This window comes from Triticum urartu, chromosome 4A (genome assembly GCF_056163025.1).
Source record: "Triticum urartu cultivar PI428250 chromosome 4A, HENAU_Tu73, whole genome shotgun sequence".
Taxonomy (NCBI): Eukaryota; Viridiplantae; Streptophyta; class Magnoliopsida; order Poales; family Poaceae; genus Triticum; species Triticum urartu.
In genome coordinates, this window is record NC_141876.1 from 3,062,009 (window position 1) to 3,134,097 (window position 72,089).

The 72,089-nt window shown below is 43.4% G+C and overlaps 4 protein-coding genes across 4 annotated transcripts; 3 read left to right on the plus strand and 1 right to left on the minus strand.

Annotated features, from left to right (window-relative positions):
- Positions 1–33,115: 33,115 nt before the first annotated feature.
- LOC147974243 (uncharacterized) lies at positions 33,116–34,419 on the minus strand. The gene is made up of 3 exons (XM_087519428.1): positions 34,286–34,419; positions 33,757–34,201; positions 33,116–33,376 (listed from the first exon to the last, which is right to left on the minus strand). The coding sequence occupies exons 1-3, from the start codon at positions 34,396–34,398 to the stop codon at positions 33,116–33,118; spliced, it is 819 nt and encodes a 272-aa protein (XP_087375554.1). The 5' UTR covers positions 34,399–34,419.
- Positions 34,420–37,866: 3,447 nt separating this feature from the next.
- On the plus strand, positions 37,867–40,212 carry LOC125553320 (putative pectinesterase 66). Its single transcript, XM_087519429.1, has 6 exons — positions 37,867–37,993; positions 38,500–38,635; positions 38,771–38,954; positions 39,131–39,328; positions 39,461–39,705; positions 39,804–40,212. Exons 1-6 carry the CDS (start codon positions 37,876–37,878, stop codon positions 39,961–39,963), a joined length of 1,041 nt encoding a protein of 346 aa, XP_087375555.1. The 5' UTR covers positions 37,867–37,875; the 3' UTR covers positions 39,964–40,212.
- Positions 40,213–41,876: 1,664 nt separating this feature from the next.
- On the plus strand, positions 41,877–42,578 carry LOC147974244 (uncharacterized). Its single transcript, XM_087519407.1, has 2 exons — positions 41,877–42,197; positions 42,255–42,578. The coding sequence occupies exons 1-2, from the start codon at positions 41,877–41,879 to the stop codon at positions 42,576–42,578; spliced, it is 645 nt and encodes a 214-aa protein (XP_087375533.1).
- Positions 42,579–61,346: 18,768 nt separating this feature from the next.
- On the plus strand, positions 61,347–62,026 carry LOC147974245 (uncharacterized). Its single transcript, XM_087519430.1, has one exon. It carries the CDS (start codon positions 61,365–61,367, stop codon positions 61,890–61,892), a length of 528 nt encoding a protein of 175 aa, XP_087375556.1. The 5' UTR covers positions 61,347–61,364; the 3' UTR covers positions 61,893–62,026.
- The last annotated feature ends 10,063 nt before the right edge of the window (positions 62,027–72,089 follow it).

Here is a 72,089-nt window from a genome sequence, read left to right on the forward strand (position 1 = left end):
GTTACTTAACCATGACTTTTTTTTCTTTGGTTCTGGTTGAGATACTAAAGGTTGTTTATATATGAAAAGAACATACACTTATAGTTTTGTATGCCTCAAATGTAGCTTAGGATCCGGTGTTGTAGTGCTTTGCCTAATTAAGAATAACTCTAATCGATAATAGTGGTTCTTTCCTTCTGATTTGAACTGAGAGAGGGCCATTGTTTCTTGATCTTAAGGTGACCTCATTTTTTCCACGCCTCATGCTCATGCTGCTCTATGTTCCCTTTTAAAAATCCTGTTCGGCATGCCTCGCCTCCACCTCCCGTGGCCCTTACCCAGGGTTTGATTGGTGAGCTCGCAACCGTCGGCCTTGGACGAGGAGATCCACCACACACACAAGAAGGAGCTCCGCCTCTGCTGCCTCTACACGCCCCATGTATAGCAGATCCCCATCCCTGCCTTTTCTAATTTCCTTGTTAGTAATTTGTAGTGGTTGTAGTATCGGGGAGACGGTGGGTTAGTATCGGGGAGACTGTCAGGAAGGTGCATGGCAGATATGATCTCTAGAAAATTGTAGTTGTCACCCGGCTTCCATGGATGTGCTGTCAGGAAAGTACATTCCTATGTAAAATGTGGCTTCTATGTATGCCGTACGAATTGTTTGATTATTATTGCTGTTGTGCTTTGCCTGATTAATTTGATCTATTATTTGCTTTGTTTATTTACTGTCTTACAAGGCTAATTTAGTGCTTGGGGCTGCTATGTGTTTTCAGGTTACTAGAGCCGCCAAGGGCAGTACGAAGATGGTGTCAAGGCTCGGGCGTGTGGCCGTCGACGTGGAGCAGGCAGAGGAGGAGCGACTACTACCCCAACGGCAGCCTCTTCTCCCTTGTCCACGGTCAGTGCCTCTTCTCCATTGCTGGTTGCTTTGCTCCTTTTCTGTTGCTGTACAGTGAAAGTAGTAGCATGCGTTGTATTGTCTTTAACAGTAATAATTAGTAGAAATCCCTTTTAAGTTTATCGACATGGCCCTATGATAATTAGTAGTACCCTGCGTTGTATTGTCTTTCACAGTATATCCTCGGATACATGTTTTTCTTTTCTCTTTGGCTACTGAATTTTATTGCTATTCTTCTGCACATATATGTGATGTTGTACATTCTTTGTCTCCATGTTTTAAGAAATTACTTTAGGATACCTCAGGTTTTATTGTTATTCTCTATGATAATTAGATTTCCATTGTGCATTGTTATCCTCTGTCATTAGATAGTGTCCTGTAGCCTGTTTTCCTGATGTTTATTTGAATATGTTTTCTTTTATCCACAGAGGAAGCCCATCCGTTTGTCTGTTCTTCATCAGGGTCACAAAGTCTTTGTGACAAGATTCTTCCCCTTGTAAATATGAAAGCGGCTTGTACAGTCTATTCACAGACTTGCTCAGCTGCTTTGTAGCCCAACTGATTATGTACTCTTGATCGTCCTCATGGCATCTGTTAACTCCATTGTGAATCGTCTTTTTATCTTAAGGTTGTACTCGCTATGCTAGAATGATAGATGATATAGTAAATACATCTTTTATTTTTATCATAAGGAATGTCATGTCCTATGAATCAAGTTCAGTGCGTAGTTTATTAAATATATTCCTGTTTCTCCTGTCACTAGTAGAAAAAGGGTCAAACGTGAAGCACATTAGTGCCGGTTTGAATATGAGCCGCACTAATGTATACATTAGTGCCGGTTCCAACGGCTAGCCGGGCCGCTTTCATTAGTACCGGTTCGTGGCGAACCTTTAGCACCGGTTCGTGCCACGAACCGGTACTAATGAGAGTGGTGGCAGGATGTTGTCAGACTGGGGCCCCTCCAGCCCCTTTAGTACCGGTTCTTGGCACGAACCGGTACTAAAGGTCGTTCTACATAAACCCTTCATCCACCCGAGCTCGCTCTATTCTTCCCTTTTCCCCTCTCCTCTCTGTTCTTCCCCTCTTCCTCTCGAGCTCATCACACATTTTGCCCAAAATTTGTCAAGATTTGAAGGCCCCCATCCATTCAAATGATCACAAAGGTTAGCAACTTTGTCCTTTCATCTCTCATTGCTAGATTAGCTCTTGCAATGCTTTATATAGTGATTAATTTGTGAGTTAAGTAATTTGGGAGGAAATATATATATGTGCTAGTATTTGATTTATATGCAATTTGAGGTCAAAAATAACACTTAGTTTGCATATGTAGGTGTGCTTTACTTAGTGCCTTCTAAATCTCCGTCGTAACCACCGTCGATCACCCGCACCGTCCCGTCGCCGGCACCACCTTGTGGTGAGCCTCTTGTTCATGAAATTTTATATAAAAATTGATGTTTGTGTGATTTGGATATATAGTTACTCGTATAATTATCTTACCCATACGCTGTTTGTTATACATATAGTGCCATGGTTTTGATATCCGTCCCCGTCGGCCCTCGTCCTTATTATGATTCGGATGTGGTATATATATTCTCTTTTAAAACTAGTTGCATTTCGTTTTTATGACAAATTATGCCCATCAAGTTGACATAGAAATTTTTTCTAGGAGGTATGTGAACCGGAAATTCCAACCGACCCTATTGTCGAGAGGTTAAATTTAGTTGAAAGAGAAAACGAGTACTTGAAAGAAAAATTAAAAAGAATTGAGGGGGAGAAGATGGAATTGGAGTTGCATGTTGCCGATGTCGTCGATGATCACAAGATCAAGATGCAGAAAATGCGCTTGAAGATTAGAAAGATTAGAAAATATGCCATCGATAGTGAGGCTTGGTATCATTATGCTGTTGGATCAATTGTTACCTTAGTTGCGATCTTGATCGCATTTGTTGTTGCATTTAAATGCTTTAGCTAGGTTATTTGTTTGTTGCATTTAAGTGTTGTATGAACTTTATGTATGAACTTGTATTAATTTGGTCTATTCGGTGTTGTGTAATGAAGATGAGCCGGCAATGGATGTACGATGACCGATGCTCTCCCTAGTTCGTTGAGGGCGTGCATACTTTTCTGCTTGCGGCTGAGGCAAACAAGCGGGCGGATGGTTTTATGCCTTGTCCATGTGCTAGCTGTAAGAATGGTCACAATTACTCTATGTCAAGAACCATTCACGTCCACCTGTTTGAGTCCGGTTTCATGCCCCACTATAATGTTTGGATCAAGCACGGAGAAAGAGGGTTCTGATGGAAGACAATGAAGAAGAAGAGGACGATGACAGCTATCCTGGCCATGGGTTCCCTGAATACGATGATACAACAATGGGGGAAGAAGCTGAGCCGGCAATGCGGGAAGAAGCTGAAGAAGAGGCATCAGATGAGCCCGTTGATGATCTAGGTCGGGCCATTGCCGATGCAAAGAGAAACTGCGCAAGTGATTTGGAGAAGAAGAAGTTGCAGCGCATGTTAGAGGATCACAAAAAATTGTTGTACCCGAATTGCGTAGGTGACAAGAAAAAGCTGGGCACCACACTGGAATTGCTGCAATGGAAGGCAGAGAATGGTGTATCTGATAAGGGATTTGGAAAGTTGCTGGTAATGATAAAGGATATGCTTCCAAAGGACAACGAATTGCCCAAGAGTACGTACGAAGCAAAGAAGGCTGTCTGCCCTCTAGGGTTAGAGGTGCAGAAGATACATGCATGCCCTAATGATTGCATCCTCTACCGCGGTGAGTACGAGGATTTGAATGCTTGCCGGGTATGTGGTGCATTGCGCTATAAGATCATCCGCGATGACCCTGGTGATGTCGAGGGCGAGCGCCCCAGGAAGAAGATTCCTGCCAAGGTGATGTGGTATGCTCCTATAATACCACAGTTGAAACGTTTGTTCCAAAACAAAGAGCATGCCAAGGCGATGCGATGGCACAGAGAAGACCGTAAGAAAGACGGAAAGTTGAGATTACCCGCTGACGGGTCGCAGTGGAGAAAAATCGAAAGAAAGTACTGGAAGGAGTTTGCAGATGACGCAAGGAGCGTATGGTTTGGTCTAAGCGCAGATGGCATTAATCCTTTTGGGGAGCAGAGTAGCAACCATAGCACCCGGCCTATGACTCTATGTTTGTATAACCTTCCTCCTTGGTTGTGCATGAAGCGGAAGTTCAGTATGATGCCAGTCCTCATCCAAGGCCCTAAGCAACCCGGCAACGACATTGATGTGTACCTAAGGCCATTAGTTGAAGAACTCTTACAACTGTGGAATGGAACAGGTGTATGTGCGTGGGATGAGCACATGGGGGAAGAATTTGACCTAAAGGCGTTGCTGTTCGTGACCATCAATGATTGGCCTGCTCTCAGTAACCTTTCAGGACAGACAAATAAGGGATACCGCGCATGCACGCACTGTTTGGATGATACCGACAGTATATATTTGGCTAATTGTAAGAAGAATGTGTACCTGGGACATCGTCGATTTCTTCCGAGCAGGCATCCCGTAAGAAAGAAAGGAAAGCATTTCAAAGGTGAGGCGGATCATCGGATGAAGCCTCGCCACCGTACTGGTGCTGATGTACATGATATGGTCAAGGATTTGAAGGTGGTCTTTGGAAAGGGTCCTGGTGGACAACCTGTTCCGAATGACGCTGACGGACGCGCACCCATGTGGAAGAAGAAATCTATATTTTTGGACCTGCCCTATTGGAAAGACCTAGAGGTCCGCTCCGCAATCGACGTGATGCACGTGACGAAGAATCTTTGTGTGACCCTGCTTGGCTTCTTGGGCGTGTATGGGAAGACAAAAGATACACCTGAGGCAAGGGAGGACCAGCAACGTATGCACGGAAAAGACGGCATACATCAGGGTCATGCAAGCTACGCTCTTACCAAAGAAGAGAAGGAAATCTTCTTTGAATGCCTGCTTAGTATTAAGGTACCATCTGGCTTCTCGTTGAATATAAAGGGAATAATAAACATGGCAGATAAAAAGTTCCAGAACCTAAAGTCTCATGACTGCCACATGATTATGACGCAACTTCTTCCGGTTGCATTGAGGGGGCTTCTACCGAAAAACGTTCGATTAGCCATTGTGAAGCTATGTGCATTTCTCAATGCAATCTCTCAGAAGGTAATCGATCCAGAAATCATACCAAGGTTAGAGAATGATTTGGTGCAATGTCTTGTCAGTTTCGAGTTGGTGTTCCCACCATCCTTCTTCAACATCATGACGCACGTCCTAGTTCACCTTTGGGTCCTGTATTTCTACACAATATGTTCCCCTTTGAGAGGTTCATGGGAGTCTTAAAGAAATATGTTCATAACCGTGCTAGGCCAGAAGGAAGCATCTCCAAGGGACATCAAAATGAGGAGGTCATTGAGTTTTGTATTGACTTTATTCCTGACCTTAAGCCGATTGGTGTTCCTGAATCGCGGCATAAGGGCAGACTGGATGGAAAAGGCACGCTAGGAGAGAAACAAATAATATGTATGGACGGACATTCTCTCACTGAAGCACACTACACAGTTCTACAGAATTCCGCCTTGGTGGCTCCGTATATGGATGAACACAAGAATTTTCTACGCTCCAAACACCCGGAGCGGTCTTATGACTGGATTACACGTGAACAAACCAGGAGTTTCGCCAGCTGGTTGCAGACACGTACCATGCACGACACCTCTATTGAAGATGACCTGTACTTGCTGTCCCAGTTACCATCTTCGAATATAATGACTTTCAAAGGGTACGAGATAAATGGAAATACATTTTACACGATCGCCCAAGATAAGAAGAGCACCAACCAATACAGTGGTGTCCGCTTTGATGCAGAAACCAAGACGGGAAAGGAAACATATTATGGTTATATATAGGACATATGGGAACTTGACTATCGACGTGGTTTGAAGGTCCCTTTGTTTCGGTGCAAATGGGTTAATATGACACGAGGCGGGGTAACGGAAGACCCGCAGTACGGAATGACAACAGTGGATCTCAACAATCTTGCGTATGCAGACGAACCATTCATCCTAGCCAATGATATGGGACAGGTTTTCTATGTGAAGGACATGTCTACCAAGCCAAGAAAAAGAAAAGATAAGGAAGCGAATGCATCGTACGATGAGCCAAAGCGGCACATAGTTCTTTCTGGGAAGAGAAACATCGTGGGAGTGGATGACAAGACAGACAAGTCAGAAGATTATGAAAAGTTTGATGAAATTGCTCCATTCATAGTGAATATTGACCCGAGCATCCCGTTAAATGATGAAGATTTTCCATGATTACGGCGCAAAGGGACACACACGAAGAAAAAGTTTCACACCCAAAGATCTGGGATGTGACCGGCTTCACTATCATCACTTTCTTCTGTGTTTCACACCCAGAAGGGAATCTCTGTAATAGTTAGGGTAGTTATGTGTTTTGGCATTTGAAACGTGAAGAAATTTTATGTGCAAACAAATTCTTTCATGCCTTTACTGATTTTTAAAGTTAAGTTATTCACAAACTAGTGATTCACACTAATTTCAAATAATTCAAAATTTAAACTATTCAAATTTGAAAACTACGGGCACTAACAGAAAGTTTGTAAATTTTTGTACCTAAAGCAAAAAAAATCACAAAGAAACTCTAAATACACAAAAAAAACACAAAAATAAATAAAGCAAAAAAAAATAAAAAAGCCCGCCTACTAGGCCAGAGCGGCAAATTTTTGTACCTAAAACAAAAATATTCACAAAGAAACTCTAAATACACAAAAAAAACAACACAAAAATAAATAAAGCAAAGAAAATAAAAAAAAAGCCCGCCTACTAGGCCAGAGCGGCCTGCATATGACTAGAAACCCAACCTGTTGTTCTGCCAGGATGCAGGCCCGCAAAGGCCCAGTAGGCCCACAGGGCAGCACAGAACATGTAGGCCCAGTAGGCCTACTTTGGAGAGGAGCTCGAGAGAGCTACCGCACGGGGGTTTATAAACCAGTGCGGTCGCCCCTCGGCTAGCGAGGTGGGACTAAACTTGCCGCACCGCACCTGCGCCAGCGCACCCCCTTTAGTACCGGGTCGTGGCACCAACCGGTACTAAAGGGGGGCCTTTAGTACCGGTTGGTGCCACCACCCGGTACTAAAGAGGGTCGCTTACTGCCGCTTGGCCTGGCCAAAACAGGCCTTTAGTACCGGGTGGTGGCTCCAACCGGTACTAAAGGCCCCTCCTATATAAGCAACACTTACGAAAATTTCAGTTTCTCATCTGTTTCTTCTCCTCTGCACCGTTGCACGCCGCCCCCATACGTCTCCATCCCTCGTCGCCGCCCCCGTCGCCGCCCCGTCCCCGTCGTCCCCGTCGTCACCGCCGCCCCGTCCCGGCCCGTCCCGCGTCGTCCCCGTCCCCGTCATCGCCGCCCCGTACATCCCCGTCGTCGTCGCCGCCCCGGCCCGTACGTCCCCGTCCCCGTCGTCGCCGCCCCGTCCCTGTCCCCGTCGTCGTCATCCCCGTCGTCGCCGCGCCCGTCGCCGTCCCCGTCGCCGCGCGCCCCCCGTCGCCTCTTGCCTCGCCGGTGAGCGCACACACACACATACATTTTTTGTTTTTTAGAGTTATACAAATAGTTAGAAATTTTTCTGTTTTTAGAAATTGTTAGAATTTTTTCTGTTTTTCAGAAATAGTTAGAAATGTTAGAATTGTTAGAATTGTTAGAAATGTTAGAATTGTTAGAATAGTTAGAAATGTTAGAATTGTTAGAAATTTTTCGGTTTTTTAGTTATAGAAATAGTTATAAAAAAGTTAGAATTGTTAGAAATTTTTCTATTTTTTAGTTATAGAAATAGTTATAAAAAAGTTAGAAATTTTTCTTTTTTTTTAGTTCTAGAAATATTAGAAATGTTATACAAATGTTAGTTATATATATATATATAGAAATGTTATATTTTTTTTCTTTTTTTAGTTATAGAAATGTTAGTTATATATAGCATTGTTAGAAATGTTATAGAAATGTTAGTTATATAGAAATGTTAGAAATTTTAGTTATCAAAATCAAATCATGAAAAAAATGTTACTTTTTGCGGGCATATAGCTAGTATTTGTTTCGACGATGCCCGGCCCACATCCTCGCCGTCGACACGTCCGCGACGACGTCCGGCTGACCCATGTCCGGGACTAGGCTCCGCCGGGCTGGCACTGGGAGGTGCTGCCTGGAGGGGCGCGCCGCTTGATGAGGAACCCGGCCTCGGGTCCCGTCGTCGACCCTCATCTCGTTTGGTGGCGTTCGCGTGGGCCAGTTTCGGTGCGGAGGGAGCCGGCCCCGCCGGAGGTGGTACGTCGCCGTGTCAGGGAGGAGGACGAGCACGTCCATCTCTACATGGTTGCGTTAGAGGGCGGCAGGTTCTCCAATACCTGACAGTTTCTTCAGGGATCTCACTTCAACTATGATCCTGTGAGGGTTCCTTCTCTTTGGGTGTCCACCGCCCGCGTCGCAGGAACCACGAGTGTCCTAGATTCTTCTGTAGTATTCGATCTAGTTACCTAGCCACTGATGTATTCGATATTATATCGATTATTCAAGACGATTTATTCGAGATTATATCTATTATTCGAGACGATGTGTTCGAGATTATATCTATTATTCGAGACGATGTAATTTGAATACTAAATTATTTTATATTTCTTTTGGATTAGTTAAATAAAAGCTATGGCGGACAATACCGGCAGAGAGGGAGAACAGACCCTGTTCGATATGATACGCCATCCTCGCGGGCCAGATGATGATCAGAATGAAGAAGATTATGACGGCTCCGAATTTCTAAACAACACCGGAGAGGGTGATATGATATTCGATCGCGACGACCGAATTGATGAAGTCATGAACTACGATTATGATGATGACGAAGAAAATGTTGATCTTGAAACAACAAAGACCGGCGAGGTATATATATTTATATAAGCAGGCATCTGGTGATCATCACATGTTTTAAATGAGTTGAAGATATATATTAACGAATCGATCTTTCTTCTTTCAGCCATCCGGATCGAGCAAATCTTCAGGCAACAGGACGAAACGAGGCCCGAACAAAAAGTTGAAGGAGGGCATAAAGTACAATATCGAGGCAATCAGACCTAATGGCGAACCATTAGCGCCTAAGAAGATTGCGGACAAGTGCGTTCGTCAGTGCGGAGTTCTAGTGAAGGACCAACTCCCGATCTCCCTTCAAGAATGGAGAGAGCCAGCAAAGCCACGTCCAAATGTTACTTTTGTCGACGACAGACAAAAAAGTCTGCTTTGGGATACTCTCATGGAACATTTCACCCTACCAGATCATTTCACAGATGCAGATGTGGAGAAAGTCAAGGACACCGCTCTTAGGAAGATGGCGGTTGCATTCAACAACCACAAGAATCGTGTATGGGACAAGTACATCAAGGATGGAAGGAAGACTCCAGTATTCGAGGGAACACTAGAGAATAAAAGTGCTCATTGGGACGATTTCGTGAAATTCAAGGATTCAAAATTAGCTAAGGAACGGTCGAGAATAAACAAGAAGAATGCAGAAAAAAGGATAAGTTCCATAAGCCGGGGCCAGGTGGCTACGCGGTGGCAATGCCTAAGTGGGATAAGTCTGAGAAAGAGATGGAGGATGCAGGTGTCACTCCGGTTACTAAGAGCTGGCCCCCCAGGTGCAGGACTTGGTTCTATGCGCATGGCGGGGAGTTGGACCCGAAGACAGGCAAAGTTTCGACGAAGGCATGTCTGAACGGAGCCGACGATAAGATAATTGTTGTAATAGAAGAGGCTCGAACGGGGGTGTTCCAGCCCAACAGAGAGAACGACGAGCTTACGCGTGCCCTGGGAAATCCTGAACACTCGGGAAGAACACGAGGCAAGGGCGCTATTCCGTGGTATGAGGGGTTTTCGGACTGGAACGCCGACTACAGAACCTGTGCGAGAAGGAAGATTGCGGAGGAGAAGCAGAGGAAGATGGAGGAGGAGAAGAGGAAGCTGGACTATGAACGCCTTCTAGGCCTAGAATCAGCGCACGCGGACTTGGCAGTCAAATTCCAGCGGCAGGAGGAGCAGATCGACTCACTTAGCTAGCAAAGGGGGTCTCAGCAGCTGCAGCAGCTAGCGGATGATCCAGCATTGGATACCACCGCCCCATCCATGCCGAGAAGCAGCGTGGGTTCCGCCCCGTTTGACGCAATGCTGGATAGATACCCCATGGATGAAATCATGGAGAACACTAACTGCGAGCTACACTTCAAAATTAAGAACATATCCTTGAAGGTGGCGGACGCCGTTGCTTATACAAATTCCCCCGATGCAACCTTCCATTGCAACCCGATTCTAGCAGGCTATGCTCGTGTCGTGGTTGATGAGGTGGTGGACCAATATTCGAGGCTAGAGATTGACATTCCTGGAGGTGACGAGGAGCACACACTCGGAGAGGCCAAACATCGTATCATCGTATGGAGAAAGGATTGCATCGTCTTTCGAAGGCCACCGACACCGCGTCACCCGACTCCTCGTCGAAGTCCGCCACCGAGTCAGCAGACTCCCGCTCCTCCAAGTCCACCAATGCGTGAGGCCACTCCTCCTCCTCCAAGTCCGGCAAAGTGTCAGGCCACTCCTCCTCCAAGTCCGACACAGCGTCAGACGTCCACTCCTCCTCCAAGTCCGGCACAACCTCAGGCCACTCCTCCTCCAAGTCCGGCACAGCTTCAGGCCACTCCTCCTCATCCAACTCAGCCCCGTCAGCTGTCTCCGCCGCCTCAGCAATCGTAGAAGAGACACCCCGCAGCTATGGTGCGTAGCGGTACGAGTCGAGGTTATAGTACAGGAAGTACAGGCGGAGGCAAGCGATATAAATATGGTCCAAGCCTCAATACTCCTCTTCCTCAGAGGGCATACGACAGGACCGAGGAGAAAACCAATGCCATAGTGCGGGCAGAAGTCGACGCCGATTTTGGACCCAAATCGCCACCGCCGCCAAGGGAGAAAGTGCCTGTGGAAAAGATTGACCACTTCATTCGTATGGCTCAACCACCAGCTTCTAAGCCTGTTGACACAGACTATGAGCGCCACATCAGGAAGTTAAATCGAGCACGTCTACAGAAGGAGGCGAGCTCGAGCTTGAGCAAACAACAAGCAGCTGTCAAAAAATGCGGGAAAACCGTTGCCCAGCTGGGAGAACAGGCGGCGCAATCGATCCCCCCGCTTGTTGTGCCAACAACACGTGACAGTACGCACGCCCAATATTATTGTGGGCAAACAGTTTACGTTCCCGAGGTGGGCGATGTGGTAATAACCCAGGAGCATATAATGCAGGCTGAAATTCTCAACATCAGTGTTGGACAACTCCTCGAGATCGAGGACATGCCTGTGCTTAGAGAGGAGGAAATAAAACGGAAATATGTCCGGGGCGAACCTTTGGTCAGGCCAGAAGAGGTTAAGAAGCTCCCAACGAGAATGTATGAATTGCATCAATGGTACATGGACATTACCAAGAGATCCAATCGAGAGTCCCTCATGGTGAATGTCGAGAAGGATCATTACTACCATGAGAAAGCTGTGGCCGTTGAGTATTCTGAACTGTTTCAGTTATACAATCAAGACGCACTCGACAAATCTATCGTCAGTTGCTATTGTCTGTAAGTGATTTCTTTCTGTAATTTAAGTCTCAAGCTAGCTGTAGTGATCCTTTTGATCAATCATTACCTGTAATTATCCTCACTATATTCTTTTCTGTGGTATTATGCAGGATGAAGATGTATGAAATGAAAAAAGGTGGACGCTATGGCATTGGGCTCATTGACCCAAACACCGTTAATGAATACACATGGAAAATAGATCCATATCATGAAAAGCATGTAGAGGAAAGCATGCTAGAGCTCTTGAAGCGCCTCAAATACAATGAAGATATACTACTTCCTTACAACTTCCAGTGAGTCACACTGTCTTGTACTACAAATTCTTTGTTTTTGCCTACTAGCTAGCCACATGTTTTTGCTTACATATGCCCGCTTAATTAAGACATGCAAACGTGTGTGCATGCAAATTTCACTGGATCTTGTGTATCATTAAAGTTGACGCCGGAACAGTTGAAATACTGGACTCGCTACTTAAAAAACAAAGTGACTATAACATCTTGTTTGGGATAGTCAACAGGTAATTTCAATCATTATTAACTATATATATCTGCCTATTTAGTTCGTCATTTCATGATATGAACTATTTAATTAATAACCCCTTTATTTATTTTCTTTGTCGGCGAGCAGGGCTTGGGCAAGGTTCATCAGCGTCATGGAAGGCGAATGGAAACAAAAGCTAAAATGGTTTCGACCCAAGGTAAGTAATTAAGTAGTACTAGCTAGCTAGCTAGCTGCCATCTCTTTAATTATCATGCTTGATTAATTATTATCTGATCAAATTCCATTCTCGTAAAGGCCCTGAAGCAGGCACAGGGGACTGATCTGTGTGCATTCTGCGTTTGCGAGAACATTCGCATGATGGCGTCCGAAAGGAGCAGATCTCAAAGACAGGAATGGGTACGCTTGTCAGAACACTATTCATAATTTTTACACCATTATGGATATCTAGTCACACAACTAATACACATGCATATTGATCTCCTTCTTAACACTTCAGAGAGGTGCGGGACAAGCTCCTAGAAACGGAGCGCGTAGAAGCACTTCAAGAGGAAATAGCGGGATTTTTGCTCGACCAGGTCATAAATCCGAAGGGAGAATACTATTACCCGCTACCGCCCCCATGAACCACTTCCATTTGTCATCGTGCTCCGAAGGCACCAATTAGGCTAATGCCACTGGCTCCGAAGGCAACATGCATATGTAGGAGAAATTGTATATAGTTATACATGTGTGTATGTGTGAATTAATATGATGGTTTGTGAGACATTGATGCATGATATATATATGATTGGTTCTACAAGAAATTCTATTTATATATATATATATGCATAACGTGTACAATTGTGTAGTATCGTAAAATACCAGCAAACGAAAAAGAATTAAAATGGAAAACACAAAATTAAATGAAAAAGAAATCATAAAACCAAAAAAACCCCAAACCTTTTAGTACCGGTTGGTGTTACCAACCGGTACTAAAGGGCTCCCGGCCCCCGGAGCTGGCTCGTGCCACATGGTTGCCCTTTAGCACCGGTTCGTGCTGAACCGGTACTAAAGGGGGGGGGCTTTAGTTCCCACACTTTAGTGCCGGAACCGGCACTAAAGGGCCTTACGAACCGGTGCTATTGCCCGGTTCTGCACTAGTGTGTTCAGATAATCAGTAGTGCATATTTAGGCTGATATTTCTACTACAGAGCACTTGGTGGATTTGTTGACTATTATAGTCTTTTTCCGTGTAACTTAAGAAGTGTTAACATATTTTTAAAATATTACTGTAATTTTGAAATCTGTTCACATGTTTAAAAATGTTCATTCAATTTAAGAAGTGTCTGCACATCTATATCTCGCTCCTATCATATTCTTCACTGCATGTTATCCTCTATGATTGCATATACTAAACCTGGGTTAATACTAACTTAGCATTACCTGTTCGACGAAAATGTTGGGGACCGGCACCCTCGCCCCAAGGCCAACGATGAGCTCCAGGTTCTTGGATCTATTCAGGTTGCGATGGCCGACGATGAGCTCCAGGTTCATCGCTCGCCAGGCTCCTCTTTGGTCGTTGCTACGCATCTCAGCTCTAGTAACCAGGTCAGACCTCACCTACGCACATCATATGGTTATTGCTCCACCATATGATATGAACATTGAGATCCCCAAGACTCGCGATTCGTGAGCCAAACTTTGAACCACCGCGGGAAGTTCTAGTACGACCTTGTGAATGACCGTCGGATTATTTCATGACTCGTGCAGGATTCAAGGAAGAATTTGATACATACGTGCGTAACACCGGCCTAGCGGACTTCTCGTCAGATAAGTGCTTACAGCATTACAACCTCACTGATTCTTTTGTACGGAGATTTGAGTACTCAAACCGTCGAGGTACGCAACCTATTTTGTTTGATCTTTATGATAAGTCGTATCACATGGACCTTGAGGAATTTAATGAGGCATGCAAAATTCCACATTGGGGCACTTGCACTGAACCACGTAAAGATGATTTTGTCGAGTTCCTTGCTAGCTTTACCGTAGGAGAAACTAGAAGCATCATACAATCTACTATGGGGAGCATTCACTTTCCTGCTTTACATTATTTTGCTCTCTTCATAGGCAGATGTATTAATAGTAAACATGATCGTAGCCACCTTTGCGCTTCTGATTTGAGTATTCTTTAAAGCGTAGTAATGAATGATAGACAATATAACTTAGGGGCTATTATTGCACGTCGGCTACACAATAATGCTTTAGATGGAGATTTCTTTTGTTGAATTTATGCCACTTGTTTAGACGACTATATTGAGGTACCTATAAGAAATGATGATACTCAGCTACCACCTGCTTTCCTTGATTATGACGCTATGAAATGTTTCCAATTTCTTGAGAGGGGTGATTTGCCCTTCCAATACAGACTAATCTTTGACAGGAGCCGTGTTGTTTATATTACGCTCCCTGCGCCTACCTTCTTGACTTTCAGGTAAAATGAATATATTTCATACTCAGAGAGCAGGCAGATGAGTACAAGAGAGCAAGGGAGATTGCTCGTCTCAATGAGGTAGCCCGCCAAGCGGTGGCAGCTGCAATCGAGTTCAACCCCAACTATGACTTTGGATATCATCCCCGACAGCCGTGGCCATAGACCAACTTAGGTCTAAAGCCTAAGCTTGGGGGAGTACGTATTTCTCAACGACATTACATTCATGTTCACACACTCATTCCAGTTGTCGGTGTTCATACTTTTTCATTGTATCATCCAATGTTAGTTTATTTTTCTCGTGTTCTTCTTGTACGGTTGAAAAACTTTGAAAATGCAAAAATATTTCTCTTTTGTTTTTGTCTTTTCTTTCTTGTTTATTTTCTGAGTAGTCATAGTATTTAAAAAAACAAAAATATTTCCTGTTCTTCTTTTTCTTGTTGGGAGCTTTTCCGTGTAAATAGTTTGTCTCGTCCTTGTTTTATTCTTTCTTCAAAAAACAAAAATTCCAAAAATATTTTAGTGTGTTTCTTTGAAATTCTTTTCTTTTCTTTGGGTCGTGAGGGGAAGATCACGATGAAAATATTGAGTGGCTCTCATATGCCTTATTGTTGATCTAACAAAGAACTCATATTACCTTGTCTTCTCCTTCGAATAAATGTTTGCAGATTCCAGCTTAGTCCAATGCACGAACACTCTTATTATTATTCACATCGTTTGGTCGTGCAAGTGAAAGGCAATAATGACGAGATTTGCTGAAGTGATTGAGATGGAGAAAAGCTGGTACGAACTCGACCTATTTTGTTTTTTGTAAGTGAAAGGCAATAATGACGAGATTAGCCCATCGTTCTTGATTCAGCCTATTATGCATAAGACATGTTTGCAATGACAATTAGAGCGTATAGTTACTCATGTCATGATATATTAGCTAGGAGTGAATAATGGTTTGTCTTGTGTGCCAACATGCATTTAAGATAGTTATGATGTGGTATGATAGTATGGTATATATCCTCCTTTGAATGATTCAAGTGGCTTAAATTGGCACGTGTTCACGCATGTAGTTGAATCAAAATCAATATAGCCTCTACGATATTTATGTTCATGGTGTTTTATATCCTACTCATGCTTGCATTCAATGTTGATTAACCTCAATTCATGTTTAGCACCATTGTCGCTCTGTGGTTGGTCGCTCCTCAATCTATTTGCTAGCCTTCACCTGTACTAAGCGGGAATACTGCTTGTGCATCCACTTCCATAAACTCAAAGTTGTTCCATATGAGTCCATCATATCTACCTATATGTGGTATTTACCTGCCGTTTCAAGTAAATTTGCATGTGCCAAACTATAAACCTTCAAATAATAATCTGTTTTGTATGTCCGAATCGCTCATGTAGCGACTAGGGGCTGTCAGTATCTTAAATGCTAGGTGGGTTATTCACACGATGAGTGTTTATTCACTTGTCATTCACGAGAAAGTGGCTGGTAATCGGGATGCCCAGTCCTGCAATTGAAAATTAAAATATAACAATTAAACAAAACTCCCCCAGGACTGTTGTTGGTATGGACGGCACCCGTGAATTCGGCTAGTCGTGGAGTGTGTTTGTTGGTGGAGGGGGAGTAAAAACTTTACCATTCTATTTGGGAACCACCTACAATGTATTTAGCATGGAAGGTATTGAGAACTCTTGGTCGTTATGTTGACAATGAACGCATATCTCTCAAAATTATATCCATCTCTATTTTAAAAGCTTCGAGCACTGGCACGTCTACAAATCCCTGCTTCCCTCTGTGAAGGGTTTATTGATAACCCACAAGTATAGGGGATCGCAACAGTTTTCGAGGGTAGAGTATTCAACCCAAATTTGTTGATTCGACACAAGGGGAGCCAAAGAATATTCTCAAGTATTAGCAGCTGAGTTGTCAATTCAACCACACCTGGAAACTTAATATCTGCAACAAAGTGTTTAGTAGCAAAGTAATATGATAGTGGTGGTAACGGTAACAAAAGTAAAGACAGCAAAAGTAATGTTTTGCTATTTTTGTAGTGATTGTAACAGTAGCAACGGAAAAGTAAATAAGCGTAAACCAGTATATGGAAAACTCGTAGGCACCGGATCAATGATGGATAATTATGCCGGATGTGGTTCATCATGTAATAGTCATAACATAGGGTGACACAGAACTAGCTCCAGTTCATCAATATAATGTAGGCATGTATTCCGTAAATAGTCATATGTGCTTATGGAAAAGAACTTGCATGACATCTTTTGTCCTACCCTCCCGTGGCAGCGGGGTCCTATTGGAAACTAAGGGATATTAAGGCCTCCTTTTAATAGAGAACCGGTACAAAGCATTAACACAAAGTGAATACATGAACTCCTCAAACTATGGTCATCACCGGGAGTGGTCCTGATTATTGTCACTTCGGGGTTGCCGGATCATAACACATAGTAGGTGACTATAGACTTGCAAGATAGGATCTAGAACTCACATATATTCATGAAAACATAATAGGTTCAGTTCTCAAATCATGGCACTCGGGCCCTAGTGACAAGCATTAAGCATAGCAAAGTCATAGCAACATCAATCTTAGAACATAGTCGATACTAGGGATCAAACCCTAACAAAACTAACTCGATTACATGATAAATCTCATCCAACCCATCACCGTCCAGCAAGCCTACGATGCAATTACTCACGCACGGCGGTGAGCATCATGAAATTGGTGATGGAGGATGGTTGATGATGACGACGGCGACGAATCCCCCCTCCGGAGCACCGAACGGACTCGAGATCAGCCCTCCCGAGAGAGATTAGGGCTTGGCGGCGGCTCCGTATCGTAAAACACGATGAAACTTTTTTTCTGATTTTTTTCTCCCCGAAAGACAATATATGGAGTTGGAGTTGGCGTCGGAGGGCATCCGGGGGGCCCACGAGATAGGGGGGCGCGCCCAGGGGGGAGGGGCGCGCCCCCCCACCCTCGTGGACAGGGTGTGGGCCCCCTGGTCTTCATCTTTGGCGAGGATTTTTTATTATTTATTCTAAGATATTCCGTGGAGTTTCAGGTCATTCCGAGGACTTTTCTTTTCTGCACATAAAACAACACCATGGCAATTCTGCTGAAAACAGCGTCAGTCCGGGTTAGTTCCATTCAAATCATACAAGTTAGAGTCCAAAACAAGGGCAAAAGTGTTTGGAAAAGTAGATACAACGGAGACGTATCAACTCCCCAAGCTTAAACCCTTGCTTGTCCTCAAGCAATTCAGTTGACAAACTGAAAGAGAAAGAGAAAAACTTTTACAAACTCTGTTTGCTCTTGTTGTTGTAAACATGAAAATCCAGCATTCAAGTTTCAGCAATTATTATGAACTAACCATACTCACAATAACACGTAGGTCTCACAATTACTCATATCAATAGCATAATCAGCTAGCGAGCCAAAATAATAAAACTCAGATGACAACACTTTCTCAAAATAGTCATAACATGATATAACAAAATGGTATCTCGCTATCCCTTTCTGAGACCGCAAAACATAAATGCGGAGCACCTTTAAAGATCAAGGACTGACTAAACATTGTAATTCATGGTAAAAGAGATCCAGTCAAGTCATAGCCAATATAAACCAATCATAATGAATGCAAACGACAATGTGCTCTCCAGCGGGTGCTTTTTAATAAGAAGGGTGATGACTCAACATAAAAGTAAATAGATAGGCCCTTCGCAGAGGGAAGCAGGGATTTGTAGAGGTGCCAGAGCTCGATTTTTGAAATAGAGATAAATAATATTTTGAGCGGCATACTTTCACTGTCAACGCAACAACTATGAGATGGCTGTATCTTCCATACTACATGCATTATTGGCAGTTCCCAAACAGAATGGTAAAGGTTTATACTCCCCCTCCTCCACAAGCATCAATCCATGGCTTGCTCGAAACAACGAGTGCCTCCAACATTCAACGGGTCCCAGGGGGAGTTTTGTTTAATTATTTTGATTTGCTTTGATCTTTTTGGATCATGGGACTGGGCATCCCGGTTACCGGCCCTTTCTCATGAATGAGGAGCGGAGTCCACTCCTCTTGAGAATAACCCACCTAGCATGGAAGATATAGGCAGCCATAGTTGCACATGAGCTTCTCGAGCATACAAAACAGAATTTCATTTGAAGGTTTGGAGTTTGGCACATACAAATTTACTTGGAACGGCAGGTAGATACCGCATATAGGAAGGTATAGTGGACTCATATGGAACAACTTTGGGGTTTAAGGAGTTTGGATGCACAAGCAGTATTCCCGCTTAGTACAGGTGAAGGCTAGCAAAAGACTGGGAAGCGACCAACTGAGAGAGCGACAACAGTCGTAAACAAGCATTAAAATTAATTCACACCGAATATAAGCATGAGTAGGATATAATCCACCATGAACATAAATATCATAAAGGCTATGTTGATTTGATTCAACTACATGCGTGAATATGTGCCAAGTCGAGTCACTCAATTCATTTAAAGGAGGATACCATCCTATCATACCACATCATAATCATCTCAGTAGCATGTTGGCACGCAAGGTTAACCATTATAACTCATAGCTAATCAAGCATGGCACAAGCAACTATAATCTCTAAATGTTATTGCAAATATGTTTACTTCATAATAGCTGAATCAGGAACGATGAATCATCATATTTACAAAAACAAGAGAGGTCGAGTTCATACCAGCTTTTCTCATCCCAATGAGTCCATCATATATCATCATTATTGCCTTTCACTTGCACGACTGAACGGTGTATATAATAATAAGAGTGCACGTGCATTGGACTAAGCTGGAATCTGCAAGCATTCAACTCAAGAGAGAAGACAAGTAATATGGGCTCTAAGTTAAATAAACAATCATGCATATAAGAGCCACTAAAAAATTTTCAATATAGTCTTCTCGACCCCCAAAGTAAGGAAAAGAAAAATAAAAACTATTTACAAGGGAAAGCTCCCAACAAGCAAAAGAAGGACGGGAAATATTTTTGGGTTTTCTTTTTAATTCTACTACAAGCATGGAAAGTAGACTAACTAATTTTTTTTGTTTTTTTTCTTAAGGTTTATCAAACACACAAGAAGAAAGCTAGAAAAATAAATTTAAACTAACATGGATATTACAATGAAAGAGTATGAGCACCGACATCTAGCAATGAGTGTGTGTGATCATGAATGTAATGTCGGTGGGAAATACGTACTCCCCCAAGCTTAGGCTTTTGGCCTAAGTTGGTCTATTGCCAGGGATAACCTGGCTGATATCCGTAGGTGAAGCTGGGGTCGTACTGCGATGCAGCGGCTACCGCCTGCTGAGCAGCAGCTCGGCGTCGGGCTGCTTCCACTCCCCTCTCGTTCTCATCTGCCTCCTCTCTGGTACTAATATATCTTCCTCTCGCCTGAAAATCAAAGAAGGTAGGAGCAGGAAGAGCAACACGGACCACACGCCGTCTGTCAAAGATTAGTCGATACTGGTAAGGTGGTCTAGTCCTCTCAATGAACTGGTGGGAAAACATAGGATCAAGATCTAAATAAGAAGTGGGCAACTCCACATCACCCTCACGAATGTCTACATCAAGAAAATTAGCTAAGCGGGTTGCATAAATTCCTCCAAAGAAATCTCCGTTACGTCTATTAAGATGCAACCTACGAGCTGCAATGGCTCCCATATGATAAGCTTGGTCCCCTAACACATCACTTCTGAGAATGCTGAGATTAGGGGCACACATGTGACATGCTTCATCCTTAGTAGTTATACATCTACCAATGAAAAGTGCAAAATAATGTATAGCAGGAAAGTGAATGCTCCCTATAGTGGCCTGTGCTATATCTCTAGATTCCCCCACAGTTATTCTAGCAAGAAAATCTCTATATTCAGATTTAGGGGGATCCCTGATACTACCCCAAGATGGAAGTTTGCATGCCCGAGTGAAATCCTCTAAGTCCATGGTATAAGACTTGTCATAAAGGTCAAACATGACTGAAGGAGAATTACGCGAAGATGAATAAACAAACCTCCCCACAAATGAACTTGTGAGATAACGATACTGGGGGCATTTATCAGCTTCAAAGTCCTCAAGACCGGCATTACGCACATATGCGTAAAATTCTTCTTTAATTCCCACTTGATTCAAAAAAAATTCCGAAGGCCATTCACAGGGCCTCACGAGCGCGTCTCTTGGTGGTTCCTCGTCACCATCACGCATTGCAAGTCTGGGACCTTGCTTCCTTGAAGAACCACCTTGGAACATCCTCCTAAGCATATTGTTTTCTCTGAAAATAATTCTGAAATTTTTGGTAACTTCAAACAAAAGTGAACCAACTTCAATAAGATTGATAGCAACTACTCATACAAGTGCCTAGAGCATATATCAAGCATTAGAACTACTTGGAACCATATAAATTTGACATGCAAACTCAAGAACATGGTCACCTATGCAGCACAAATTTGCAATGAATAAAGAACTAGAACAAAAACTAATTGGACCAATGGAGGAGTCACATACCAAGGAACAATCTCCCCAAGCAGTTTTGCGAGAGGTGCTTTGAGCAAGGAGATCGAAAATCGCGGCAAAAGTTGCTGGAACACGAGCTTGAGTTGGTTTTTCGGGTTTGTGCGAGGCAGAGGAAGAAGATGGGTGCAGGGATAAGTGGAGGAGGGCCACCGTGGGCCCACGAGGCAGGGGGCGCGCCCAGGGGGGTAGGGCGCGCCCTCCACCTTCGTGACTAGGTGGCAGCTCCCCCCGCGGTAATTTTTGCACTAAAAATCCTTAAATACCCCGAAAAAATCATATTAAATTGGCATGGCATTCTGAGGACTTTTATTTTTGGGATATTTTTATATTGCACGGATAAGTCAGGAAACAGACAGAAAAATACTATTTTACTTTATTTCTACTAAAGAATAGAAAATATAAAGAGGGTACAGAAGGTTGTGCTTCTAGTTTCATCCATCTCATGCTCATCAAAAAGAATCCACTAACAAGGTTGATCAAGTCTTGTTAACAAACTCATTCCGATAATCATGGAACCGGAGAAATTTCGAATAACACTATGTTACCTCAACGGGGATATGGACATCCCCAACAATAAGTATATCATATTTCTTTTTGACAGTAGGAAGAGGAAATTCAAAACCTCCAAATATAATCGATGGAATTTTTCCAATAGAGTTGATACTATAAACTTGAGGTTGTTTCCTCGGAAAGTGCACCGTATGCCCATTACCATTAACATGAAAAGTGACATTGCCTTTGTTGCAATCAATAACAGCCCCTACAGTATTAAGGAAAGGTCTTCCAAGAATAATAGACATAATATCATCCTCGGGAATATCAAGAATAACAAAGTCCGTTAAAATAGTAACGTTTGCAACCACAACAGGCACATCCTCACAAATAGCGACAGGTATAGCAGTTGATTTATCAGCCATTTGCAAAGATATTTCAGTAGGTGTCAACTTATTCAAGTCAAGTCTACGATATAAAGAGAAAGGCATAACACTAACACCGGCTCCAAGATCACATAAAGCAGTTTTAACATAATTTCTTTTAATGGAGCATGGTATAGTAGGTACTCCTGGATCTCCAAGTTTCTTTGGTATTCCACCCTTAAAAGTGTAATTAGCAAGCATGGTGGAAATTTCAGCCTCCGGTATCTTTCTTTTATTAGTAATAATATCCTTCATATACTTACCATAAGGATTTGTTTTGAGCACATCAGTCAATCGCATACGCAAATAGATAGGTCTAATCATTTCAGCAAAGCGCTCAAAATCATCATCATCCTTTTTCTTGGATGGTTTCGAAGGAAAAGGCATGGGTTTCTGAACCCATGGTTCTCTTTCTTTACCATGTTTCCTAGCAACGAAGTCTCTTTTATCATAACATTGATTCTTTGATTGTGGGTTATCAAGATCAACAGCAGGTTCAACTTCTACATCATTATCATTACTAGGTCGAGCATCATCATGAACATCATCATTAACATCTTCACCAGGTTCATGTTCATTACCAGATTGTGTTTCAGCATCAGACATAGAGATATCATTTGGATTATCAGGTGGTTCAGCAATAGGTTCACTAGAAGTTTGCACAGTTCTATCATTTTTCTTTTTCTTCCTTTTAGAAGAACTAGGTGCATCAATATTATTTCTTTGAGAATCTTGCTCGATTCTCTTAGGGTGGCCTTCAGGATAAAAAGGTTCCTGAGTCATTCTACCAGTTCTAGTAGCCACTCTAACAGCATAATCATTTTTCTTACTATTCATTTCATCAAGCATTTGCTTCTGAGCTTTAAGTACTTGTTCTACTTGAGTGGTAACCATAGAAGCATGTTTGCTAACAAGTTTAAGTTCACCTCTAATATTATCCATATAATCACTCAAGCGTTTAATCATAAAGGTATTCTGCTTTAATTGTCTACCAAAATAAGCATTAAAGTCATCTTGCTTAAACATAAAGTCATCAAGCTCATCCAAGCACTGACTAGCAATTTTAGTAGGAGGGACTTCAACTTTATCATATCTATAGAGAGAATTTACCTTTACTACCTGTGTCGGGATATCGGGAGGTTCTTTAGTAAATAAGTAATTGAGATCATATACTTCTTCAACAGGCGGTAAATTAAGACCATGTGTTTCTTCAATAGGAGGTAAATTCTTAACTTCTTCAGCTTTAATACCTTTTTCTTTCATAGATTTCTTTGCCTCTTGCATATCTTCGGGACTGAGAAATAGAACACCTCTCTTCTTCGGAGTTGGTTTAGGAATAGGCTCAGTAATTGGCTCAGGAGCTGGCTCGGGAGGTGGCTCAGGAGGTGCCCAATTATTTTCATTTGCCAACATATTATTCAATAAAATTTCAGCATCATCCGGTGTTCTTTCCCTGAAAAGAGAACCAGCACAACTATCCAGGTAATATCTGGAAGCATCAGTTAGTCCATTATAAAAGATATCAAATATTTCAGGTTTCTTAAGAGGATGATCAGGCAAAGCATTAAGTAACTTGAGAAGCCTCCCCCAAGCTTGTGGGAGACTCTCTTCTTCAATTTGCACAAAATTGTATATTTCCCTCAAAGCAGCTTGTTTCTTATGAGCAGGGAAATATTTAGCAAAGAAGTAATAAACCATATCCTGGGGACTTTGCACACAGGCAGGATCAAGAGAATTAAACCATTTCTTAGCATCACCCTTTAATGAGAACGGAAATATTTTGAGTATATAAAAGTGGCGCGATCTCAGATTATTAGTAAACAGGGCAGCTATTTCATCTAACTTACGAAGATGTGCCACAACAGTTTCAGATTCATAGCCATAAAAAGGATCAGATTCAACCAAAGTAATTATTTCTGGATCAACAGTAATATCATAATAATCCTGATCAGGAACATAGATAGGTGAAGTAGCAAAAGCAGGGTCGGGTCTCATCCTACCTCTAAAAGATTCCTTACTCCACTTAATTAGTAACCTCTTACGTTCAGGTTTATCCCGACAAGCAAGAATAGCTTCATAAGATTCATTATTAAAAAGATAACCCTCAGGAATAACAGGCATAGGTTCATCATCACTAACATCATCATGTTCAGGTTCACTAATTTCTCTTTCTCTAGACTTAGAAATTTGCTCATCTAGAAATTCACCAAGTGGCACGGTAGTATCAAGCATAGAAGTAGTTTCATCATAAGTATCATGCATAGCAGAAGTGGCATCATCAATAACATGCGACATATCAGAATTCATAGCAGTAGTAGGTTTAGGTGTCGCTAGCTTACTCATAACAGAAGGTGAATCAAGCGCAGAGCTAGATGGCAGTTCCTTACCTCCCCTCGTAGTTAAGGGATAAATTTTTGTCTTAGCGTCTTTCAAGTTCTTCATAGTGTCCAGCAGATATAAATCCCAAGTGACTCAAAGAATAGAGCTATGCTCCCTGGCAACGGCGCCAGAAAAAGGTCTTGATAACCCACAAGTATAATGGATCGCAACAGTTTTCGAGGGTAGAGTATTCAACCCAAATTTGTTGATTCGACACAAGGGGAGCCAAAGAATATTCTCAAGTATTAGCAGCTGAGTTGTCAATTCAACCACACCTGGAAACTTAATATCTGTAGCAAAGTGTTTAGTAGCAAAGTAATATGATAGTGGTGGTAACGGTAACAAAAGTAAAGACAGCAAAAGTAATGTTTTTGGTATTTTTGTAGTGATTGTAACAGTAGCAACGGAAGAGTAAATAAGCGTAAACCAGTATATGGAAAACTCGTAGGCACCGGATCAATGATGGATAATTACGCCGGATGTGGTTCATCATGTAACAGTCATAACATAGGGTGACACAAAACTAGCTCCAGTTCATCAATATAATGTAGGCATGTATTCCGTAAATAGTCATACGTGCTTATGGAAAAGAACTTGCATGACATCTTTTGTCCTACCCTCCCGTGGCAGCGGGGTCCTATTGGAAACTAAGGGATATTAAGGCCTCCTTTTAATAGAGAACCGGAACAAAGCATTAACACATAGTGAATACATGAACTCCTCAAACTATGGTCATCACCAGGAGTGGTCCTGATTATTGTCACTTCGGGGTTGCCGGATCATAACACATAGTAGGTGACTATAGACTTGCAAGATAGGATCTAGAACTCACATATATTCATGAAAACATAATAGGTTCAGATCTGAAATCATGACACTCGGGCCCTAGTGACAAGCATTAAGCATAGCAAAGTCATAGCAACATCAATCTCAGAACATAGTGGATACTAGGGATCAAACCCTAACAAAACTAACTTGATTACATGATAAATCTCATCCAACCCATCACCGTCTAGCAAGCCTACGATGCAATTACTCACGCACGGCGGTGAGCATCATGAAATTGGTGATGGAGGATGGTTGATGATGACGACGGCGACGAATCCCCCTCTCTGGAGCCCCGAACTGACTCCAGATCAGCCCTCCCGAGAGAGATTAGGGCTTGGCGGCGGCTCCGTATCGTAAAATGCGATGAAACTTTTTTTCTGATTTTCTCCTCGAAAGCCAATATATGGAGTTGGAGTTGGTGTCGGAGGGCATCCAGGGGGCCCACGAGGTAGGGGGCGCGCCCAGGGGGGAGGGGCGCGCCCCCCACTCTCGTGGACAGGGTGTGGGCTCCCTAGTCTTCATCTTTGGCGAGGATTTTTTATTATTTATTCTAAGATATTCCATGGAGTTTCAGGTCATTCCGAGAACTTTTGTTTTCTGCACATAAAACAACACCATGGCAATTCTGCTGAAAACAGCGTCAGTCTGGGTTAGTTCCATTCAAATCATACAAGTTAGAGTCCAAAACAAGGGCAAAAGTGTTTGGAAAAGTAGATACGACGCAGACGTATCACTTATCTATTTACTTTTATTGTTGAGTCATCATCTTCTCATGAACGCACCAGCTGGAGAGCACTATTGTCATTTATATGCTTTGTTTTTATTGATGTTGAGTATGAGTGTGACTGGATCTCCTTTACCATGAATTACAATGTCTAGTCAGCCCTTGATCTTCAGGGATTCTCTGCATTTATGTTTTGCAGTCTCAGAAAGGGCTAACGAGATACCATTATATCATATTGTATCATGATTTTTTTGAAAAAGTGTTGTCATCCGAGATATCTTATTATTGCTCGCTAATTGTTTATGCTATTGATATGAGTAAACATGAGACCTAAATGTTATTGTGAGTGTGGTTAGTTCATAATCTTTGCTAAAAACATGGAGATTGGCTAGACATATTTGCAACAACAAGATCAAATAGAGTTTGTAAAAGTTTTTCTTTGTCACTTTCAGTTTGTCAACTGAATTGCTTGAGGACAAACAATGGGTTAAGCTTGGGGAAGTTGATACGTCTCCATCGTATCTACTTTTCCAAACTCTTTTGCCCTTGTTTTGGACTCTAATTTGCATGATTTGAATGGAACTAACCCGGAGAGATGTTGTTTTCAGCATAATTGCCATGGTGTTATTTTTGTGCGGAAATCAGAGTTCTCAGATTGACCTGAAAATTTTGGACAATATTTATGGAAAATATAAAAAATACCGGCGCAAGAAGTAACCGGAGGGGGGCCACCCAGGGGCGCGCCCACCCTCCCAGGGCGCGCCTCACTGGCTTGTGGAGCCCCCGGACCTCTTATGACCCTAATTCCAAATCTATACAATAGTAGAAAAGGGGGCGACGGTTCAGGCCGGGTCAGCCCATTAGTCCCGGTTCAATCTAGAACCGGGACCAATGGGGGCATTGGACCCGGTTCGTGAGACCAGGGGGCCGGCCGGGCCACGTGAGCCGTTGGTCCCGGTTCGTCTGGACCTTTTGGTCCCGGTTGGTGGGACGAACCGGGACCAATGGGCCTGGCTCCTGGCCCACCAACATTGGTCCCGGTTCGTGGCATGAACCAGGACCACAGGATCCCCTTTAGTCCCGGTTCATGCCACGAACCGGGACTAAAGGCTTGGCCCAGAGTTTAGTCCCACCTCGCCAACCGAAGGGCGCCCACACCTGTTTATAAGCCCGTCCCTCTCTGCGTTGTTGAGCTCCTCTCAAAGTGAAAATAGATGCACCTATAGAGGAAATTGGACCTAAATTCATAAATAGAAATTAATTATGAATTTATGTTTAATTTTCTCTATAAGTGCATCTATGTTCACTAACAGAGAAGTTTTTATTTTTTGTGACCTAAAAGAAAAAAGAAATCACTAAAAAACTATAAGTATTTAGTTCTAAGTAGAAATGAAAAAATAAATAGCAAAAAAAGAAAAAAAAATGCCTATAATATTTGTTATGCCTAACTAAAATTACCAAATTGAGTAAAGTTATTCATAAACTAGTGATTCACACAAATTTTAAAAAATTCAAATTTAAACTATTCAAATTATAAAACTAATGGCACTAACAGAAAGTTTATAATTTTTGTGACCAAAAATAAAAAAGAAATCACTACAAAAAAAAGTGCCACCAACTATTAAATAGCAGGAAAAAGATTGACTCAAAAATTAATTTTAACTATTCTACAAAGTGTTTTCACACAAATTTAGTAAACTAGTGATTCATAAACTAGTGATTCACACAAATTTTAAAAAATTCAAATTTAATCTATTCAAATTTTAAAGCTAATGGCACTAACAGAAAGTTTATAATTTTTGTGACCTAAAAGAAATAAGAAATCACTAAAAAACTATAAGTATTTAGTTCTAAGTAGAAATGAAAAAATAATGGCACTAGTAAAGTTAATCACAAACTTGAGATTCACACAAATTTCAAAGAATTCAAATTTGAACTATTCTAATTTGACAGTAATGGCACTAGTAAAGTTAATCACAAACTTGAGATTCACACAAATTTCAAAGAATTCAAATTTTAACTATTCTAATTTGAAAACTAATGGCACTAACAGAAAGTTTATAATTTTTGTGACCTAAAATAAAAAAGAAATCACTAAATAACTATAAGTATTTAGTTCTAAGTAGAAACGAAAAAATAAATAGAAAAAAAGAAAAAAATGCCACCTACTGGGCCAGCACGGCTTGAATACGACTAGAAACCCAACCATGGGCCAGGATTCATGCCCGCAGCAGGCCCAGTAGGCCCACAGGCATTGCAGTGTCCAATTAGGCCCATAAGCCTGCATTTCAGAGGAGTTCGAGAGGGAAGAGGCGGCGGAGCTTATAAATAGGTGCTGGTCACTCTCAGCTAGCGAGGTGGGACTAAACTCCCACCACCGATCCAGCGCAAGGCCATTGGTCCCGGTTGGTGGCACCAACCGGGACTAAAGGTGGGAATTGGTTCCGGTTCGTGACAGAAACCGGGACGAATGCCCCCTTTAGTCCCGGTTGGTGCCACCAACCGGGACCAAAGGCCGGCGCTTCCCGCCCTTTGGGCTGCCGAAAAGTGGCCTTTGGTCCCGGTTGGTGGCACCAACTGAGACTAAAGGGGACATTCGTCCCCGTTTCTGTCACGAACCGGGACTAATGCTTCGTTTATATAAGTAGCACTTGTGAAATTTTTCATTCAGTTCGTTCTTCCCCGCCCGACGACGCCGCCAGGCTGCGCCTCGCCGTCGCCCCTGCCTCCGACGCTGTCCCGCGCGGCCGCAGACGCCGTCGCCGCCCCGTGCCCCCTGCCTCCTCGCCGCCGACGCCGTGCCCCTCACCGTCGCTGTCGCCGCCCCCTGCCTCCTCATCGCCCGTCGCGCCGCGCCCCCTCACCGTCGCCGTCTCCGCGCCCATCACCGTCGCCGTCGCCGTGCCCCTCACCGTCGCCCCCGTGTCCTGCCGGCCTCCTCTTCGATCGCTGCCCCGGCCCGTTGCGTAATTTCCTAATTTAGATGTGTAGTTAATTTAGATGCGTAATTTAGGATGTAGAGTTAATTGAGTTGTTGTAGTTAATTTAGATGTGTAGTTTAGATGTATAGTTAATTGAATTGTTGTAGTTAATTTAGATGTATAGTTTAGATGCAAAAGTTAGAATTTTTTACTGTCCATACATTTTTTTGGTGATATTATTGTTGCATATGCAAAAGTTTGTGTGTTCATATATGTGCAAAGAATATGAAAAAAATTTCATAGAATTTTTATGAATTTTTTTGTTGTAATTTTGTTCATAGAATTTTTATTTTGTTCGTAGATTTTTTATGATTTGTTTCTGTTGTAATTTTGTTCATAGATTTTTTATGATTTTTTCTGTTGTAATTTTGTTCATAGAATTTTTATGATTTTTTTGTTCATAGAATTATCTTTGTCAATTTACGTATATGTTCATATTTAGAAGAAAAAGAAGGAGAGAAAAAAGGAAAATAAGAAGAGGAAGAAGGAGAAGAAGAAGAAGAAGAAGAAGAAGAAGAAGAAGAAGAAAAGGAGGAGAGGAAAAACAGGAGAAATAAATAAGAAGATGAAAAAGAAGAAAAAAAAAGAGGAGAAGAAGAAGGAATAGAGGAGAAGAAGAAGAATTCTTCTTCTTCTCCTCTATTATTCCTTCTTCTTCTCCTCTTTTTTTCTTCTTCTTCCTCTTCTATTCCTTTCTTCTTCTCCTCTTTTTTTCTTCTTCTTCCTCTTCTTATTTCTGTTATCGGGTATGTCGTTGTCGATATACCCCCCTCCCCGATAACTTTTAGTAATTAGTACTACTTAGAAAGTGTTTAATGGAATTAGTTAGAACTAGGTAAACTTGTTTATTTTTAGTAAGTACTACATTATTCTATTTATAGTAAGTGCTTAGTAGTTGAACTAGTTGATTTAATAAAACTGGTTTATTTTACTATAGAAGTAGTTTATTTTTAGCAAGAAAATTAATAGAACTAGTTTATTTTTTTAGTTAAAGCAATTATTCCCGCATCGACGTGGACGATGCCTATCCCGTATCCTCGTCGTCGAGTCGGCGGAGGACGACACCTGCTTGACCAGATGGGCCATGTCCGGGACTGGGCTCCGCCGGGGTGGTACTGGGAGGCGCTACCTTCCGGGAGGCGTAGCTTGGTGAGGAGCCAGCCCGTCGTCGACCCGATCCTTGTTTGGTGGCGGTCGCGTGGGCCAGTGACGGTGCCGAGGCTTCCAGACACCGCGGAGGTGGTACGTCACCGTGTCAGCGAGGAGGACCAGCACGTCCGTCGCTACATGGTTGCGTTGGAGGGCAGGTTCGAGAATACCTGGCAGGTTCTTCAGGGATCTCACTGGAGCTATGATCATGTGATGGTTCCTTCCCTTTGGGTGTCCACCGCCCGCGCCGATACCCATCGGGCGCTACGGTTCTAGCTGTACTGGCGATATGTATGATAGTATTCGACGTGTATTAGTGATAATATTCAATGTACGGACACATGGAGATGATGTAGTTTTTCTTATAATTGAATGCATCCGAATTTGAATACTACTTTATTTTGCGATTTGATTTTTCTTATTGAATGCTCAAATTGGAGAGCACTATGCAAGGCATATGCATATGATTAGTTGAATAATAATGATCTAATTTAGTCTTTGAATTATGAACATATAGGAAATGTCATCATCGGACGACGGAAGTCTCCCGAGGGAGTGCGACTGGTGCCACGACGATCGAGGTCAGTGCGACAGGCCTCACCTGGACGATGGTCGGCGCTTCAGCATTAAGCTCGAGGAGACCTTCGAAGTACAAACGGTACGCAATGACGACAAGTGTTTTTTTTCATAATTAAGCATGACTTCAACTATTTCAACGTGTAATTTTCATCTTTTACAATTCGAGTATAGTTTATCCCATGCCATGCAAGACGCTATGTCTTGGAGAGGATGGATTTTGAAGACCATGAAAATTTTGAAACGAAGAAAATTCACCTAAGGACCCATCATGATGTGGATTTTGAAGTAAAATTGTATAATGCTGAGAGCGTAACCCATTTTGGTGGCAATAATTGGGAAGCATTTTGCAAATTGTATGGTTTTGATGAGGGTATGCTTGTCACCATGGATCTTGGTGATCCTGATATCGAGCAAGGCAATATGAACATTTGGGTCCTTGTTGATACGCCTCCAGTTCTACCGCTATGTGAGTTTCTCAAACATAGTTAATTATTAACTAATTTATATTGTTCATTTCAAAATAGTTGACAGCTTATTTCCATTGACAACTTATTTTGAAGTATCAAAGAATGTGCAGAAGATGGTAGATAGAACTTACTACACCGATGGCTCTGAGTTAACTTACAAGGAGAAAACTCATCTGGTTGGATTTTGTAATGATCTTGAGAATTACAATATCTACAATCGAACTCCTCAACATTATGGTCAATACGTGCCACTGGTGCACGTGTTGAACTACGGTAACTACCATGGAGATACCCTGGTAAGATTTTTTACTATTACGACATCCGTGTATCTTTTTGCATACTTCTAAAACCAGTACATCATTGCTAACTACAAAGTTATTACTATGTTTTTCAATAGAGAATCCCAGAGGATTGTGTGCCTCATTTGATCTATCAGAATGGCGGCAGCCTTCGTGTTTTGAACATATACCCAGGTCATCCTATGAATCTCAACTGTCCATACCGGATTTCTAAAAGAAGTGGAGACATGACTATCAAAGAATGGAAAAAATGTATGGACAGTCGTAAGGAGCTTCTTGGAAGCAAAAGGAAGCGAGGCGCAAGAATTGGAGACAGGATGATCTCCATTCTTCATAATGGATAGTCAGGGTCTATATTGTTTTATGCTATTTTACCTTAAGTGTGTTTAGGTCCTACCTAATACTGATGATCATGTGCTAAGAACAATTATGTAGGGTTGGGTTCGATGACTATGAGGATGATGATCGTATGACTTATTATTAATAGCGAGTAGAACTTGTATGATGATGCTTGATTAGTAGGACTTGTTATTATATATGATGATGTATGATGCGAGCATGCATGAGTTATTATATATCTGCGGGTGAAATGAACATAGCAGTAGCGTTGGTAAAACAAGGATGAACATGTAAGAGAGGACACTTCTCTCTATTAGCTAGCTAATAACAACCTAAAAATAACCCCCTAAATCCCTAAAATAGCCACTTTTTTTTAAAAAAGAAAAACCTCAGCTCCAGCCAGCTGCTGACGCGTGGAAGCCTTTTGGTCCCGATTTATGTCATCAACCGGGACCAAAGGCCCCCCTGCCTGGGCTGCCGGCAGCGGCCACGTGGAGGCCCATCTGTCCCGGTTCTGGTTTGAACCGGGACTAAAGGGTGGAGGTATTAGTAACGACCCTTTAGTCCCGGTTCATGAACCGGGACTAAAGGCCCTTACGAACTGGGACAAATGCCCTGTTTTCTACTAGTGATATATTCCTATTCGGGGAGAAAAAAATAAGAGAGAAGGATTCATCTCGTTTTACGATACGGAGCCACCCTCACCTCCTGTTCTTCATCAGGAGGGATGATCTGGAGTCTGTTCGTGGCTCCGAAGAGTGGAATCTGTCGCCGTCGTCATCATCAACCTTCCTCCATCACCAGTTTCATGATCACTACTAGGGAAAAGGCTAGCAGCAGCGCGGGTTTTAGGCCTATCAGCAGCGCGGGTGCCTGCGCTACCAATAAGGCGCTACAGCTAACTCTTAGTAGTAGCGCTGCCTGTACCCGCGCTACCACTATTGACTATAGCAGCAGCGCTTTTCAGGAACACGTTGCTATTATTTAGCTATAGCGATTTCCAGGTCTAGCGCTACTGTTATATCTTTCACCATTTCCCCATTTCAGCTTCGATAAACTGCAATTTCCAGATACTAGGTACTACTAGATATCAATTTCATAAAACATTATAGGTACTAGGTAGTACTCCCTCGGTTCGAAATTACTCGTCGTGGTTTTAGTTCAAATTTGAACTCAAACCACGACCAGTAATTTGGAACCGAGGGAGTACTAGATAACAATTTCATATATACTCAACATGCAACCTCAAGCAGTACAAGGTGACATCGACGACAATCATCATATTTAGTTCTAGATGATATCGACGACGATCATCATATGTAGTTCTACATGATATCGACGACGATCATCATATGTAGTTCTAGATGATATAGCCACACACACATATGTAGTTCTAGATGATATCGACGACAATCATCATCCTCAAGCCTGGGCAGTGGGTGTTCCTGATAGTAATTAGGATGGCCCGTCCAACACGAAGATTCTTGCCAACGAGGAATCTCTTCCACCCAACCGAGTTCAAGTGTGTGCGACCATCTGTGCCCATGCGGTACGTACATGTGGTGACGGAGCCCCTTGCGGTAAGGCGTAGTCCAACTGAGCCTTCTTCATCAGGCTCGATACCACAACTCACAGATAGGTTCTTTGGCAATCTCTGAATAAGAAAAACATATCAATTAATAAATAGCCTCACACATACTCTTGCAAATATATTTCTATTAAGTCTGGATTACTACACTATCAAAAGACACAGTACTACGCACTTGTACTAATTAATCATGAATTCTACTAATAAGTATATATATGGATTATCTACACTATTAATAGTTCCTTGAATTCTACACCAATAAGCATGTGATCAGACTTTACACTAAAGTATATCATCGACTAGATTCCAGAAAGCATATCATTGGACTCTACACTAAGCATATCATCGGATTCACTAAGCATATAATCGGATAATTTGCATTTGTAAGTATAACAATAAAGCACATATATATCATCAAATTACTACATGCAGTACGTATAACATACCATTTCATGCCGATCGACCATAGTACTTGTCAGGCGGGTCACGAATGGCACCCCGACAAAGTCATCACATGGCGGAATTATGTCCCATAGGTTGCACACCTCCTCCTCGCTCAGCCTCATTCTTTCAGCTATGATGGCTTCATAAAGTGGGTTCTCATCATCTTCATTGAGTGGGTCCTCATTATCTTCATCATCTTCGTCATCTTCCACCAGGTTGATATAAATGACAACCAGCTTGGGTCTTTCTGCTCTGAAGGAGAATCTGATCAACTCACCACCAGTAAGACGCATGCGAGCGAGGAAACGGGCCCATCCATCTCCTCCAATCTGCGACATATTGCATCCTTTCTCGACCTCCATAGTGTACGGCCCCCCAAGAGCCTCAAATGTCACAGTGTCTCCAGTCAGCTTGTTGAATTTGAACCTCACATTGCATAGGACGATTTGTGTAAGAAAAGCAAAATGACACAATGTAGTAATGCCAACACTAAAAATAAAATAATTGTTACATTTCATCTAATTTCTTACCGCCGCATGACAAAAACTCGGATGGAAGTAGATGCCGAATAGCTTGCCAGTTGCAAGGCTGCTGGCGCACCTTGACTTGCACAGTCGATATAGTGGTGCTGGTGGTGGCGCCATTTTCCTAAAGCAATATGAGCAAAGGATTAACGATTCACTTCACAGGAAACAAGTGGCAAATTTAACTAAATTGGCACCTACATTTTGCCAAAAAATAACTTATTACAAAAAAACTAAATCGAGCATACTAAATCAACTAAATCAACTAGCATACTAAATTCACTAGCATACTAAATCAAAATGTTCTAAATCAACTAGCCTACTAAATCAACTAAATCAACTAGCCTACTAAATAAACTAAATCAAAATGTTCTAAATCAACTAAATCAACTAGCCTACTAAATCAACTGAATCATATCAACTAAATCAAAATGTTACATATGAAAGCCTACTAAATCAAAATGTATCTGGGAGGACGGACAAGGAGGGGCGACTCAAGGAGGGAGAAGATAGTAGGACGGAGGAGGAAGGCGGAGCGAGGAGGGGCCGACCGGCGGCGAGTGGAGGGAGGACGGATCGAGGAGGAAGGCGGAGCGAGGAGGGGGCGGCCAGCGGCGAGTGGAGGGAGGACGGAGGAGGAGGCCGGTACCGAGTCCAGCGAGGAGGATGAGGCGACAGCGGCGCAGATCGGGGGAGGGGCGACGGGGGAGGACCGGCGGCGCGGGGGTGAGGAGGAGACCGTGAGTGCGTGTGAGTGTGATATGTGGATGAGGCTAGTGAGTGGGGGGAGATGGAATGGCATAGCAGTAGCGAGCTATAGGTAAACGCGCTACTGCTAAACTACCTATCAGTAGCTCCTTTCGGCCTGAACGCGCTACTGCTATGTGTCAGTATGTAAAAATAGACATAGACATAAAAAATACATTGATCATCAATGGTCTTTTTGTGTACAATCTGATTTGTCAATAGGAATCCTCGCCGGTTGATTTATGAACTGGCGAGGACTCCTATTGTGGCCACAGATCCTACACATAGAGTTCAATGAAGACCAAGTGCTTGTGAAAGTTGTAGAAGAAACATACTTAAGGTGGGTAAAACTCTCTTCACGGAGCGAGATGGGACTAAATTTTTGTAGTTAATTTAGCAGTAGCGATTATTGCCCGAATGCGCTACTGCTACGTTGTAGCGCTGTTTATTTAAACGCGCTGCTGCTATAACTGGCCTCGCGGCGGCGTCGTGGGAATTTTAGCAGTAGCGCTTCTTGGAGTGCACGCGCTACTGATAAACTTGTTTCAGCAGCGAGCTTCTGTGGCCCGCGCTACTGCTACTTAGCAGCAGCGCCTGATTTTAAAGCGCGCTGCTGGTAAGATTCTGTGTATAGGCTTTTCCCTAGTAGTGGATGCTCACCGCCGTGTGTCAGTAATTCCATCATAGACTTGCTAGACGGTGATGGGTTGGATGAGATTTATCATGTAATCGACTTAGTTTTGTTAGGGTTTGATCCCTAGTATCCACTATGTTCTGAGATTGATGTTGCTATGACTTTGCCATGCTTAATGCTTGTCACTAGGACCAGAGTGCCATGATTTTAGATCTGAACATATTATGTTCCCATGAATATATATGTGTTCTTGATCCTGTTTTGCAAGTTATACGCCCTTATTACGTGTTATGATCCGCATACCCCAAGGTGACAATAATTGAGATTCTTTCCGGTGATTGCCGTAGTTTGAAGAGTTCATGTATTCACTAAGAGCTAGTGCTTTGTTCCGGTTCGCTATTAAAAGGAGGCCTTAATATCCCCTAGTTTTCATTAGGATCCCGCTGTCACGGGAGGGTAGGACAAAAGATATCATGCAAGTTCTTTTCCATAAGCATGTATGACTATATACAAAATACATGCCTACATTATATTGATGAATTGGAGCTAGTTCCATGTCACCCTAGGTTATGACTGCTACATGATGAATATCATCCGACACACTTATCATCACCGATCCATTTCCTATGAGTTCGTCAAATATTGTTCTTTGCTAAGTTGTTTCGTTGCTGCTACTGTTACAATCGTCACAAAACTACTACTATTACTATTGTCACTATTAATGTTACTATCATATTACTGTGCTACTAAATACTTTGCCCTAGATATTAAGTCTTTCAGGTGTGGCTGAATTGACAACTCAACTGCTAATACTCATGAAAATTCTTTGGCCCCCCTTGTGTCGAATCAATAAATTTGGATTGAATACTCTATCCTCGAAAACTGTTGGGATCCCCTATACTTGTGGGTTATCATCTGACATGCAATCCAGATTTCCAAAGCTGATGGTCTGGCCAACGGAGAAGTTCTCGACATGGCCGCCGAGTCGGCTTGCGGCAAGATGCTGCCGAAGGAAAATGGCTGGTCTGGGCCAAAAGTCATCCCGCAGCCGACGTTGTCGTTGATCTCAAGACAGGCCATCGAGCCTCAACGACCACATAGAGGGACCTGGGCCACCGTTGTCGGTGATAAAACCGGCGGATGTTGGGTAGGATCCTGAGCTGGTGATCTTGGCACGATGGTTAACATGAAGTAAAGGGGTCACAATTTTACCTAGGTTCGGCCCTCTGGAAAAGGTAAAACTCTACATCATGCTTGTATTGTATTGATTATGGATGGGGTACAAACTACAGGATGATCTACCTCGAGATCATATGAATGAGTCCTAACCTCTAGAAACCTTGCCTCTACAAACTAAACCCCTCGGCTTATATAGGCAACAGGGGTATCCAGGGTTACAAGTAGATCAGCTGCAACTAGGGATAATATGTCGACCATTCAAATATGCCTTGAAGTGTACGCCAAGTCTACGGAGGATTCCATCTTGAGTACCCCAAGGGCCATGATATACGTGTTCCATTCTTGATCTATCAGTGGTTCCTTGGCCCAGCCCATGAATAAAGGGCAGACGTGGTGTGCACCCCCTAGTCGGGACACCATCACGTAAGACCTCCTTTATCTTAGGCAGCTTCTTATTTAACTTTTCTTGGAACTATTGGTTGCGTGTATCTTAGAAAAAAAGTCTAATTATCTTCCCTTATTTGTCACGGCGGCAACAACTCAGTTGGCGTTTGGGTGAACAGATCAAGAAAGATGGTACTCCGGAAGAAGAGCATCAGCTAACATTTTCTTGCCAATAAAGATGGCACACATCTTGCATTTTAATAGTTAATGCCCACGCAGAGCAGAAGTGTCTCTTGCTAGTACTACTTGCCTACTTTCCACCATCAAAGACGTTTAGTTTCAGGTTATGAAACTTAGAGGTAAGTTTCGGATGGCAAAAACAAGTCCATCAGAAAATGAGACCTACACCATTTTATCGTGGTAGGTCATCAACTTTAGAGGTAGGTTGATTTCATACATCAAAGAAAGATGTAGTTTCAGGTTATGAAACTTAGAGGTGTCAAAAAGTAGTCCATCAGAAAATGAGACCTACAGCATTTTACCGAGGTAGGGTAGGTCATCAACTTTGGAAGTAGGTTGATTTCATACTTCTCATAAATGCAGTGTTCACGAGCTCTCGTGTTTCGAACCAAAACCAACTTGTGGCACCCGCCATGGCCGGTGCAGGAGGACAATTTTATATTATCATCAGTGCAATGGCGCAGCTCCGGGTAGCCATCATGGCGCAACGGTCCGGCACGTTTATCAACAAGCAGACCTCGCCGAGTCCAGGTAATAGATGCATGTATGGCTTTAACCTTGTTTTAGTCAGGAAATGATTTGCTTTCCAATATCTTCCTTATTAGTTGTAGCCATGAGTGCACGTTTATCAACAAGCAGACCTCGCCGAGTCCAGGTAATAGATGCATGTATGGCTTTAACCTTGTTTTAGTCAGGAAATGATTTGCTTTCCACTATCTTCCTTATTAGTTGTAGCCATGAGTGAATTGGTGTAGGAATTTTAAAATGAAATCGGAGGGGAGCCCTCCTTATAAAAAAAGAGTTAGGAAAAAAAAGAAATAGCAATGTTAAAATGCAACCTAAGAATTATGCTAACGGCTGGTAAAGGTTATTCTGTGTTGCGTTTTGCAATGAATAAGTTCATTGCATATTACATGCAAATCAAGCTTGCATGATATATTGGTGTTTATGCTTGCCTACTAGAAACCAGTAATATTTTTTACTAGAAAGTCAAGCTCCAAGAAGTTGAGTGTAATGCATACATCGTTACATTTCAGCAACACCAATATCGAGGACGATTTCCGTTAATCACAGCGGGCGTGGTGACTTCAAGCATATTCAACAAGCAATAGATTCCATTCCGGATGGTAATTCTGAGTGGATCCGTATCCACGTTGCAGCGGGGACGTACAGGTAACCTGAAGTACTAGCTTGTACGATATATACAGTCGGCGTATGTACTTTCCATTGCTTCTAGAATCATATCGGAGATTAATATTGACGATGTATCCTATGTGTATGTGTATGCTTAATTAATTCTTTATTAAGGGAGAAGGTGCACATAAAATCAAACAAGCCGTTTATAGTTCTAGAAGGGGAGGGCCGAGATCGGACGGCCATGGAATGGCCGGATCACTATTATCGGAGTTTCAACAGAGTGCCTACTACTTTCGAATCAGCGACGTTTCGGTGCGACGCCTCCGATTTCCAGGCACCGAATATAACGTTCAAGGTTAGCTGTTACTCTTGTTGCCAAATCACTGTGATCTCTTCCATGCATGCATGTCCGCGCGAACCAGCAACTTCCTTTTACGTACCAGCTAGCTGCTAGCTACTTACTTGCGTAATTTTGAGAGCGACAAGAGAATAATTAGCTGTCTGTCTACGTGTTGTTCTTGACGCATGCAGAACACTTATACAATTGATAACAACACGGTGCCAGCCGTGGCTGCTCAAGTGTCAGGAGATCGCTCCGCGTTCTACAACTGTGGATTCGTGGGGGTCCAGGACACGCTGAATGACCAGCAAGGTCGCCATTACTACGAGAATTGCTACCTTGAGGGTGCGGTAGATTTTATCTTCGGCCATGCAAGATCAATCTTTCAGGTAGTAGTACTAGAAAACCATAATTGCAATCTCTTTCAATTAATGCATGCGTAGGTGTTGGTCTACCTATATCAAAACCAACCACAAGACTTAACCCTGCATGCATGTTGTTATATACTTATATATGCATAGGGTTGCACGTTGTGGACATGCAAGCTACCATCGTGGAAGTATCATGGCTTCCTCACGGCTCAGGGGCGCGAATTGTTGAGTGAAGATAATGGGTTCGTTTTTAAGGAGTGCACCGTAGATGGCGTCACGCCGGTTTACTTGGGGCGTGGGTGGCGATTCTGTTCCACGGTGATCTTCTATCGAACGTTTTTGTCTAACATCATCGTCCCCCAGGGATGGGACGCCTGGAAAGCCAAGGGTCATGAGTGAGTATACATATATATACGTACTGTATGATCTACTGTTTGCATGCATTACAGCCTTAATCACTAATTAATGTACCAACGTGTTCGAATTATCACAGGAGCTCGCTGACAATGTTGGAGTCGGAGTGCACGGGGCCAGGATCCAACAGGACAGGCCGAGTCCCTTGGTCCAGGGTAGCCAGCGGCACAGAGGTCGCCAGGTTCACCGACATAAACTACGTCTCCAGTGATGGATGGCTAGGGGCGAAGCCGCACTAGATACGTACTATTTATTATTTACGAGAAAATAGCTACGCTGCTCTTGGCATGTACGTACCTACTCTGGATTGTGAGAAACACACTTCTACGTGCCACTATACGATAGCATCAAGCAAACTATACTCTACATCCGGTGGCGTGGCAGGCTCTCTATATATCCACTCCCTGCGTAAACATATATAAGAGCATTTAGATCATTAAAAAAGTGATCTGAATGTTTTTATATTTGTTTACTGAGTGAGTACCTAACTTGGCATTCTATTCAAATTTTTGTTGGTGGCTTACCAAGCTGACCACTTAGCATTATTTTCCATATATGTTTCTTTGGCAAAATTATTTATGCGTACGTGCAATATATATGCATGCATGCACAGATAAGGCACGAAGAATGCTTGCTAAAGCTTACTTAATGTTTATATATATGGTCTTAAGGAGCCAAGCGCGCATGATGAGTCTAAAAAAAAGCCTACTCCAAACATGCATGTGCTAGATGTATCCAGAAAGAAGATTCATGGCAGGAACCCGGCTCCTCAGAGATTTGAGCTTCCTGGCCGTTGGATCATTTTGCTTGATGCGTTTAGGGCCGTCGGATTGAGCCCTGGGACGACCTCGCCCGTCGCATCAAAGTGGTGCTCCTGTAGCAACGAATAGTTTCATCCCGATCGTGCCACCACGCGTAAATAGCCTGCCCCATGGGGGGCATTTTCATCATTTCATGCTTATGCGCATAAAAGGTGGCCGCTCCCATGAAGATGACCTAGCCGCCTCTCTCCCGCACTCACACAGCTCCTCGCCTCTTCCTCCCATCCCCACCTCCTGCCCACCCACTGGATCTACCGTCGTCGCCTCAGTCGCTGGCCGATTCCGACCGCTCCGGTGAGCTCCAGCGCCGCCAACACACACACGGCTGCTCCTCGACGAGCTCTACAACCTTCACCGCGTCGATCTACTTTTCCTCGCCTCCCGTGTTCGCCCGCTTCAATTTCCCCTGTTAGTGTTTCAGTGGTGGACGTGGACCTCACCTCCGACGGCCGCCTTCTCGTTGCTCCGGTCATCTCTGCCCCCGTCAAGGTCGCCCCTCGGAGCTGCTCCTGACCCCTCGGGGAAGGCGAGGAACACCGGCAGATCGAGTCTCCGGCGTTTTCCTCTACGAGCTGGGAAGGGCGTGCGGTTCTCTCCTCGCCTGTTTCACTTCTCCCCTTGCTCCTCCAAAGTGCTCGGCAGAGGCAGCACAGTCGCCCCTCTTCTCCCTCGCTGTTCGCCGCCCCTGAGCACCATGCGGCTCGCTGACCGATTCGTGCCACCCCCGCCGACCTGAGATCCGCCTCTGCAGGTATGAACTTCTATCTCTTCTTCTGATCTCTCTTTTCTTTTGTGTATGATAGATTTACACGCACTTCCTACAGTTCATCAAGCCATCTGTGAATCATGTTTCCCCCCTTAGCACCTAAATGAACTTCGTAGCAGTTAACAAAATTTTGGGTCAGCAGGTATGTATTTTGTTCATTGTAGCACCTTGTTGTATGAACTACATTGGCACATTAATTGACATTGGAATTTTGTTATTTGCCAATTCCTTTCTGACTGGAATGTTAGAGACCAATATAGCTACGGCTTCAAGCCGACTTGGAGTACAAGTCCGGCTGCCTCCACATAGATAGTTTCCCTACTTGGGTCTCCTTTTGTAATTGTAAACTACTATGCTATATATATAATGAGGGGGTGCGCTGAGGCAGGCAATCAAGCCGCCCAGTATTATCAGGTTTTACATGGTATCAGGCAGTCCGATCCTCTCCCTCTAAAACTCTCGCTGCCGCATCTTCTTTTGCCCTAGCTGCTGTTGCCGCTGCCTTCTTCCGCCTCCCGAGCCTGCCGTCGCATCGCTCCACCGTCTCAGCCCCCTCCACCTCCCCATGGCCACTGTTGATGATCTCAAGAAACTTGAGGAAGAACTCAAGAACCGCAAGTCTCTCCTTCAGGCTCGCGAGGAAGAACTCCAACGCCAATCTGACGAACGAGGGAAGGCCGTCCTTCCTCCGGCTGCCTCCACTTATGCCGCCTCCATCAAGACGTTTGTCCCCATCACGCTGGACCTCCAGGACTCCAACTATGCTAAGTGGCGCGAGCTATTCCTCGTTGCTCTCGGCCGCTATGGCCTCTCGACTCATGTTCTCTCCGACAGCACCCCGCCAGACACCTCCGCCACTTCAGATTGGGGCCGTGATGACTTCACCGTCCTCTCTTGGATCTATGGCTCGATCTCTCTCGAGCTCTTCGGCATCATCATGTAGCCCGGCTCCACAGCGAAACAAATTTGGGATGCCATCGCCAACCTCTTCCGCGAGAACAAAAAGAGCCGTGCTCTCGCTCTTGACGCCGAGTTCCGCAATACTGCTCAAGGGGACATGACGATCTCCGACTATTGTGCAAAGCTCAAGTCTCTCTCAGATGCTCTTGATGATGTTGGCCAGTCGGTCACCGACGAAACCCTCGTGCTTACCTTGCTCCGTGGGCTCAACGAGCAGTACTCCCAACTATGCTCGTTCCTGCTGTTTCAAGTGCCGTTCCCGTCCTTTCTTCAGACTCGCTCCGCCCTCGTTCTTGAAGAAGCCTAGAAGAAAACTGATGCTAAAACTCTTCTTCCACCGCCTTATGGGCCAGCGGCAACAGCATCCTTCCTAGCGTCGGTGGTGAACGTGCTCCGCCTCCCAATGATGGCCGCCCCTTCCCCACTGATCGACGCGGCTCCCCATCCTTCTCCGCTGGACGCGGGGGAAGCAACAGCAGCAGCCGTGGCCGCGGCCGTGGCGGTGGCCGTGGTCGCCGAGACACCCCCTGGATGTACAACCCTTGGACTGACCAGCCTACTCGTCTTCATCTCCAACAGCAGACGACACACTCACATCAACACTCGCAAGCATCTCCGCCGGCCTGGTCGCCTCGCCCCTGGCGCCCTTCTGCTCTTGGGGTCCTCGGTCCTCGACCCACCGTGCCCTCGCCCCAAGCCTATACGGCCTATGGTCCTGGTCATGCAGCAGCACCATCCGGCTACACCATGAGCAACCATGCAGCACCCTACAACAACTTCACTCAGCAGATCAACCCGGCTCTCATCACCGCACTCAACAACATGCAACTTCCCGGCAACCAGGAGTGGTACATGGACTCTGGAGCATCTTCCCACATGGCATCTGACCCTGGTATACTCTCCACTTTCACCCCTTCTAATGCTCACACAGTCACCGTTGGTAATGGTGCTTCCCTACCTATTTCTCATATCGGTTCTCACACTATACCCTCTCTGTCTAAACCTCTCTTTTTAAATCATGTCCTCGTTGTTCCTCACATAATCAAAAATCTTCTTTCGGTTCGTAAACTTACTACTGATAATTTTGTCTCTATTGAGTTTGACCCTTGGGGTTTTTCTGTGAAGGCGCTTCCTACTCGGACCGAGATTCTTCGATGCAATAGCACTGGACCACTCTACTCCGTCTCCCCACCTCCACCAACCGAAGCCCACATCATCACCGTCTCCCCGGACATCTGGCATCGTCGTTTGGGTCATCCCGGTCATCACACCATGAAGCGTCTCCACCACCATCAGAATATTTAGTCTCCTAGAGTTACACCATCTATATGTCATGCTTGTCAACTTGGACGTCATGTTAGATTGCCCTTTTATCCATCCACTTCATATACTATTAAAACTTTTCCTTTACTACATTGTGATCTTTGGACATCTCCTGTACCTAGTACTTCTGGTTATCTATATTATCTAGTGATAGTTGATGATTATACTCATTATTTTTGGACGTTTCCTCTTCGTAAAAAATCAGATGTCTATGCCGCATTTCTTACTTTTCATGCCTATGCCCGCACCCAGTTTGACCTACCCATTGTTGCCATTCAAAGTGACAATGGTCGCGAATTCGACAATACAAAGTTAGACTCTTTCTGTGCTTCTCACGGTATCACGTTTCGTTTTTCTTGTCCCTATACCTCTCAACAAAACAGCAAGGCCGAACGAGCAATTCGCACTACCAATAATGTAATTCGCACACTTCTCATTCAAGCCTCTCTCCCACCACACCCTTTTGGGCCGAAGCTCTTCACACTGCTACCTTCCTCATCAATATTCGTCCCACTTAGTCTACCAACTTTCTCACTCCATACACTACTCTTAGGTACTACACCACCATACAACAGCCTCCGTGTCTTCGGTTGCCTCTGTTACCCCAATACTACCTCCACATCCGCTAACAAACTTTCTCCACGTTCCACAAAATGTGTCTTCCTTGGCTATCCCTCTCGACACAAAGGCTATCGTTGTCTTGATCTCGCCACTCGTCGTATTATTATTTCTCGCCACGTCGTTTTCGACGAGTCCACCTTTCCATATGAACCAGCACCATCTCCTTGTCCACCCCGTTGCACTGAAATTTTTGGTCTGCCCATTGACCCACCCATTATGCCTCACTCTTCTCCACCGCCAGCACCCACCACACATACACCCGTTATGCATGCACCCCCTAGCCACAACTCACCAACGTCAGACCCCCCTTCCCCCTCCACGCCTCCTACCACACCCCAGAAGGCTACCCCTCCCGCCACACCAGCTACTCCTCCCACAACTTCCCCACCAGCGGCACCACCTCCACCTCCAGCACCTCTTCACCGCACACGCGCCACTACCGGTCACCTTCCACCGCCTATTGACCGTTTAAACCTTTCCGCTATGGCCTCTTCCCCTCTTCCTCATAACTATCTCATAGCCCTTCGCGATCCCAATTGGCGCCAAGCCATGCAGGAGGAGTTCGATGCTCTTACACTCAATAAAACGTGGGTCTTGGTTCCTCCACCATCTGGCGCAAATATTGTGAGTGGCAAGTGGATCTTCCGTCACAAATACAATGCCTATGGCTCTCTCTCACGTCACAAAGCTCGATGGGTTGTTCGTGGCTTCTCTCAACAACCGGGGGTTGATTTTGATGAAACATTCAGCCCTGTCGTCAAACCAGCCACCATTCGTATCGTCCTTTCTCTAGCCATCTCACAGTCTTGGCCTATACACCAACTTGATGTTAAAAATGCTTTCCTTCATGGTCATCTTAATGAGGTAGTCTACAGCCAGCAACCATCTGGTTTCATTGATCCTCGTTATCCTACTCACGTTTGTCGTCTCCTCAAATCCTTATATGGGCTCAAACAAGCCCCTCGTGCCTGGTTCCAACACTTTGCATCCTTTGCTCGTTCTCTCGGGTTCACTGAATCTAAATCCGATGCTTCTCTCTTCATCTTCCATCAAGGTTCTTCCACAGCCTATCTTCTTCTCTATGTAGATGATATTATTCTCACTGCATCCTCTTTATCTTTCCTTACCACCATCACTAATTCCATGGCTCGTGAGTTTGCCATGAAGGATCTTGGTACTCTTCATCATTTTCTCGGTATCTCTGTCACTCGTTCGGTTTCTGGTCTCCATCTTTCTCAACGACAATATATTCTTGACATCTTGTCTCGTGCTGGCATGCGCGATTGTCACCCAGTTACTACCCCTATTGATACTAACGCCAAACTACCTTCCTCTATCGGTCCTCCGGTTCCGGATCCCTCTCTCTATCGTAGCCTTTCTGGTGCTCTCCAATATGCCACTCTCACTCGCCCAGACATTGCTTATGCTGTTCAGCAAGTCTGTCTCCATATGCATGACCCTCGTGAACCTCACTTATCTCTCATTAAACGCATCCTCCGCTATCTCAATGGCACCCTTGATCATGGTCTCTCTCTATATTGCACTTCTACACATTCTCTTACAGCCTACTCAGATGCCGATTGGGCTGGATGTCCGGATACACGTCGCTCCACCTCCGGATTTTGCATGTACCTTGGTGATAACCTTGTCTCTTGGTCATCCAGACGACAGACGACAGTTTCTCGATCTAGCGCAGAGGCCGAATACCGAGCTGTTGCTGAGGCAGGCAATCAAGCCGCCCAGTATTATCAGGTTTTACATGGAAGACACTTTTGTATGAGCTGCACTCTGATCTTAGGATAAATTTGTTTAGAACTTTCTATTAATTTATACATAACTTAACCACCATTGGCACTTTGTGAATTTTGACAGTGGTACTGTGATCTTAAAATTGCTTGTGGGTGCATTTCGTGATGTATACGGTGACACTTCGTGTAAATGGCACCTTCGTGTATACGGTGACACTAAATTGATTCTGTCGATGTTGTTTCAGAATAGCCTTCTTTTAGTCTGGCAAAAGGGGATTTTTCGTTTGTATATTAGCAAGGTGTCAGAAGATTCATTTCTCGACAAAAGATACAAAAAAAGGGAATGTCATACAGGGAATGGGAACACAATAAGAATGACTAATAGATTACTTTGTTTTTAGTTTAGGAGGTTTTGATGCGGTGGTCTTGATGAAACTATGTACTCATGTGGAGGAAGGTCACCTCTATTGTAAGCTTGAGCATAACACAAGGTCAATGAAGTAAAATATTGTATATTTCCAGGGGAGATAGTTGCTGACTCTATTTGCCAATTATTTTGTTTGCTACATAGTACTACTTTCAAAGGACCAGTTTATTTAATGTCAAATACTTAAATTACAACTAATTTCAGAATTTGAGTGTTTCTTTACATATGTTTGAAGCAACTCTGATTTGAGCTATCCTTATGTTCATGTCATTCTGGTTTATTGTTGCTGGCAATTAATGCCATTCTTGCTTTCTTTAGCAATTATGATTACATGGACCAGGAACTAGGACTAAGGCCTAACTAGAGTATTCCGTGTAAAGTTTGTGGTTCGCACCTCTTTTTTTTCTTAATAGAACACCTATATTTTTTATATCTAAAGCATTTTTGTGACTACCATGGGACTTCATTATTCAGTCTGTGTACCTCCAAGGTCTACATCTTAACATGAACCAAGCACTAGGACTGGCATGTAACTTTATACTCTGCTTACTTGTGCTATTATGTAATATTCATGTCAGTGCCTGCTAGGTACATGCTTACCTTGTGCATTTGTTGATCACGTCTTAAAATCTAGACTGTATTGTATATACTTCTAGCAAAATAAGTGGTAGGATGCTTCGATAGTCCACAATATGAATCTTTTAAATTATAACTGAGGTTCAGTACACCATATCGGTTAACCTGTGTATAAGTCTGTTGCCCTCGCATCGTCTCCTTTAACCCTGTAGCGTCCTGTGGCTTTATCAAAGTTAGGCCATTAAATGGGTTTTTAACAAAACACGTTCCATTTGACTTACAAATATATCTGCAGTGACATACTATTATTAGCAGTCATCTAAATACTATACAGTTCCAGTATAGATGAATTGGTCTATCAAATATGTGTTGCTTTATGTATTGCCTAGCCCCATTTCGATTACATTTTTCTGTTATACTAGATGTTTATTTGCCTGTTCTGATAGCATATCTGATTTTTTATATTGTTTGACATGTATCCCGTGCATAGAGTCACATGGTTGTTTCATGCGTTCATGCTCGTCGGCGGGGCAGTGCAAGGCGTAACTACGACGCATTTCCTCGCCGGTTGGATGGCGTTCAGGCGCAACCCCGGTGCCCACTGAGTATTGCCTCGGATACAATCTCCCTTGGTGAGCTCCATCTTCCACCAGATCATCAGCTTCGGCTACTGTATTGGACATGGTCGTGGCTATATTGATGTGGTGCTCGTGTGGTTGATGCTCTATGCCCTACTCAGGCATCGGTTCCTACTTGAGCTATATACGTAGTTGTGGATGCATGCTACTCTAGGGTTTGCAGGCTGTTATTCATGTTTGGTTTCTATCATAGGAGTTCCTGTGATGATCTGTTTTACATGTGGATGCCCTGGTCGTATAGCTATGCTCCTGGATTTACTAAATTGATCAGTAGTGTTCGTGCTAGGGCGATGATGATTAACCTGACTGAAATAGTTGTTCCTTTGAGCAATCGAGGCACCTGTGGGTATTAACTTGGATCCTCCCTCCTGTCTCGAGAATCCTTTTTGATCCTGTGATACCTGTTGTTTCTGTCCTTGGATGCTAATTTTTGTTGAGTGATAACCAATGCAGCTCCACCGTATAAACATATTGATCTGGTGATAAGATATGACGGGGGTAGGTTATGTGATCGAGGAATGGGGAATCTGAGCCCACTATGCAATCAACTATGAACCCTTTTTATTCGTATTTAAAGATGTTGCTTACTTATCGAGAAACAAGAATCATGGGAGGAACCCGGCCTCCTTAGCGATTTGGGCATTCTGGCCGTTGTATATTTTTTGATGTTAAATAACCTTCCCATTTTTGTTGCAGGAGATTCTAAAAAACTTAGCAATGGCGGGGCTCCTGGAGCTCAATCCTCGCCACCACCAGCAGATCATGATCATGATGCACAAGTAGATGGTCCATCCGAAGATGGCACAGCAGGTAACAACTTCACTTTGCAAGTTCTCATTTATGTTTTTCTCATAGAGTTGGACCAGTGGATCTTAGGCTATTCTTTATTTTGGTCAACTATAGTAGCAGTTGTGTAACGGTGTCTAATTTTCATCCATGTCCTAAGGTTACTCCACAATTTTTATCATGGAACTCTTTCTGCTATGTAATCTCCAATTCCGTTTTACCTATAGGTTTGGTTGATTTCCACTTCGATTCCTAAAAAAAGGTGTACTTCTTTGAGTGGGGTGAATTCGTATATATTTTGTTGTTGTACAGTGGGGTAAGGCCCCACTGCTATTTTTATGAAAAGCAAGCCAAAACTATTTTTTCGTGAAGTGTACAGGAGGAATGTAGGTGAAATCATATTTGATGCATATTCCCTTTGTTCTGACTTATGTTTGATACATACTCTATTTTAGAAAATATATAGGATATATCCAATAGGGCAAGTTTACGGTTACATTTCTCTTTACGATGCTTATATGAAGAATGTAGAGAAAAATATATTTCACATGCCATTTCAGTTTCTAAATCTTCCCTCAACCTTTAACAATTTTCATGTATTTGCTTTTTCTTTTTTTATTCTAAAATGATAAGGTTTTCTTATTTCATATAACTATTAACAAAATGGTGTTCTTCCTAGAGCACCGGCAACAACCACATCATGAATGGATCGAGGGAATATTATCTGATATGTGTCACTGAAAGCGAAGGTAAAATTCCAATACAGCACCTTCATATTACCTGCCAATTCACAAGTGCATGTTCTATATAGAAATTAACTGTTCCCTCTTCATTACATATGTATATGTTCTGAATGGGTTGGCGAATATCTTGGTATATCTAGTTTCAAAGCTTCATTACATTGTAGTAGGGAAAATTGGTATGAAGATTGTGCAGCACCATGCCTTAGCGAGCTCCTTAATTTGGCTAGAACAGAGGGCTAATGTTCTTACTCATTTGCCACCTAATTTATATGGCTCTGCTATGAACCATTCCTACTTTGGAAATAGATTGCATCACTTTATGCCACAGAAGAACAATATAAATCAGTATTTGACGAAGGCGACGCGGAGGCGGGCACGAGGAGGGGTGGCGAGCCGGCGGCGGCTGGGTTCCCCCCGATCGCCCGGATTGGGCAACGCCTAATTTATATGGTACATATGGGCCCAAATATGTACAATTGGATCTGATTGTTAGATTATTCGATTTGGACATTGTAGTAGCTACCAATAGTACAATTTACATCTTTATCCTCTTGATTTTTATGAGAAGTGCATTGTATCAAACTTAATGTGGATTGTGCTGGAATTTAGTCTATTTTTGGACAACCCAATAGCTATTTCAGAAATTTCTAATAAATCCTAAAGGCCCACTTAGCCCATTCCTGCAAGGCAAGGGGTACTACTAAAGTTTAGTCCCACATTGCTAGTTTAGTGGGAGTTGGACAAGAGGGACATCCATGTGCGCTCCTCCTCCGCGGCCCGCCACACCTCGTCACGACGTGCCGCGGGTTGCGGGAATGAGCCGAGCCGATGTCTAAATTTTTACGACGCACGATTGGTATATGAAAGGTCACTCGGAAGATGAATGTTTTTGCTGTAGTGGACATTGAATACGAACGCTGCACCCTTCGGCTGCTGCATGTTCGTTTCGTCTCCCTCGTTCCCTTCAGCTCCCGGCGCAGCCTCTCGCCTCCTTCTCCTGTGCCTATAAAATGGAGGCCACTCCTCTCCAGAGAGACACACAAGAAGATCCTCTCCCTCTCGCCACAAAGTTCCTGAGCACTGCGCTACCGCTACGATCTTCTCCATCCCGACTTGTGGCGTGCACCGCAGGTCGGGACAGTAGGCCTCCGAAACAGCACCTCTTTGAGTCCTGTACGGGAGAAGGGTGATAAGGTTTTTGGGAGCGCTCTGCGCGACTACTGGCTTCTTCATCATGGACACCGACGATCACTTACCGGATGACGACTTCTTCCCCAACGACAACCACCTCTTCGATGATATGGCCGACGAGGATGTCAACCCCAACGCCAATACTTCTGCTGCACATCAGTATGTCTTTGTGTTCTTTCTTTTTCAGTTTCTGCCACAATTTCTTGTTCTAGTATCTGTTCTAGGAATGTTCTCTTCTAGTTCATATATGCAGATGGTATTTACCTTCTCTCTGTCAGATTACATGGCTTATTTTATCTCTGCTATAGTAGTCATGTTTTATCTAGTATTTCTGTTGATAAAATCATATGGTAAATTGCTCATATTCCCGACAATCAAAAAACCTTATTTTAGGCAATTTACCCCAAGTGATTTTGCTGCATCCATGAGGCCTCCTATGTTTGAGGGTGTGCACAATAAGAGGTAGCGCGTGAGAGCAGTCTTATGGTTCCAAACCATGAGTTGCTATGACGCTACTCTTGGCAAACCTGAAGGAGGTTTTGATGCTCAACAGGAGCAAATTTTTCAGAAAATGGATACCTTGATTAAGGTTGCTCTCTTGAGTGTTCTTGGTGAGAACATAGTTGATGCTTATGTGTCAATTGATAATGGAGAAGATATGTCGGATACAGTCGAGGCCAAGTTTGGGGTCTCGGATGCCGGCACTGAGCTGTACATCATGGAGCAATTCTATGACTACAGGATGACTGAAGAGCGCTCCGTGGTTGAGCAAGCTCACGAGATATAGTCATTTGCTAGAGAACTTGAGCACTTCAATTGTATGCTACCGGACATGTTTGTTGCCGGAGGTATCATCACTAAGATTCCTCCTTCGTGGATGAACTTTGCTACCTTATTGAAGCATAAGAGACAGGAGTTTTCCGTTTCGGATCTCATTGGTACTCTTGACGTGGAAGAAAAGGCGAGAGCAAAGGACACACGTGCTCGAGGTATTGAGGGAGGATCTAGTGCCAATCTGGTATAGAAGAAAAACTTCCAGTCCCACAAGTTCAAGAACAAGGGCAAGTTTGATGGTAAAGCAAAGTTTGATGGGAAGAACAAGGTTGTACAACACACGAACTTCAAGAAGAAGAATAACAAGAAGAAAGGTGGCTGTCATGTATGTGGAGATCCTGATCATTGGGCTCCTAGTTGCCATAATCACTATGACAAGCGTCGTCTTGGGAAAGGCGGCAAGACCGCTAATGTTGTCATTGGAGACACTGGCATGAAGGATGTTGGGTATGGTATATTTCCCACTATTCTTTCAGTATGTCATTCTCCTAATTGGTTGATTGACACGGGTGCTAATGTGCATGTTTGCGGTGATATTTCCATGTTTTCGTCTTATCAGACCGCAAGGATTTCTACCGTGCTGATGGGCAAAGGTTCAAGTGCTTATGTTCGTGGTGCTGGCACGGTCGATCTGAAGTTTACTTCGGGGAAGATCGTGCGGCTGAAGAACGTGCATTATGTCCCCTCCATCAATAAAAATCTTGTTAGCGGATGTCTTCTGTGTAGAGATGGCTATAAGCTTGTCTTTCAGTCGAATAAATTTGTAATATCCAAGTATGGAACCTTTATTGGTAAAGGCTATGAGTCAGGAGGCATGTTCCTTTTATCCTTGTCAAATGTTTGCAATAAAGTTGTTAATCATGTTTGCAACAATAGTGAATCAAATGTGTGGCATTCACGTCTCTGTCATGTTAACTTCGGTTGCATGTCGCGACTAGCCAAATTGAACTTAATCCTAGTTTCACCACTATCAAGGGATCTAATTGTCAAATTTTTGTACAAGCTAAGCAACCTCGTAAGTCTCACATGACTGATGACGAGAAATCTTGCACCACTAGAGCTCATACATTCAGATTTATGTGAAATGAATGGTGTTTTGACAAAAGGTGGAAAGAAATATTTCATGACGTTAATTGATGACTCCACTAGATACTGCTGAAATCTAAGGATGAGGCTTTGAACTTTTCAAGATCTATAAACCTCAAGTGAAAAAACAACTTGATCGTAAAATAAAGAGGCTTAGGTCCGACCGTGGTGGAGAGTATTTTTCCAAAGAATTTGATGCTTTTTGTGCGGAACATGGTATAATCCATGAGAGGACGCCCGCCTATTCACCTCAGTCAAATGGGGTAGCCGAAAGAAAGAACCGTCCTCTAACTTATTTGGTTAACGCCATGTTAGACACATCAGGTCTCTCCAAGGCATGGTGGGGGGAGGCGATATTGAGTGGATGTCATGTCCTAAATCGAGTTCCAAAAAAGAACAAAGAGATAAGTCCATTCGAGGAATGGGAGAAGAAAATGTTAAAACTCTCTTATCTACGAACCTGGAGTTGTTTGGCGAAAGTCAATGTGCCAATTCCAAAAAAGCGCAAGCTTGAACAAAAAACTATGGATTGTGTTTTCCTGGGATTGCTTTTCATAGCATTGGATATAGATTCTTGATTACAAAATTTGAGGTATCTGACATGCATGTCAGTACAATCATGAGCCGAATGATGCGACTTTCTTTGAAGATATCTTTCCCATGAAGGATATGACTACCTCATCTATTTAGGAGATGCCTGGTTCATCGAATCAGGAATTAGTTACAATTACCAAACCTACCATTTCGATGGAACACTTTGAAAATTCTGTGGAGGAGAACAATGAAGTTCCTGCTTGGAGCAAGAGACAGAGGACTGCAAAGTCCTTTGGTGATGATTTTCTTGTGTATCTCATAGATGACACTCCCAGTTCTATTTCAGAGGCCTATGCATCTGAAGATGCTGACTACTGGAAGGAAGCGGTCCGTAGTGAGATGGATTCCATCTTGGCAAATGAAACTTGGGAGATCACTGATCGTCCTTATGCACTACTAGGGAAAACGTTATACACAGAATCTTAGCAGCAGCACGGTTTAAAAACAGGCGCTACTGCTAACTAGCAGTAGCGAGCTTAATGGAACCGCGCTACTAATAACTGGATAGCAGTAGCTCTCTAGGTGAAACAAGTGCTACTACTATAATTGCCACGGATTTGCCCCCAGACTAGATATAGTAGTAGCACCCTTCCCTGGACGCGCTGCTGCTAAAGTACTTAGTAGCAGCGTGTTTCTGCAAAACTCGCTGCTGCTACTTTAGCTATGGCGCATTTCCTGAAGTGCGCTACTGCTAGTTCGACTTAACCACCCGCCGACTCAAAATTTCGCTAAGTCCTCCTTCCCCCAACTATTCCCCTACTCCTCTGTCGCCGCCGCCCGAGCCCGAGCCTGCCCTCACCGCCGCCGCCCGAGGCCGCCGTGAACCTCACCGCCACCGCCCGCTGCCGCTCTCGACCTCACCGTCACCGCCGCCTCCCCCACCCCCTCCACTCTCGACCTCACCGCCGCTCTCGACCTCACCATCGTCGTCGCCTCCCCAAACCCCGCCGCTGCCTCCCGATCCCGAGCCCGCCCCCGCCGCCCCTACCTCTCCGTCGCCGAGCACCTTCCCGCCACCGTCTCTCCCCTCTATGTAAGCCCCCCACCCCTCCCCCACCGTCGTTCTCTCTGCTTAGTTAGTACTAGATGTTTTTTAGTAGTAGTAGATGTTAATTTAGGGTTCATAGATAATGATTTTTAGCAGTAGTAGATGTTAATTAGTAGTAGTGATGGTACTAGTTAACTATTGTATAATGTAGTTTATTTTTACTGTTTTTAGTAAGTGTTTAAAATAATTACTAAGTAAATTAATAAACTAGTTGAACTACTTTAGTTGTAGTTGAACTAGTTTAGTAAGTAAATTAATAAACTAGTTGAAATAGTTGAATTAATTGAACTAATGTATTTTTAGTAAGATAATTAATATAACTAGTTGAACTACTTTATTTTTAGAAAGAACTAGTTTTTTTCTATTTATAGTAAGTTTATATTTAGTAAGAACTAGTTGAATTAATAAAACTAGTTGAACATGTCATATTTGTTGTTATTTTTTAGTTTAAGCAATTATTCGGGATGTATTAGTGATAACTTACACAGTTTTTGCGTTTGCAGAAATCAAGGAGCCCCTCCATCATCCCCGCCGTCGTCCCCATCACCGACCCCCTCCGACATCGAGGTGAGACCAGCCAAATATCCATGTATATCTTGTATTGCTCAAATAGGATATGTGGTTGCCCAAGTGGCCGTTCATGTTCAGTTTACACCTCCGAGTGGCCTATGTTTTGCCGGAGTCTTGATTAATTTCCGTTTCGGCAAATTTCAGGCGCTCGATATGTCCTTTTTTAGCAAAGGTCATGCCGGATTTTTCCGTGAATTCTGGCATGACTTGTGCTAGAATATGTAAGAAATATCGAGTGGCCTGGATTTTCTCCAAAAATAATGATCTAATTTAGGTTTTTTAGTACATATATTTAATTGTACAAGTTTAATCTTTGAATTATGAACGTAGGAGATATCGTCCTCGGACGACGACAGTCTCCCGGGGGAGTGGAGCTGGTGCCACGACGATCGAGGTATGTGCGACAGGTTCGTTGAGCTGGACGAAGATCGGCGCTTCAGCATTAAGCTCGAGGAGACCTTCGATGTTGAAACGGTACGCAACAACGACAAGTGTTTTTTTCGTAATTAAGCATGACTTCAACTATTTCAACGTCTAATTTTCATCTTTTACAATTCAACTAGCTTATCCCATGCCATGCAAGACGCTATGTCTTGGAGAGGATGGGTTTTGAAGACCATGAAAATTTTCAAACAAAGAAAATACACCTAAGGACCCATCATGATATCGATTTTGAAGTAAATCTATACAATTCTCAGAGCGTAACCCATTTTGGTTGCCAAAATTGGGAAGCACTTTGCAAAATGTATGGTTTTTATGAGGGTATGATTGTCACCATGGATCTTGGTGATCCTGACATCGAGCAAGACAATATGGACATTTGGGTCCTTGTTGATACGCTTCTGATTCTACCGCAATGTGAGTTTCTCAAACATAGTTATTAACTAATTTATATTATTTATTTCAAAATAGTTGACAGCTTATTTCCATTGACAGCTTATTTTGAATCTTCAACGAATGTGCAGAAGATGGTAGACAAAACCCACTACACTGATGGCTCCGAATTAACTTATAAGGAGAAAAGTCATCAGATTGCTTATTGTACTTATCTTGAGAATTACAATACCTATTATCGAACTCCTCTAAATTATGGTGAATACGTGCCACTTGTGCACGTGTTGAACCACGGTAACTTCTATGGAGATACCCTGGTAATATTTTTTACTATTACGACATCCATGCATCTTTTGCATACTTCTAAAACTAGTACATCATTGCTAACTACGAAGTTATTACTATGTTTTTCAACAGAAAATCCCGATGGATTGTGTGCCTCATCTGATGTATCAGAATGGTCGCCTTGCAGTTCTGAACATACAGCTAGGTCAATCTAAGGAGCTCTGTGCATATCGGATTTCTAAAACCGGTGAACGCATGCTAATCAAAGAATGGAAAAAATGTTTGGACATTCGCAAGGAGATTCTTGATAGTAACATTAAGCAAAAGACAAGAATTGGAGATAGGATAATCTCCGTTCTCTATAACGGATAGTCAGGGGCTATCTTATTTTTTGCTATTTTACCTTAGAGAATATAGTAGGTCCTAAGAGAATGTAGTAGGTCCTATGAGGTACAATATGTTTATTATGTCATACAATGTGTTAGAGTTGATGAGATTCCCCTCCCTCCACTTTGGAGGAGAAGCTTCTTCTATGGCTATGGCCAAAAGGAGAAATAGTCCTGTTCATTATATTCCTCCTAGAATCCAAGGCATTTTGTCGGAATACATACCTAAGTTCAATAGCTTTACGTCCGCTATCCCGATCATGATTTTCCTACCCTCAGGGCTTGTGCCACCCGGGCGGAAGATATATCTGAGTCGAGCTCGTCGAAGAAGAAACTGCTACTGACATCCAGGGATGAGGGCTCAGATCAGAGTGAACAAACAGTGCGTCAATCGAGGATACACGACGGAAGGAATTGTTAGTTCGCCTCACCTTCCCGAAGCGTGGGTTTGTTTGCTTTACAAATTTGGTTCTCTCTATGCCAACCCCCTCTCTTTTTCGTAAGACTGAGGTATAGGTAGGGCTAAAAAAAGCAAAAAAAAAGATGAGGAGTACTTGTGATTATGACTAGTGACCAATTTGCTATGTGATGTCTCATTGATGAAAATGATGATCTTAAGGAGGTGTTATATGACAATGATGTATTATGATGATAAGTTGTTAATGATATGATGATGATTATGATATTTATTATATCATTGGGTGAAAGAACCGTGGACTAGTTTCAAGTGGATGGACATCCACTTGAAACTAGTCCACGGTTCTTTCACCCCGTGATGTAATAACTCATTATGATGTAAAAACAATTTCTAAATTCCTGTTGTATGAAAACTTGTGTAAAGGTGTACGAATACAACATGAAATTAAAAAGAAATAAAATATGAAATAATAGTAGCAGCGCGGGCAGGGAGAAGCGCTACTACTAATTACCAGTAGAGCTCCTCCGGGAAGTCGCTACTACTAAGTCGATTTAGCAATAGCGTGGGTGGAGGCACGCTACTGCTATAAATTAGCTGTAGCGCCTTATCAGTAGCGTATCACCCCGCGCTACTCATAGGCCTAAAACCCGCGCTGCTGCTAGGCTTTTCCCTAGTAGTGATGGGTGCAAACCTATAGGATGCAAATGGGTATTCCCGAAGAAGCGTAGGCCTTATGGTGCTATCGAGAAGTACAAGGAACGGCTCGTGGCTAAGGCTTATACCCAAAAGGAAGGTGAAGACTTCTTAGATACTTACTCACCTGTGGCGCGACTAACCACTATTCGAGTACTACTTTCATTACCTGCCTCACATGGTCTTCTCGTTCATCAAATGGATGTTAAGACTGCTTTTCTAAATGGAGAGCTGGATTAATTTATATGGAACAACCAGATGGGTTTGTAGTAGATGGTCAGGAAGGAAAAGTGTGAAAGTTGCTGAAGTCTTTGTATGGACTTAAGCAAGCACCCAAGCAGTGACATGAGAAGTTTCAAAGAACTTTAACAGCTACAGGCTTTGTTGTGAACGACGCTGATAAATGTGTGTACTATCGCCATGGTGGGGGCGAGGGAGTTATCATGTGCTTGTATCTTGATGACATAATGATTTTTAGAACAAATCTAAATGTCATTAAGGAGGTCAAGGATTTCCTATCTCGTTGTTTTGAGATGAAGGATTTAGGAGTGGCTGATGTTATTCTAAACATCAAGTTGTTGAGGGACGATGATGGTGGGATTACATTGCTTCAATCTCACTATGTGGAAAAGATCTTGAGTCGCTTTGGCTATAGTTACTACAAGCCCTCTCCAACACCATATTATGCTAGCGTACTACTTCGAAAGAATCGAAGAATTGCTAGAGACCAATTGAAATATTCTCAGATTATTGGCTCTCTTATGTATTTAGCCAGTGCTACAAGACCTGACATCTTTTTTGCTATTAGCAAACTGAGCCGATTTGTTTCAAAACCGGAAGATGATCATTGGAAAGCTCTAGAAAGATTTATGCGTTATTTGAAAGGCACTTCGAATTATGGAATTCACTACACCGGGCACGTAAAGGTGCTTGAAGGGTATAGTGACTCGAACTGGATCTCAGACGCTATGAGATAAAGGCCACGAGCGGATATGTATTCACTCATGGATGTGCCACTGTTTCTTGGAAGTCTTGCAAGCAAACCATCTTAACGAGGTCAAACATGGAAGCAGAGCTCACATCACTAGATACAGCTACGGTCGAAGCGAATTGGCTTCGTCGGCTCTTGAATGACTTGCCGGTAGTTGAGAAACCTGTATCAGGTATCCTTATGAACTGCGACAGTCAAACTATGATCACGAAACTGAGTAGCTCAAAAGATAACGTGAAGTCATCAAGACACGTTCAGAGAAGGTTAAAGTCTGTCAGAAAAATGAGAAACTATGGAGTTATTGCATTGGATTATATCCAAACGTCTAAAAAGCTGGCAGATCCTTTTACTAAGGGTCTATCACGTAATGTGATAAATAATGTATCGAGGGAATGGGTATGAGACCCACAGTATGAGTTGTTCACACCGGTAACCTAATCTATGTGATCGGAAATCCCGTGAATTAGATGTGGAAGACAAGTTGTTGGTCAACTGAGAGGAGAGTATCCTTACTATTGAAAATACCAATCCATGAAGATGTAATACTCTCCTAATCTGCATGGCAGGTTGATGTATAACTTAATGTGTTCTAAGTGGCTTATTTGAGCAGAGATGTTGTCCTGCAGAACATCTATTAAAGAATGCACCTATATGAGTCTGATTGTAAAACGTCGCAATCTATGAGAGTAGGGTGCTCTCTAGTAAACTCATGAAAGGTCTCGGAGTATGACCCATAAGCTCCACCCACGAGGAAGACCCACAGTAGCCCAGTATCGGTCAAGGCTTTGTGTGAAGTTAGATTCGAAGAAAACTTGATGTTCAATGCCCAGTCCACTGTTCAAGTTGCTTACTAGTCTAGTATAGAGTTCTAGGTGGAAGTTCAACTTAATAGTCTCCACTTCAGTACCGGTATATAAAATAGTGTTTTGGAACCAAAGGCAATTCTTGTGTGCCTCTGGGATCTGGTGAGGGGTTGCTGGAATTTAGTCTATTTTGGGACAGCCCAATAGCTATTTCAGAAGTTCCTAATAAATCCTAGAGGCCCACTTAGACCATTCGTGCAAGGCAAGGGGTACTACTAAACTTTAGTCCCACATTGCTAGTTTAGTGGGATTTGGATCTCATTATAATGGAGGTTATTTCCCCACATGCATGAGCATGAAAACAAGAGGGACATCCACGTACGCTCCTCCTCCGCCGCCCGCCTTGCCATGCCACGCCACGCCTTGTCACGACATGCCGCCGGTTGCGTGAATGAGCCGAGCCGATGTCTAAATTTTTGCCACGCACGGTTGGTATATGCAAGGTCACTCGGAAGCTGAAAGTTTTTGCTGTAGTGGACATACGAACGCTACACCCTTCGGCTGCTGCATGTTCGTTTCGTCTTCCTCGTTCCCTTCAGCTCCCAGCGCAGCCTCTCGCCTCCTTCTCCTACGCCTATAAAAGGGAGGTCGCTCCTCTCCAAAGAGACACACCAGAAGGTCCTCTCCCTCTCGCCACAAAGTTCCCGAGCACTGCGCTACCGCTACGATCTTCTCCATCCTGGCTTGCGGCATGCACCGCAGGTCGGGATAGTAGGCCTCCGAAACCGCACCTCTTTGAGTCCCGTACGGGAGAAGGGTGATGATGTTTTTGGGGAGAGCTCTGCACGACTACTAGCTTCTTCATCACGGACACCGACGATCACTTCCCGGACAACGACTTCTTCCCCGACGTAGACCACCTCTTCGACGATATGGCCGGCAAGGATGTCAATCCCAACGCCAATACTTCTGCTGCACCTCAGTATGTCTTTGTGTTCTTTTTGTTTCAATTGCTGTCACAGTTTCTTGTTCTAGTATCTGTTCTAGGAATGTTCTCTTCTAGTTCATATATGCAGATACTATTTACCTTCTCTCTGCCAGATTACATGGCTTATTTTATCTCTCCTATAATAGTCATCTTTTATCTAGTATTTCTGTTAATAAAATCATATGGTAAATTGCTCATATTTCCAACAGATTGATCGTCCGGTCTTGCTTTTGGAAATATATATATATTTACATTCCTCATGATCTCCGAGACGAATGGTTCTACAACAAAATACCTCATGGTTGCTTTGCATTTGGCACATGAGATTGCCTTGCCTTCTTCCATGACTTTGACAAATGATCCTATACCAAGTAGTGGCAACAATATTGCGGTTTGTTTAAAAGCTGGGACAAAATGTTCAACCAGGCACCACGGGCCGATCTAGTAAATATTGCGTTCGGTTGCCAAGCATGCTTTGGGTGAATCACGAGATATCATTTTCGGATATTTGTTTATTGACTATATATATAGTACTAGAATTAATTAGTACTCCCTCTGTAAACTAGTATAAGAACATTTAAATCACTAAAGTAGCGAAAATACAAAGGTGAACATGGCTGCGGGTGCACCCACGTGAATAGTAAATTCATAAAAAATACTAGAAAAAATGAAAAAAATCTGAAATTTTGCGGTATGAAACTTAGTCGATCATTCTACTCACGTGTGAAGTTTCATGATATATTGACACCCATGGTATTCTTAGTGAAGAAAATACAAATGCGACCATACTATTCATTAAATAGTGTTTTTTAATATAGCTTCGATTAGGTTCGATTTTGTCATTTTTGACCAGATTACCACGGATGTGATTTCTTCGTGAAACTTCATATGCAAGCATAGCGGTTGACTATGTATATTACAAAAATAAGTTCAGATTTTTTTGATTTTTTCTAGCATTTTTTTGAATTTACTATTCATAAAGGGTGCGCGCGCACCCATGTTCACCAAATCCGCGTCCCTAAAGTAGGGAGTACAAGGTATATATGGACAAAGTGCACGAAGTGTTTGGCAATGGGCACCATCTTCCGGTGCTTGGTTGGTTCCACACCTACTCAAGAAAAGAAAATCCTTCCTCAAAAAAAAAAGAAAAAAAAAGAAAATTGAATTACTCGTATATGCATGACACGCACGGCCGGTAATTGTTTTAATTTAATTTAGGATTCAGGAGACATGTCCCAATGCAAAAAAGGAAAAAAAAAAAAAGGACATGCATCATAGGTTGTGGTCGCCGGCCCTTGCGGCACTAGCCAGTAGTATAACAAACTAATGTTCTGATCCGTTCATTACTTGACTTTTTCGCCAACAAAATATAAATGGCTCCCAACCAACTAACCAACAACTCCCTCACCCACATCTGACTTGTTCGCGGATGCATGTACAGTAGTATATTGTAGTATATATAAAGAAACTGGGGCGCTGCAGGCTGCATGTGCCCGCACAAGTAGAATCCATGGCGGCGGCGATCCCCATTCTTCTCCTCACCTTCCTCCTCGCGGCGGCAACGCCATTGGCCGGGCCTTCATACGTCATCAAGACGACGTGCGCAGCGGTGACCAATGCCACCGTGGGTACGCCCTACAGATACTGCCTCCGCACGCTCTCGGCCAACCCCGCGGCCGCCGCCGCCAAGGACGCCCGCGGGCTCGCCATCGCGGCGACCAACCTCACCGCCACCAACGTCACGTCGACGGAGCTAACCATCACCAGGCTAATCGACGCCCTCTACAACTGCCTCGCCACCTACCAAAGCATGCAAGCATCAATCGCCGGGGCGCTCCAAGACTTGAACGCCGGCCGCTTTGACGTGGCGTCGCCCAAGCTCAGGGACGCTTCGTTTCAGCCGGACTTCTGTGAACTGGCGATGATGGAAAGCGACACCGACAAGGACCCCATGTCGGACGAGAACAGTGCAAACTATTTGGTGTCCGGCATGGCGTATAACATCGCTGAACTCATCGCCCGCCATGCCGCCAAATAAAGAATTAATGCCGCACGCTGGCAGTAGTTGATTCTTGTATTCCTTAATAATCCTTATTATTAGGCAGTACTACTCACGTTAATCATGTCTTGCGTTAACCAAGTTAATATTTCACCATTTTACTTTGTCAGTTTGCCTCATTACTTAATTATTATGCATCAGTCATGTTGATTGAGTGCTGTAAACGGACCATATGATCAATCGAATTGTGTTGCGATTCTTGATGTATCACCTTCATTTCTGTGGATTAAGATTTATCCAAGGAAGAGACCTTTTTTGTGTTCACAAAAACTTAATGGCTTCAGCAGCCTCTCAATTCTTCTCAATAGGCATCAACCGGTCCCACTTTGCTTCAAGATGATTGTGATATTGCTCACAATCTTAAGCTTATCCTATGTTGGTCTGAACGAAAAAGCTAAAATCCTGACGGCTAAAATCCTGAACGCATTGGATCTCATTCGTTCTAGATCCTTCGGTCGTGCGCGATCCCGTGCTTCCTTTTTTCTCCCGCAGTTTTTGCTCTCGCTCCTGATGATTTCCTTCAGCGCGGTCGCTCCCGATGATTTCGCTTGGATTTTTAGAGATCGTGAACGTCATAGGCAGGGTTTGTTTCCTTTTTTTTTTGGGCGCAAGGGAGGTTCAATCGGATCCCTTTTTTCTCGTATATGGGCAGCGAATTTTTGGGCGGAGGTTGATCCCGATATTTTCTCGTACGTGTGCAGCTGCGATTTTTTTAGGCGGAGGTTAGTCCCGATCTTTTCGGGTAGGTGGACAGGGAGATCAATCTCCTGATGTAAATGCCCCAGATTTGTTTTAGAATGAGCAGAAAGTTGTTTTGTAATGCAAAAATAAGATCTACGTGGGAATCAATCACCCATTCCCATGGTAAAGAAATTTGGCAACTAACCAACTCACCTACTGCTTGTTTTCTGGTGACTATAGGATAATCGTACTATTTTCACTTGGTTCATCTATGCTACTAGTAGACTGCCCGTGCGTTGCCATGGGCCAACAATGAATTTATACACAATGCTCCTGTTCCTCCCCGCAAACAAGCACATTGCATGCAGTGTTAAATCGCAACACAAATGCAAGCATATCCTTCTCTCTATTCTTACAAACACCACACACCCCTCTAGCCACTCTTTCCCGTTGAATTTGTCGTCCTTCATCCTCTCTCATCATTCATCCTCTCAATGTATCGCCCCTTGACCGCATGTAGCTTCCATATCATTGTTTGTTGTCCCAAACGGTACAAAAACAACTCAATCATGTCACCTTCTTCCTGATCTATTCCTAATCCAAGTAAGCTTCATCTAATTGAATGCCTATGTTGCCATGGAAAAATAAACTTATATATGGAAACATATATCAAAATATCATTATATGTGGTGTGTACATCCCATGCCTATGATTATGTTGTGACAAAGAGTTCTTGTCTATCTCTTGCTTTTCTCTAAACATGTTTCTCCATGCATGCATTTCAATTTCTGACCTGGCCAAAATATCTACTTTCATGTGCTCCTTCAACCCCACAAATATGTCTTATCCTCCCAAGAGATTCCCTTTGCATAGTTGCATTGCACATGTGATCTTTAAAAACAAGGCAAGCGAGTGGAATCGTCAACAATAGTCATCTTCATTGGGTACTCGGGAAAAAGCTACAATCCGCTTCTCTAACCAGATTTGATTTTGTCTAGGTGCACTAGTAGAAAAAGGGTCAAACGTGAGACATATTAGTCTCGGTTTGTAACAGAACCGGCACTAATGTGTCCATTAGTGCCGGTTCCAACGGTTAGGCGGGAGGAGCTCTTTAGTACCGGTTCGTGGCGAACCTTTTGCACCGGTTCGTGCCACGAACCGGTACTAAAGAGAGTGTTGGCAGGATGTTGTCAGAGTGGCGCCCCTCCAGCACCTTTAGTACCGGTTCGTGGCACGAACTGGTACTAAAGTTCGTCCTATATAAACCCTTCGTCCACCCGCGCACTCTGTTCTTCCCCCTTTCCCCTCTCCCTCTCCTCTGTTCTTCCTTTCTTCCTCTCGAGTTTATCACAAATTTTGCCCAAAATTTGTCAAGATTTGCAGGCCCCCATCCATTCAAATGATCACAAAGGTTAGCAACTTTGACTTTCATCTCTCATTGCTAGATTAGCTCTTGCATTGGTTTATATAGTGATTAATTGTGGGTTTTAGTAATTTGGGAGGAATTATATGTGGTAGTATTTGATTTATATACAATTTGAGGTCAAAATAACACTTAGTTTGCATATGTACGTGTGGTTGACTTAGTGCCTTCTAAATCTCCATCGTAACCACCGTCGATCGCCTGCACCGATCCGTCGCAGGCACTACCTTGTGGCGAGCCTCTTGTTCATGAAATTTTATATAAAAAATTGATGTTTGTGTGATTTGGATATATAGTTACTCGTATAATTATCTTACCCGTACGTTGTTTGTTATACATAGTGCCATGGTTTTGATATCCGTCCCTGTCGGCTCTCGTCCTTGTTATGATTCGGATGTGGTATATTCTCTTTTAAAACTATTTGTTGCATTTCGTGTTTATGACAAATTATGCCCATCAAGTTGACATAGATATTTTTATCTAGGAGGTATGTGAACCGGAAATTCCAACCGACCCTATTGTCGAGAGGTTAAATTTAGTAGAAAGAGAAAACGAGTATTTGAAAGAAAAATTGAAAAGAATTGAGGGGGAGAAGATGGAATTGGAGTTGCATCTTGCCGATGTCGTCGATGATCACAAGATCAAGATGGAGAAAATGCGCTTGAAGATTAGAAAGATTAGAAAATATGCCATTGATAGTGAGGCTTGGTATCATTATACTGTTGGATCAATTGTTACCTTAGTTGCGATCTTGATCGCATTTGTTGTTGCATTTAAATGCTTTAGCTAGAGAGTTATAATTTTGTTGCATTTAAGTGTTGTATGAACTTAATGTATTGTATTAATTTGGTGTTTTCGGTGCTGTGTATTGAAGATGAGCCGGCAATGGATGTACATGACCGATGCTCTCCCGAGTTCATTAATGGCGTGCATACTTTGCTGCTTGCGGCTGAGGCAAACAAGCGGGCGGATGGTTTTATGCCTTGTCCATGTGTTGGCTGTAAGAATGGTCACAATTACTCTACGTCAAGAACCATTCACGTCCACCTGTTTGAGTCCGGTTTCATGCCCCACTATAATGTTTGGACCAAGCACGGAGAAAGAGGGGTTACGATGGAAGACAATGAAGAAGAAGAGGACGGCAACAGCTATCCTGGCCATGGGTTCCCTGAATACGATGATACAACAATGGGGGAAGAAGCTGAGCCGGTAATGCGGGAAGAAGCTGAGCCGGCAATGCGCGAAGAAGCTGAAGAAGAGGCATCAGATGAGCCCGTTGATGATCTAGGTCAGGCCATTGCCGATGCAAAGAGAAACTGCGCAAGTGATTTGGAGAAGAAGAAGTTGCAGCGTATGTTAGAGGATCACAAAAAAATTTTGTACCCGAATTGCGAAGGTGACAAGAAAAAGTTGGGCAACATTCTGGAATTGCTGCAATGAAAGGCAGAGAATGGTGTATCTGACAAGGGATTTGGAAAGTTGCTGGTAATGATAAAGGATATGCTTCCAAAGGACAACGAAATGCCTGAGAGTACGCACGAAGCAAAGAAGGCTATCTTCCCTCTAGGGTTAGAGGTGTAGAAGATGCATGCATGCCCTAATGACTGCATCCTCTACCGCGGTGAGTACGAGGATTTGAACGCTTGCCCGGTATGCGGTGCATTGTGCTATAAGATCAGCCACGATGACCCTGGTGATGTCGAGGGCGAGTGCACCAGGAAGAAGATTCCTGCCAAGGTGATGTGGTATGCTCCTATAATACCACGGTTGAAACGTTTGTTCCTAAACAAAGAGCATGCCAAGGCGATGCGATAGCACAGAGAAGACCGCAAGAAAGACGGAAAGTTGAGAGTACCCGCTGATGGGTCGTAGTGGAGAAAAATCAAAAGAAAGTATGGGAAGGAGTTTGCAGATGATGCAAGGAACGTATGGTTTGGTCTAAGCGCAGATGGCATTAATCCTTTTGGGGAGCAGAGCAGCAACCATAGCACCTGGCCTATGACTCTATGTTTGTATAATCCTCCTCCTTGGTTGTGCATGAAGCGGAAGTTCATTATGATGCCAGTGCTCATCCAAGGCCCTAAGCAACCCGGCAACGACATTGATGTGTACCTAAGGCCATTAGTTGAAGAACTCTTACAACTGTGGAATGGAACAGGTGTACGTGCGTGGGATGAGCACAAACAGGAAGAATTTGACCTAAAGGCGTTGCTGTTCCTGACCATCAATGATTGGCCTGCTCTCAGTAACCTTTCAGGACAGACAAACAAGGGATACCGCACATGCACGCATTGTTTGGACGATACCGACAGTATATATTTGGCTAATTGTAAGAAGAATGTGTACCTGGGACATCGTCGATTTCTTCCGAGCTGGCATCCTGTAAGAAAGAAAGGCAAGCATTTCAAAGGTGAGGCGGATCACCGGACGAAGCCTCGCCACCATACTGGAGCTGATGTACATGATATGGTCAAGGATTTGAAGGTAGTCTTTGGAAAGGCTCCTGGTGGACAACCTGTTCCGAATGACGCTGACGGACGCGCACCCATGTGGAAGAAGAAATCTATATTTTGGGACCTGCCCTATTGGAAAGACCTAGAGGTCTGCTCCGCAATCGACATGATGCACGTGATGAAGAATCTTTGTGTGAACCTGCTTGGCTTCTTGTGCGTGTATGGGAAGACAAAAGATATGCCTGAGGCACGGGAGGACCAGCAACGTATGCATGGAAAAGACGGCATACATCAGGGTCATGCATGCTACACTCTTACCAAAGAATATAAGGAAATATTCTTTGAATGCCTGCTTAGTATTAAGGTACCGTCTGGCTTCTTGTCGAATATAAAGGGAATAATAAATATGGCAGAGAAAAAGTTGCAGAACCTAAAGTCTCATGACTGCCACGTGATTATGACGCAACTGCTTTCGGTTGCATTGAGGGGGCTTCTACCGGAAAACGTTCGATTAGCCATTGTGAAGCTATGTGCATTCCTCAATGCAATCTCTCAGAAGGTAATCGATCTAGAAATCATACCAAGGTTAGAGAATGATTTGGTGCAATGTCTTGTCAGTTTCGAGTTGGTGTTCCCACCATCCTTCTTCAACATTGTGACGCCCGGGTAATTAAGCTACAATGAACCTCTGCTAATGATGCCATGTCACCTCAGTTTCTGTCGATAAACTCGTGTTAGTTTAAAACCGATTCAAATTCAAATTCAAAATCAGACAAACAACAAAATTTTTCAAACTTAAAAACTAAAATGTTCAATAAATAGTAGATAAATCAGAGGCTAGGATAAAATTGTAAACAACGTTATTGAAATATGATAAGTCATTTAAACAATCTCAAACAGTGGCAGAATACATTATCTAATAACCTTTTAACTAATCTAAATCTAATATGAAATAGTATTTCACCCAAACTAGTTTTCGGTGCTAGGATATAATGCACTACAATTTATGAGCTAGCTCCCATATTTTATAAAAATCAATTAGGTGCTAAACATTTTTGAAAAACAGAAAAAAGGAAACCAAGAAAATAAAAAAAAAGAAATACAAAACAAAAGGATAAAATAAAACAGAACCCCCCACCCCCACTGGGCCAACCAGCCCAGCTGCTAGCCAGGCCAGGCCCAGGCCGACCACCCCCACTCCCCCATAACCCTACCAGGGGAAACCCTAACCCACTACCGCTCTCCCACTCCACCCCACGACGCCACTCCCTCTCCCCCCTCTCCTCTCGATCCCATTTGGATCGGGGAGAGGCCCGACGCTGACGCCCGTCGCCGCCTCGCCGGCCCCCTGCCTCATCCACGCGCCCCCGTCCCCTCTCCCTCAGCGGCGCCCCTTGCTGCGCCTGCCGCGTCGCCCACGACGCCGTTATGCGCCGCCGCCTCGTCTTCGTCCGTCGCCGCCTGGAGCGCGTCCTCGCCGGCCTGCTAGCTCTTCGCGCGCAACGTCCCCGGCCTCCTCCCCAAGCAACGCTGCCCTCGAACCCCTACGCTACCCCGTGAGCTCCCCCTCTGCCCCGACCGAGTCCACCGCCGTAGGACGTCGTAGCCATCGCGCCGGAGCTCTGCTCGGTGCGCCCCTGACCGTGTTCCCCTGTCTGTGCGCACTCGTCGCGCCCGCGCGGACCTCCTCCCGCCGCGGCCCATGCACCACTGGCCACGCACGGCCGCACCCGGCGTTGCTCGTCGCCCGTTGACCGCGTCCGTGCCTCTCGCCCGGCGGCGCCCACGCCTCCCCGCTCGCGCTAGCTGCCGCGGTGCTCCGACCTCACCGTTGCTGCATGCTGCTGCTGCGCCGCTTGCCTCCATCGGCACCCGACAGCGCCTTGGCCTCGCCCGGCCGACCCCGTGTTGCTGCTGCTTGCTATCGCCGCCGCCTGCCCGCCCTGGCTGCCACTGCCCCGCCGCTACCGTTGGCTCAAGCCGAGGCCGCCAGCGCCCCCCGCCCCTCTGCCACTTCCGCCCGCCGTCGTGGCTCGAGGCCAACGGCGTTTAATCGCCGGCCTAATAGACCGTTAGTGCTAATTGCGCTATTAACCCTCCTGGTGAGCCACTAACACGTGGGGCCACCCTCGCTAATTAATTAGTTGGCTAAATAAACCTCTTTTAATCTATCTGTCATTGAGAGTCGGGCCCCACCACTTGTTTAAGATTTAAGATAATTTGTAAAAGGTTAAACTCTGTTAAAACAGGCTCCCTCTATGATGGGTGGGCCCCCTGGTCGGTTTGACTAGTCAACGTCCATAGTTAACAGTTCCATGACGTGCGGAAGCAGCTCCTATCAGAGGAGCGCATACGAGCACTTCAAGAGGAAATAGCGGGATTTTTGCTCGACCAAGTCATAGATCCCAAAGGAGAATACTATTACCCGCTATCGCCCCCTAAACCACTTGTCATCGTGCTCCGAAGGCACCAAGGCAACATGTAGGAGAAATTGTATGTATGCATGTGTATGTGTGAATAATTAATGGTGGTTGTGAGACATTCGATTATATATATATATATATATATATATATATATATATATATATATATATATATATATGATCGGTTCTACGAGAAAATCTATTTATATATATGCATAATGTGTACAATATGTAGTATCGTGAAATACCGTCAAACAAAAATGAATTAAATGAAAAACACAAAATTAATGGAAAAATAAAAATTAAAACCAAAACCCCCCCAATCATTTAGTACTGGTTGGTGTTACCAACCGGTACTAATGGTCTACCAGCACCCGGGCCTGGCTCGTGCCACGTGGTTGCCTTTTAGCACTGGTTCGTGCGGAACCGGTACTAAAGGGGGGGACCTTTAGTTCCCACACATTAGTGCCGGTTACAGAACCGGTACTAAAGGTCCTTACGAACCGGTGCTATAGCCCGGTTCTGCACTAGTGGTGTTACTCTTCTATATTGACGAGTTCTGTCTCTAAAGCGAATTCCAGGCTTTCTCCTGTTCAACACAAGTACTAAAATTGAGATGCAAAACTTGAAGACGTACATAATTTCAAGAACAAATCCTCTCGCCCAAATCATGGAGCTTCAAATTTTCTATCAACAAAATCATCTGAGTGAAGTGTGTTACAATTCCCGAGTGATAATGGATATCAAAATAGCAGCACCAAGGGTAGAATCAGACACATAAATTGATAGCATGAGATAGCTTAGCGTACATAAATTATTTTTCTACCCCACACAGAATATAGTAATTAACTACTTATCTAGCATCTTTGCTTCGAACGAATCCACAATGAGCAGGGTTTATAGTCAGCGCAAGATCAAACAGTTGAGAACCATATGGCCAAATCAAGCAATGCTAAAGAAATCATAGTATGACCCCTACTATGTTAGCAGCCTAGTGAAATCTTTACGTAAAGAAAGAAGCTTCTAAAATGTGATAAGTATATACTACTTACAAGTAACACAATCGGTTGAACTAATTAATTAAAACCTTAGTTCTTAATAATTTTAGCAAAAAGGAGAAGAACATAATCCTATATGCACCATTTATATAAGAAAATTTTAGGATGATTGGCTATTCTAACAGATATGTCGTACAATCATCCTACAAGCATGGGGGGGGGGGGGGGGGGTGTGGGGGGGGTAAAAAAACGAATTGAAAGGACAAGTAAGAAACAGGCCAATCTCCTAAGATCTGCAAATGAGAAGTAACGGAGCCTAGGGACGATTTCATGTACTGACCTCCTCTATGACAAGGAACGACGTTGAGCTTTGATGATTTAAAGCAATGTCGGGGAGGTAACTGGAGCAACCACCAAACTCAGCCGTAGAAACTTGGGGATGACCATCTGTCGTGCGGTGACCCCCATGATTGCCTCTCTTCCGCTACCACCAGACTGGAGCAGAGCAGTCTGTTCGTTCATTAATTTTCTTCTTAGGATCATGCAATCAGTTAAGAACCATACTAATTGATAGGGAAAGAAAAAGAAAAAGTAAGGAATCAAACATGCATTAGTGCATCACTCCAGAGCACAACATGAAGTAGACGATCTAACTTGAGGCCAAAGCAGAGCGAGGATCCTCCCAGGCTCAAAATCAGGGTGCATACCAACACCTCCATGAGTGTGTCTGTGCAGCCGCCACTCTATCTGCTGTCGCACCTGGTCGGGTCGACTTTGCCACGCAGCCGCCACTCCATCCCCTTTCATAAATGCTTGCCGTCGCGACCTTGGGTTCTTGTTGTTGTTGACTCTCCTCTCAGTCACGGCTCCCCGCGACCATGGAGCCGTCTGTTGATCTCGCCGGTCCATGGCGACTTGTTCCTCTCGAGAAACTAAAAAAAATAGAGAATTTCATGCCATGCGGACTCAGAACATGAAACTTTATTGAAAGAACGGTAACACTTTCCTTCTCCACAACGCTACAACATTGTAGTATATGAAATCATCTTTGTCTCTCTTTATTTACAGAGCATTTCACCTCTGCCTCACTGGTCCTACTACTCATGATAAAGTAGATAAATAGATCAACTTACAAGTAAAAGCTCCAACGTCCAATAAAACAAGAAACAGCCGTCACGAGCAGCATATCATTTTATCATTCAGTACTTAGAATATGCAGAAAATGAGCTATTAAATTTAGTGAGTAATACCTTGAATTCTTGAAAGATCGTATGTCCATTACCGAACTATAGTCAGCTACTTCAGTAACCTAGCAGTATTGAAATTACGTGTGCACAAAATTCAGTGAGTACTACCTTCAATTCTTGAATGAAAACATGTCCATTACCAAACTATAGTCAACCTAGTGGTGTTAAAATGACGTGTGCCCCAGCATGTCCACCTATCCAATGACAAAAAGACGACATCCAGCGGTACTTCCTTGATGCTTGGGAGAAATTCCGGCCCAGAAAAGCAACTTGTAGAGTAACAAAATTACAGGCTCAGACAGTAGCTCAAGTTTTGCCATTAATATGCCTCAAACTCCCACTCCAATGATTTGACTTCCATGTCACCCTGTGCGTTCGGTTCATTCGGGTTACATGGTTCGGTTTATATGATTTTTCGGTTTGTATGGTATTAATACTTCGGTAAATACGGTTCGGTTTCGGTATATACCAAATTATTTTGGTATGGTTTTGGTATATACCATAAAAACCAAAGTTGACGCAAATTTGAAAATGACGGAATAATAATTTGCAAATTTATGACTCAAAACACATACTATTTTACACAAATAGTATATGACTGTATTATATAAGTACATATGCATGCATTGATTCATCTGTTGATGGTTATGGACGTGCTTAGCATTTTAAAAAGATAAAAATGACTATGTTACAAGAAAAATTTACATGCTTAGTAGTGAATTTGACTCATGTACAAGAAAAATGACAACTTGTATGGTTGTTTATCTCAAGAAATATAAATTTATTTTTTACTTCGGTTTATTCGGTTAACCGTTCGATTTGCCGGTATATACCATAAAAACCAAAGTTCAAATCGGTATGAAAAGTTCATACCATATCGAAACGAGAAACCATAAAAACCATAAAATCGGTTCGGTTCGGTTTATTTTCAGTATGGTTTTTCGGTTCGGT

Bases quoted from the DNA above. Each gene is read 5' to 3' on its own strand.
- LOC147974243 (XM_087519428.1), bottom strand. From the start codon at position 34,398: ATGGCGCCACCACCAGCACCACTATATCGACTGTGCAAGTCAAGGTGC. The intron at 34,202-34,285 runs GGTAAGAAATTA...TTTTCTTACACA, and splicing joins CCGAGTTTTTGTCATGCGGC to AATCGTCCTATGCAATGTGA. The intron at 33,377-33,756 runs GTATGTTATACG...TTTCTTATTCAG, and splicing joins TGGTCGATCGGCATGAAATG to AGATTGCCAAAGAACCTATC.
- LOC125553320 (XM_087519429.1), top strand. From the start codon at position 37,876: ATGGCCGGTGCAGGAGGACAATTTTATATTATCATCAGTGCAATGGCG. The intron at 38,636-38,770 runs GTAACCTGAAGT...TTCTTTATTAAG, and splicing joins GTTGCAGCGGGGACGTACAG to GGAGAAGGTGCACATAAAAT. The intron at 38,955-39,130 runs GTTAGCTGTTAC...TGACGCATGCAG, and splicing joins CACCGAATATAACGTTCAAG to AACACTTATACAATTGATAA.
- LOC147974244 (XM_087519407.1), top strand. From the start codon at position 41,877: ATGGCCACTGTTGATGATCTCAAGAAACTTGAGGAAGAACTCAAGAAC. The intron at 42,198-42,254 runs GTCCTCTCTTGG...ATCATCATGTAG, and splicing joins GGGGCCGTGATGACTTCACC to CCCGGCTCCACAGCGAAACA.
- LOC147974245 (XM_087519430.1), top strand. From the start codon at position 61,365: ATGGCGGCGGCGATCCCCATTCTTCTCCTCACCTTCCTCCTCGCGGCG.